The 70129-nt window shown below is 40.0% G+C and overlaps 3 protein-coding genes and 4 pseudogenes across 3 annotated transcripts; all 7 read right to left on the reverse strand.

Moving 5' to 3' along the window:
- Positions 1-6572: 6572 nt before the first annotated feature.
- LOC146618538 (uncharacterized) lies at positions 6573-8345 on the reverse strand. Its single transcript, XM_085370084.1, has 4 exons — positions 8297-8345; positions 6890-7544; positions 6718-6778; positions 6573-6616 (listed from the first exon to the last, which is right to left on the reverse strand). The coding sequence occupies exons 1-2, from the start codon at positions 8343-8345 to the stop codon at positions 6934-6936; spliced, it is 660 nt and encodes a 219-aa protein (XP_085226210.1). The 3' UTR covers positions 6573-6616; positions 6718-6778; positions 6890-6933.
- A 1925-nt stretch (positions 8346-10270) lies between these two features.
- Positions 10271-12177, reverse strand: LOC146618539 (von Willebrand factor A domain-containing protein 5A-like). The gene is made up of 6 exons (XM_085370085.1): positions 12170-12177; positions 11594-11696; positions 11396-11510; positions 10979-11068; positions 10528-10642; positions 10271-10406 (listed from the first exon to the last, which is right to left on the reverse strand). The coding sequence occupies exons 1-6, from the start codon at positions 12175-12177 to the stop codon at positions 10403-10405; spliced, it is 435 nt and encodes a 144-aa protein (XP_085226211.1). The 3' UTR covers positions 10271-10402.
- A 7272-nt stretch (positions 12178-19449) lies between these two features.
- On the reverse strand, positions 19450-27486 carry LOC146618540 (uncharacterized). Its single transcript, XM_085370086.1, has 4 exons — positions 23310-27486; positions 20305-20435; positions 19636-19759; positions 19450-19529 (listed from the first exon to the last, which is right to left on the reverse strand). Exons 1-4 carry the CDS (start codon positions 27484-27486, stop codon positions 19450-19452), a joined length of 4512 nt encoding a protein of 1503 aa, XP_085226212.1.
- A 15731-nt stretch (positions 27487-43217) lies between these two features.
- LOC146618541 (spastin pseudogene) lies at positions 43218-44285 on the reverse strand (annotated as a pseudogene).
- Positions 44286-50548: 6263 nt separating this feature from the next.
- LOC146618542 (spastin pseudogene) lies at positions 50549-51790 on the reverse strand (annotated as a pseudogene).
- A 5372-nt stretch (positions 51791-57162) lies between these two features.
- LOC146618543 (spastin pseudogene) lies at positions 57163-60579 on the reverse strand (annotated as a pseudogene).
- A 5370-nt stretch (positions 60580-65949) lies between these two features.
- Positions 65950-69366, reverse strand: LOC146618544 (spastin pseudogene; annotated as a pseudogene).
- Between the last annotated feature and the right edge of the window lie 763 nt (positions 69367-70129).

Raw genomic sequence — 70129 nt, forward strand, 5'->3', positions numbered from 1 at the left:
GCTCGTTCAGGAGTTAGGCCTTTTTCATACAATCCCCCCATTTTCAAAGGCTCAAATTGGATTGAACAAGCAAGTTTTTTTGTTAATAATTGACCGTTTGGAGTGTAGAACTCATAGATATCAAATGTTGTTTCCTCCCTTGCGAGGCCTTTACTGTATCTGCCTTCAGTTCTGGTTGCTTTGCACTGTGAAGCTATTTGAAAGTATTTGTCAAAGAACAATGAGCACTAGATATCCACTAGATGGTGTTATAGTAAAACACAAGCATAACCCTCACTTAGACAATTTTACCTGATACACAGTTTGTGACCATGTATTTACTCTTCTGGCACTTTGCCTTCACAATTTTGTATTAATTTCACTACCTTTTGGCATGATCACCTTTTAATTTGTTTCTCACATTTGTGACAAAGACACTGCACTGGAGGCAAACAAGACTGTGTAAATACATTCAGCAAGTTGGATTAGTTTCCAGTTTCTGCTGAATACAAGCAAAAACCAGTCACTTCAGAAAGATGTTCAGAATAAAATCTGTAAAACTGCCAAAGAGCAGCACGTGAAGGTAACCGACATGAAGATAACAACAGGGTAACAAATGCAAGTGAATATGAGCATCTTTTTATTTCGCAGCCTTCCGTAAAGACGCTGAAACACACACTGTAAAAAAAATCCGTAAAAATACAGTACTATCTACTGTATAAACGTGAAGGAATTTTCCGTATTAGTCATTTACAGGTATTTTTCTGTATTTCTCAACTACTGCAATGCATTCTTTCAGGCTTCATCTGGATTTTGGACTCTGAAGTTGGAGAAACTGTCTTCAAATTTCTGTGGTAAGTATTAAAACTCATGTTTCCTTTTATCAAAATAATATTTTTCAAAAGACTCTGCGTTTTTATTTAGAAAGAATTGTTAATTTATTTGTTAACTGGTTTCGGCTGTCTCCAGACAAGTCAGGAATATTTTGCTGACTCATTTTTAAAAAAATAATTGTTATTTAGGTTTAACATGACTTAAGCTTTATTTTAGTTAATGTTAAAATAATTTTTACTGTGATACCACCAGTTTTGCCCTTCAGTGGCTGAACCAGTTTTCATAAATATTATAGTTAGCTGTCTGTGTCTCTCTGGGTATTACACAGCTGTGACTGCTAACTAGCTAATTAGCGAAAGTCAGCGATGTGGATAACTGGGGAAAGTGAGAACTTATGGTCCTAGAAATTATTCTAGGACTCTCATAAGTACTGTATCAATACCCATGTTTTACAGTTGGCTCTACTGTACACTTTAAAGGGTTTCGGGCAAAGTTACACTAACCCTAGTTTAACCCTCAGACCTTCCTGGCTGACGCTAGCAAATGCTAATGTAGCATTAGCTTTTGCTGATGATACTTTAGCAGCACTCTGATTTGGGCTGCTAAAGTAAATACTTTTAGCTAGCTGACCAGCATAGATTATTTCGGTGGTTAACAGACTGTAGTGGTAATATTATTGAAAGTATAGTTTCACCTCACCACATGTCTATTTTGTAGCACATAGAAATGTTTAGTTAATATTTATAGACAGACACATTTTCCCTGTAACTGTGTTTTTACTCCAGCATTTGTTGAAAATGTAATTTATGAAATGTTGAGCAGCATTTCTAGTATGTGGAATACTTTTGTCACCCCACTGTGCAAATATGATTAAATACTAATAATTATTACTAAAAAAAATTCAATAATAAATCAATAATAACTATTTCTTGATTGAACTATAATGTAAGCGCAGTGCTGGTGTGCAGGGGCTTTATATGCCTTGTCTATATCAAGCTTTTAGCCAAATATAAGCAGAGATATTTGTATCTTTCTTAAAAATCCAGATCCTTACAGATTATTTGAGAAATGGTTCAACAGCTATCACTACTTGACTCTAAGTCCTGCAGTGGAAAAATATCCCTTATTTCACCTTTGATCACACACTTTGGTTTTCCAGTGCAGAGCAATGAAAGACTTCACCAAGTGAAAAAAAAGATGAAGATACAAGCTGGTAATGATCCAGAGCAGCTGGTCTCAGGAAATGAAGAAAAACCCTGACCACCTTCTCTACAAACACAAGGTGAGTTTAATGTTGTGGTTGATTTCGTTTTTCAAGGTACCGGTATGTATGTTACTTTAATTATAAACTGCTTTTGTTGCAACAGAATGGTGTTATGTGTATGCAACTACGTGAATTATAATCCTTTGTAGGGCTGTGTGATATGACCAAAATCTCACATCCCAATATAAGACATTTCTCTCCTGATAACGATATATATCACAAAATAGTGCATTTTCTGTAAATTCTGTGATTCTCGGGCAACTCGACTTATGTGAAGTGTTTTCAGTTGGGCGTCGTGTACCTGGAGTCGAGTGTTTTGACCGATGCATGAAACGATACATTTTTAGACATGAGTTTAAACGGCTGCCATTTTCTTTCTGAGTATTTATTTCACGGCGTGCTGCGAGGAAAAGCCTGTTCTAACGTTTGAGTCTAAGGATTATTTTGAGCATTTTCATTAATGAAGTGAATGTAATTCAGTAATCAAAGGTGTTTGGCTATAACTGACTACATGTGTATACTGTATCATAAGTGGACAGACATGGATGTAAACCACACCTTAACCATTTGGCTGAGGCAAAACTACCACAAGGCAGTGATTCTAACTAAAAGGTACTATGGATATTATTACATGTGAACATATAGTTAAATATGACATTTTTTGTTTGTCGGGTGTCCTGTTTGAAGAAAACACTTGGTAGCCACTTGAATGAATGTAAATAAACACATTTACATGAGGGCAACCTGATTTTAAGGAAATAAAAATGCTCAAATTTGAAAGCTTGTGAGTTATTTTGTTCATGTATCAGCTGTTTAGTAGTTTTATGACAAGATGGATGCTGTCATTATATTTTAGTATAGTTTTAGAGTTGAGGAGAATAAAAGAATATTTAACATTAATTGTACCAATGTTGTTGTGTACGAAGCACAAATTAATTTAAGTTTTAATTTATGAATTTTTGAGTACATGGTGTACTAGGTTGTAATTGCATAGAAATGTACGTTCAAGGATATAAAGAACTATATTTAATGAGTTACAGTGAAAAGAAGTGCTTGGAAATAGTAATATAAACAGAAATTTCAAATTTTCTATTTACGGAAAATATCAGTTAATGATACAGAAAATATACTGTGAATAAACGGAATCTTCCGTTTTATAGCTGAAGGAAATGTCCGTAAATAGTACAGAGAGTATACTGTAAATCTACAGAATTTTCCGTTTTATCGTTTACAGAAAAGTCCGTCAAACTTCCGTAAAAAAACAGAAAATGTACTGGCAGAAAATTACCAGGACATTTTCCGTTTTTCTACGGAATATTTTTTTACAGTGTGGTTCTGCCAGAGGTTTCTTCCTGTTAAAAGGGAGTTTTTCCTCTCCACGGTCGCTCATAGGGATCAATTGGGTACAATAACTTTGTTGCTTTTTGGTCCGTCACATTGACCAAAAAGCAACATGTTCTTAATAGAGTGGCAAGTGAGTGTTTTACATTTTCCATCTGTGAACGGTAGCTTCTACTGCTCATTTATTGATTTGGCACCAATTTGGCACAAAATAAAGAAAACTTTAAACGACAACAAATGTTCTCGTCTTTCTTCAAGTCATTTTCAATAAACAAATTCAATAAATCAAATTGCATTCAGTTATTCTTGTATTTCCTCGCGTAATTAGTGGCTATCTAGTCAGTAGCCCAAAGTGCAATATGTTAGCTACTAATAATATCTTTGTATTGTTTTTCTTTGGACCGATGCTCACATCGATGCTTCTGTTTGTTGTTGTGGAAAAATAATTTAAACATCGAAACCAAACCGATTTTCTGAGATTTATTTTAAGAAATTTCAAACCTCTGCAAAGGGATCAATAAAGCCGTCGTGTGGATACAATCTTGTCTATTCAGTGGTTGGGAGTGAAGTTCTCACCTTCATGTAGGCACCAGCGTGATAATTAAGTGTGTCAGCAAGACCAGGTATTTAAGGAGCGGCTGTGGCAGCAGCCAAAGTAACTGCTGTTTCCCTTTCAAGCTTCCTAGTTTTTCCTGGAGTTCAGCCTTCAAGTTGATTCTTCCCTCCCTTAATTCAATTTACTTATTTGTAAGCTACATGTATGCTCACTAACAAAGCTAAATGAGCTAAAGCTAACGGTGCTCTTTAAATTTGAAGAAAATCCAGTTCACTTTCTTTTCTCATCAGTCCTCTCGATTGTGTCTTGTAGCAGGTTTTTGGCTTTAACACATCAAAGATCTGATGGGTTGAGTTGGCCATAAGGCTCGTCAAAGTTTAATAGTGGTGGCTTATTGGGAAAAACAGTCCTGACAAAGTCAATCAGCCCCTCCTCCCAAACATTAATGGATGATGCATGCATGAATACTCAGCAAACATCATCTATAAAAAAGGATCTGTATGTTCTGTATGTTCTGTATGTTCTGAATCACCATAAAGTTGCTAATAGCAAGAACACAACACAGCCGGGGGTCTGCCACTCTTTGTTTATTCAGATCTCTTTTCACACAATACTCTTGTTGCTTCTGAGCCTCTCGTTTTACTAAAGGTTATGATGGAGCAGCAAGACTGAACCAGTGGCTGGATAACATGAGGAGGAAGGAGTGGAGACCTGCACAAACATCATGTCTTTAAAGTGCTCGCTTTAAAACAGAATGCTTTCTAAGAGTGAAAGTTTAAGAAAATCTAACTGTAATATTTAACATGCCTACTCTCCTTTCCCCCTATTTGTACTAATTTAGGGAGCACAGCAGTTGCAGCCATTTTAAGGTTTGTTTTTTGTTTTTTCTCAGGCGAGGTCATCTGTCAGAGGGGCAAGAGGCAATATTTTGGTAAGTACTGACACAGAGGTAAGTGACTCTCCAGGTTTATTAAAGAAGGAATCAGAGTTTGGCAGTGCTGTTAAAAATTCAAAATGATTAAATTTAAAAAATAGAATTTCTTTCATTTCAATATTAGAAAACCAGACTGTTTATATTCAGTGTTATTTATGTCATTTAAATTTAAATGCTCATTTTTGTTTTGTGTGTGTTGTTGACGAGTATTAAGACTAAGACACAGATTATTTTCTGTCCCAAGGAAGGTCGATACGTTGGCCTTTAGCCAAAAGCAGACAGACAACTCTGATCAGCAATTCTTTCAGGTTTGTCTGTTTTGATGATGCTATTAATTGTTATTATCCTTTATCCAGGTAACTTTCAGAGAGGAGCGAAGCCAGCGTGCTCTGTAAACTCTCATTAAAAAAAAGATAAGTACATATTGATTTTATATTATTATGACAGCTCCTCCTCAGTGAACACTTCCTCTAGTTGCTGAAATCATTTACTAATTTTTTTCTTCCCATTTGTCTTTTGTTTTTCAGAGAAAACAGAGAGGAGACAAGGTGACATTAAGACCTAAGACAGGACGGATTGAACCCTTTCTCGTAAAAAGATAAGTATTCACTCTGCTTTTAATCAGAATATTGATAAATATCTAAAATTCTGCTCACCTGGTTGATAAAGTTACTAAAACGATTCCCTCTTTACTGTCATTTGTCCTTTAGAGAGAAGATGAGGAGAGTGAACGTCAGCAAGAATGAACAAAGTGGTAAGTAGTAAATAGTGTTTACGGTTGTTTCTAAAATATCCCAAACATTAAAAAATCGTTGAGGTTTTAACTTTTATTCTTTCTTTTCTGCCTCTTGTTTCTAAATGTCAGGAAAAAGAGCCAAGATGAGAAGAAACTCCACACAGAAGATGTTCCCTCAGTAAAATGGTAAATATATTCATCTTGTTATGACGTTTGCTCACAATAACCAGGAGTGTTCCTGTTGTTCTGAAGTGATTCACTCTCATTTGGTGTTATTTGGTGAAAACAATAAAAAGACCTCTTCAGGTCTTTTTATTGTTTTCTCTCTGCAGAGGAAAGTGATGAGACTGATGAAGAAATACTAAATACAAAGACTGACAAAGGGAACTGAAAAAGTCAAACCAAAACCTATACTGGGGGAAAACTATAGGAAACAGAACTACTGAGGCAAGGAAACACGAGGGGACGGAGATTAACACTCTGACAAGGGACAAAGGGAGACTGACACAATATTTACACACAGGAGGCTGATTATGGGAACTAAGGACACATAGAAACACAGCTGAACCGAATAAGAAATGAACAACAAGTCGAAACAACAGTTCAACAAGTTTCTAAACAGAACAAATAACTTTCAGGATGTTTCAACAATGTGTAAAATGAGTTCTTATCTTTTTTTTGTGAGAGGGCCTTTGATGTTTCTCTTTGGATCCTCCTTCCATCCATTTCTTCAGCTTATCCAATTCAAGATTGGAGCCATCCCAGCTGTTATGGGGCCAGAGGCAGGAGTACAACCTGGACAGGTCAGTCTAACACAGAGAAACAGACAACTATTCACACTCACATTCAACCTAACTGCATCTCTCTGGACTGTGGGATGAAGCTGGAGTACCTGGAGGGAACCACAAAGGTGCCAGGACTGTCTTCTCTCAGGTGACGGCCGTTCACGCTGCTCTGAAGACCCTCAGTTGTCTTTGGATCAAATAACACCAAATGAGAGTGAATCACTTCAGAAACACAGGAACACTCCTGGTTATTGTGAGCAAACGTCATAACAAGATGAATATATTTACCATTTTACTGAGGGAAAATCTTCTGTGTGGAGTTTCTTCGCAGCGTGACTCTTTTTCCTGACTTTTAGAAACAAGAGGCAGAAAAGAAAGAATAGAAGTTAAAACCTCGACGATTTTCAAATATTTTAGGACATTATTTTAGAAACAACCTTAAGCACTATTTACTACTTACCACTTTGTTCAGGCTTGCTGACGTTCGACATGCTTCACTGTATATTATAATCTCAAGCGCTTCCTTGCTGGAGTCGGGCTCCGGATGCTGCTCTCTTCCTCCGGAGCCTTCCTCTTAGCACGCTTTGCCGACATATTTAGAAAACGGCAGAGCACCGAAGTGAGAACTCTGCCGTCCGCGCTGTAGTCTGTTATTCTCCAGCGGTTCGTCATCTCAGTGTCCTCTGTTCGGTAAACAGTGGAGATGACTCTGGTGACGAGGAGGCCGTCGACAGTCAAGGTGCCGACACAGTTCCTCCGATCTGCCTTCAGCACAGCAAGATCCGCTTTCTCTGGAAGAACTGGAGTCAGGAAGCGTGGATGAGAGCTGGAGCCCGCAGGCGGCAGCATCATGCCAGCTGGTGAGTCCGTAGGAGGAGAAGGAGTGGTGTTCTCTCTCTGGCTCTGCCTCACATGGACAAATGGTGTCGTCACCTGGTCCCGGTGGAACAATCCTTTAAAAGGTATGTAAGGAAAGTCCTTGGACCCCGTCACCAGGTTATGGTAAAGAGTGAGGACCAGGTGGGACATGGAGTCCAGTTGGCTGCTGCTCAGTTCACGGTTCCTCAAGTTAATGACGACCATCTGAGGAGCAGTGATTGGACTCACCAGCTCAGCTACGAGAAAGCAAAGCATGCGTGTACGTTAATCATGTGATCACACAAATTAAAGCCTGAATTTAAATTGTCCAGACATGGCTTTACATCATCATAAGCTCTTCCACACACAAACAGTAAGAAGCTCCCAGCAGAACTCATTGTTTATGAAAGCCTTCACCTTTTTTGGTAAAAGTTTTCATGCGGTGTAAGGCTGCATGGACTTTCACTGAGGTTTTAATACGCATTCACATTAAGGAGCAATATCTTCATATTAGTTGAGCACCGATATTTTGAGAATAAAGCAGCTACATTTAGGTGAGAAACCTTCCACCACCTCATTGCAGGCACACACTGTTTCAATCTCAAACTCATCCAGCGACTCTGTGAACTTTTAAAACTCCATTCTCCAGCTTTATAAAATTCACAATCTATGAAACTTTCAGGTATAACTCAGCGCCAGCAGCCCAAACATGTCAACTCAAACCCTCTACATGCAAAAACGGCCGCGCGCTGACGTCAACGTCCTCCAACGCTTTACGTCGTTTCCAGGGCGCGTGCATTCAATTGGTTTTTTTTTCCAGCAATTTAAAAAAAAACATGGCGCCATCTTTATAGTGTACTGGCACATGTTAAAATTGATGTTACTCAAGTATGAAACATCTCATCCTAAACGTTAACACTCATGAAGTCCTACTTCCAAACAATAAAAGACAAAAATCTAAGTTGTATTTGTTTGCTAGCACTCTGACATATTAGCCTGCTGCACTCACCATAGCATTGATCTATCACCTCGTCAATGAAAAGGGAGAGCAGGTGCATCTCGCGACTGAAGTTTGTAGAAGTCATTTTGCAAATCCTTCTTGAAGATTTTCAAACGTTGGCTGTAGTTTGAAAAATCCGAGTTTTCACAGCACTAGTGGGAAAAAGCTCCTGTTTGCGCTCAAACGTGAAACCCGAATTCCAATTTTGCCTCCTGCTTTTATACCTGCACTCAAACACGTCATCATCACCATGACTCCCAGTGGCACCGAAAATCAATTTTATTTATTTAAAATAAAGTTCGTCTAATTATCATAGCTTTTTCAAAAATATGTATATTTCTCATTTTGTTTTACTGTTTTATTCATCCTTTATAAAAAATATGTTGCCAAACTTTGTCGTTTTAATTCTTTAAAAAAATCATTAATTCACCAGTTTACAAAAATGAAGATCGATATCTGAAATTTAAATAAATAAATAAATAATTACAATTGATAATGGATTTTTAGCATTAAAGAATAGTTTTTCAATGCGCTTTAAATGTTATCAGAGCCGATGTTGTGCCAAAAAGTGATCGCAGTCCAAAAAGTGATTTACGGTATTGAAACGTTTGTTTGTGTCATGACATTTGTAAACAGTTGATGTTTAAGGTGCAGTTCACGTGGAAGCCAGAGGAGGGTGGTGTTGTGCGCATAATACAAAGTGATGACGAAACCTAAAAGACGGTGTCATGTCTGCTCCCTGAAGCAATCTCATAACAGTTTCAATCTATTTCAAGCCAGTTAGCACATTTCTGTTATGAAGTTTAATAATTTTTTGGCAGTAAACTTTTAAATCCTTTTATTATGAATATCACATTTTCAGATTTTCAAGAGAGACCAGACCAATAGGGCAGCAGAAATCACAAAAATAAATAAATAAATAAGAGTTTTATAAAGATTAAAACAGTAAAAAAAAAAAGAGAGAGACTGGAATGATTATGATGTATAACACAGAATATGTACAATAACAGAGTCATAAACACACCTAGAAAACACGTGATACTTTTTATTTCATCTATAACCTCTGTGCAAATTTTGTTGACTGCAAAGTGTTTATGAATATGTTTTTAAAAGCTGGTTATCTGACTGTCAGTTAATAGCAATTAAAAAGAAATTTTTATTATTCCTAAATGGAAAAAGTCCATTATGAATTTTTGTTATGAATTTCATTTATCAATCCACCTCCTCACTGCTCTTTCCCGGTGCAGCAGCCAGAGCTGGATCAAGCAGCCAGATGGCTTCTGGAGGAAGACTAACTGCAACAAAGGGTCTCTGGGAGGCTGCTCAGGCACAGCAGCTGAAAAATCAAAGATGAAATAAAAACTGGACCTGATCATGGTGCTGCATGAGACAAAAAGTCTAGATGATAAACCAGTGTATGAATTGGTAACACTGCTTATGATGATCATGTTTAGGTGGAAACTAGCGAGCTAACTTACTGCAAAACTCTAACTCAGTTAAATTGAATAAACTCTGTTTTCATGGATGCCTGGATGTTAAACTTAATTGTTAAACCCGGTAAAACAGCAACGCTGATCATTTTATTAAAGATGAAAGAAGTTAGACCGTTTTTAGCTCTCAGTGATCCCTCAGTGTTCGTTTGACTTTGGGACCTGAAATATGGCAGCTTTTCACTTACACATTTTAAACCACTCATTCATAGAAATAGTTTCCAGTCAAAGATCTGGACAGATCCACCAAGTTCACAGTAGTTTTACAATTTTCTGCAGCGCAGAAAAAAAAACCCCTGAAAACATCACACCTCTGAAGTAACACATTGTGATTCATGTACCGTGGGCCAGGGCTGTGGCATCTAATGTCTGGTTGTCAGTGTCCTTTGGAAAAGCAAGTGATTGTCCTAAAATCAGATGTCCCAGCAGATTGATCTAGTTTGCCAACAACATGAGAGGCTGCTCCTACCTGTCCTAGTGAGCTCGGCATAAATCAGTGACCTCTGACCCTGGAAAAGTGTTGTGATTAGTGGAGAGAGGACAGTGACAGACACTTCCTTTGGTAAATCCAATATGACTGAGATGTCGACCACAGTCAGCTGCAGAGCAAACTGCAGCGACTGCATCACCTGAAAAATAATGAAAAACCCTGAAAAAATATACATTTATGTTTTTGGAATTTATGTCTTCTGTTCAAATAATAATATCATCTTGCCTTTTCATGATAATTGTTATGACTCATTGTCTTACTTTTGGTTGCATCCTGTCAGTCCCTGTGATGAACTGAGCGTGACCTCCTCCTTCCTTGGCCATCCCATTGATGAGAGCAGAGCTGGCCCCTTCCCCAATCCCAAAAGAGAAACACCTGCAATACAACAGCTGTTTTTAAGACACACAGGTTTGGTACGCAGCACATGTCATCATCTTTTTGTTGTTTTACCTGTGAGAACCTGAATTCTCAATCACTTCTTTGGTGTTCCCCACCTCTCCATCAGTAAAGACAAACAGCAAAAGAGGAGAGTTTTTTCATCTACACAAGCAAAAGCTCAACTCTTTGGCAGGTATACAAGTATGCTTTCAGTAATCTGTTTTAGCAAGTAAATCAAACATAACCTGGAGTTTTGCAGAAGCATCCAAAGGCAACATGGTGTTTTACAGTGATATCACTTTAAGTCACTGAGATCACATGAATACAACTCACGGGAAGATGTGTTCACAACGAGACCCCAAACTGTAAAATGTTTGAATAGCAGCCCATTGGTAAACTCTTCAACAGGAGCAGAGGACTGTCCTGAAGGGAAGAGGGAAAAGATGGTGAGGCCACTGTGTGAGAGGAACGATTTGAGGAAAGATTTGAGGAAATATTTTGTAACTCTAACACCACTTTATGAATACTCTGGCACTGCTGGTGCGAGTATTACTCATATTTTCAGATTGATTCACTACCAACACAAACTCTCCACATGAAGCCATTGAACACATCAGAGACATGAAAAGGACAGAAAAATGTCAAGTTTACAGTTTCCAATATATTCCAATACAATTAAATTCCAGGTTGAAGAACTGGGATCTTGAATTTTTATTTGCAAACTAATGACTTCACTTATTTTTCACTCACCCGGCTCAGCAGAGGCCTGTCCTGCCTCCACCACAGCAGTGGGCTGGTGGGCGTCTTTGTAATAAATCAGCAGTTCAACATCTCTGTCAAACTTGTGTCCTGCAGCCAGCTTGACCTGCACACCACAAACACATTCATATTTATTCCTCAGCAACAAGTAACAACCACACACAGCAGACACATCAGCACTCTACCTACCGTGGCCTGGGTTTGATCAGTGTTGAGGTACTGCAGAGGGTCCAGGGAGCAGTTGGACTCTACTTTATGGATTGGACGAGGAGAGGAGACAGAAGAAACATCACTGGACAACCAAAACTATTTTACAGCTATTTTAGTTTAAAACCATAAAAAGTGACAGAAAAGGAATATGTTTGTTTTTGTAAATATGCTCTTGACTTTTATGATCTATGGATGGTATAATGACAAATATCAGTATAATGAGGAAAACATCATTTTTGCCTCTCTCTTTTTTAAACAAACCTTTAAAGTGATATAAGATTTTATGTCAGCGCGAGTTAGTGAGTGTTAAGTAATTATAAACCTCTTTATGATCTAACTTTTTGGAAAAAATAAGGGAAACTCCACATAACATTTTCTTAATTAGTTAAAACCATTTACTGATATAAAGTCATGACGTTTGGCCAGCTTGAAGATGGAGAGAAAGACACTCTTTTTTTATTAATCCTTTATTTATCCAGGTAAAAAAAATCTCATTGAGATTAAAAATCTCATTTCCAAGAGAGACCTGGCATCATGGCAACAAAAGTCACATACCACATCATCTTCTCGTCCTCACAGGAGAAGTCAGATTCCAGTGAGGTTAAAAAGCTACAGAGAAACAGGTCAGTTCTTAAATCGACGTAATGATGAGTCAGAATGTCAGACATTTAAACTCTTCAGACTTTTAATCAGCTGTTGTGTGAGAGATAAACCCTCCAACCAGAGTTTACACATTGCTAAAACACATTGAATGTTAAGGTGTTGCCATGGTAAAATATCTATAGAGGTCAAAAGTTTGACATTTCAGCTTCACTTTTTATCCAGCCTGTGATTTGGTTTTATTTGAATACAAATTTTGGTAAATGGTTAATTAAGACTGATTATGATGAATTGAAAACTTGAAAAATGTAATTAAATAAAAACACTTATAGACATACATGGTTTGCTCTCCCCTTTAAAGTGCACTTTAGTCTTGTTCATTTTCAGCTGCAAACAAACAGAAATGTGAGTAATAAATATTTCATGATCTAATCTGTGCAGACAAAGAAGTTGCTGGTGTTGTGAGGCTGGTGACAGCCCAACATATGTTTGAGGCATTGGAGCAAACAATTTTAAAAAATGTGGATGCCTCTCTGCCCCAAACTATTGCAGCTCGTTGGAGGCTAATTCCTTCCCGAGCTCCAGCTCCTCCTGGAGCTCCAGCCCCTGCTCGAACTCCAGCTCCTCCTCCAGCTCCAGCTCCTCCTCAAACTCCAGCTCCAGAACAAAGGAAACCTCGAAGGGTTGTTAGACACCCTCCAGAGGTGGACTTTAAAGGGCTTATCATGGGGTACCTCCTGTCAATTGACGAAAAGTTAGGGGAGGAGCTTCAGCCAGTCTCTGATCCTTCAGAGACTCTCCAGCTGAGCCTCAGCTTGCTGAGTCAGGACGACTGGTAAAATGATTTTCTACTGTTATCATTAATTATTTTCAATTTAATGTGAGGATGTGAGTTTTAAAACTATTTGATGTTCCTACAGGAAGAAAAAGAAAGAGGGGTTGCGATACATCCGCACCCTGGTGCGGCATCACCAAGAGGAGTTGGAGTTAAACCTCCGTAGAGTTTGCTTGGGGGTGACACAAGAGGTATACCAGCTGTTTTTCTCTACATCTGTCTTTATGCCACCCTCTTCTGTCCATGTTTGCAAGCGTGCCCTGTCTCATGCATCTTTGTAACAAGTTTGATTTCTAACTGCTGAAATTTCCTCTGATTCTTTAGATTAAAAACAATCGCTCTTGTGTCCTGTGCGGCACTGGACACCGTAATATATTTGTGTGTACACCTCAGAGAGAGGATGGACAAAGAAGCTGAATGGACCTGTGAGAGTTTACTCCAGGTGTTTGTAAGGGCAAATGCCAATATGCTCATTCAGCAGCATGCCAAGGAAGCTCTGACCGCTCTGGTTCACGGTTGCAGCCCGAGTCGCTTTCTAAACAGCCTGGTGACTATGGGTTTGAAGTAAGTTCACACCTGTGAAGAGTATCTGTGACCCCAGCATCACAATCAGATCAGGTGAAAATCAAACACACTGAGTGGATTTGTCTGTGTTTCCTTCCTCAGACATAAGAGCGTTCTCGTGAGAGCTGGTGCCGCACTGGGGCTCCTTATAATCAATAAATTCATGGAAGCAGAGAAAGTTCTGTCTGCAGGACGGATTTTCACCAAATGCTTCCTGTTGGCTGTCAGTGAACTGTGTCAGGATGCTTCCTCTGAAGTCAGGTCAGTGTGAACTTTTAACAATTATAGGCTGATATTTCTATTTTGACTTTCTTTTGATAAATTCTCTGCATTTACTTAGAAACTAATGTGCTGATTAAAAATGCTTCTCTCTGCAGAGCTCATGGAAAGGCCATCCTAAAAGACCTGGTCAAACAGAGGAAATTCAGAAAGATGTGGGAAGAAAGCGTCTCGGATAAATCCCGCTGGGAGGTGGAAAGAAGACTCAGAGACGTATTTCAGAAATAACAGACACAGGTAAGCCACACAGCATACATGAGCAGCCTTCAAATTAATAAACCACTTTGAAGGCTGCTCATTTCTGTGTGGTATTTTCAGAAATTTCCCACATCACGTCTGCTTCAGGTAAGTATATATGTCATTTAAATATTTAATATAACATTCACAGTAATTAAATATTTAAAATGCACAAAAAACACTCACTTATCCACCAACCGGTCGAAGCAGATGGCCGCCCTCCCTGAGCCTGGTTCTGCCAGAGGTTTCTTCCTGTTAAAAGGGAGTTTTTCCTCTCCACGGTCGCTCATAGGGATCAATTGGGTACAATAACTTTGTTGCTTTTTGGTCCGTCACATTGACCAAAAAGCAACATGTTCTTAATAGAGTGGCAAGTGAGTGTTTTACATTTTCCATCTGTGAACGGTAGCTTCTACTGCTCATTTATTGATTTGGCACCAATTTGGCACAAAATAAAGAAAACTTTAAACGACAACAAATGTTCTCGTCTTTCTTCAAGTCATTTTCAATAAACAAATTCAATAAATCAAATTGCATTCAGTTATTCTTGTATTTCCTCGCGTAATTAGTGGCTATCTAGTCAGTAGCCCAAAGTGCAATATGTTAGCTACTAATAATATCTTTGTATTGTTTTTCTTTGGACCGATGCTCACATCGATGCTTCTGTTTGTTGTTGTGGAAAAATAATTTAAACATCGAAACCAAACCGATTTTCTGAGATTTATTTTAAGAAATTTCAAACCTCTGCAAAGGGATCAATAAAGCCGTCGTGTGGATACAATCTTGTCTATTCAGTGGTTGGGAGTGAAGTTCTCACCTTCATGTAGGCACCAGCTTGATAATTAAGTGTGTCAGCAAGACCAGGTATTTAAGGAGCGGCTGTGGCAGCAGCCAAAGTAACTGCTGTTTCCCTTTCAAGCTTCCTAGTTTTTCCTGGAGTTCAGCCTTCAAGTTGATTCTTCCCTCCCTTAATTCAATTTACTTATTTGTAAGCTACATGTATGCTCACTAACAAAGCTAAATGAGCTAAAGCTAACGGTGCTCTTTAAATTTGAAGAAAATCCAGTTCACTTTCTTTTCTCATCAGTCCTCTCGATTGTGTCTTGTAGCAGGTTTTTGGCTTTAACACATCAAAGATCTGATGGGTTGAGTTGGCCATAAGGCTCGTCAAAGTTTAATAGTGGTGGCTTATTGGGAAAAACAGTCCTGACAAAGTCAATCAGCCCCTCCTCCCAAACATTAATGGATGATGCATGCATGAATACTCAGCAAACATCATCTATAAAAAAGGATCTGTATGTTCTGTATGTTCTGTATGTTCTGAATCACCATAAAGTTGCTAATAGCAAGAACACAACACAGCCGGGGGTCTGCCACTCTTTGTTTATTCAGATCTCTTTTCACACAATACTCTTGTTGCTTCTGAGCCTCTCGTTTTACTAAAGGTTATGATGGAGCAGCAAGACTGAACCAGTGGCTGGATAACATGAGGAGGAAGGAGTGGAGACCTGCACAAACATCATGTCTTTAAAGTGCTCGCTTTAAAACAGAATGCTTTCTAAGAGTGAAAGTTTAAGAAAATCTAACTGTAATATTTAACATGCCTACTCTCCTTTCCCCCTATTTGTACTAATTTAGGGAGCACAGCAGTTGCAGCCATTTTAAGGTTTGTTTTTTGTTTTTTCTCAGGCGAGGTCATCTGTCAGAGGGGCAAGAGGCAATATTTTGGTAAGTACTGACACAGAGGTAAGTGACTCTCCAGGTTTATTAAAGAAGGAATCAGAGTTTGGCAGTGCTGTTAAAAATTCAAAATGATTAAATTTAAAAAATAGAATTTCTTTCATTTCAATATTAGAAAACCAGACTGTTTATATTCAGTGTTATTTATGTCATTTAAATTTAAATGCTCATTTTTGTTTTGTGTGTGTTGTTGACGAGTATTAAGACTAAGACACAGATTATTTTCTGTCCCAAGGAAGGTCGATACGTTGGCCTTTAGCCAAAAGCAGACTCAATAAAAAAAGATATTTTCACGGGAATACAAAGTTTCGTTTGTTACAGGAATCTTAATCACATGAACGTGGGTGAGAAACACTGGCAAGGACTCCAGTGTAACAGAGGGAGAGCTTGGTTAATAATGGGCAGGACACACTGGGAGCAAAGGTGAAGCACAACAACAGATTTTGTTACTTGTCTATGAGCTCCTGGAGTAAACCAATGTGCCAGGTTGGGGAAGTTTCACTCTTGGTGTTTCTAATTTATATGCAATTGACTGAAGCATATACATATTGAATTATTCATAGGACTTTGTACAAAATATAAATGTCTTCCATGTGTTATATTGTGGTTTGATGTTTGCATATGTGGATGTTTTGTTCCTCGTTTGGTTTGCTTCCCCCAGACTTGGGCTATTCCAGATGCTCACCTGAATGATAGAGAATAAAAAGAAGCCAGTTGCTGTTACAGGGGTTGGGTTCTTTGGTGTGTTTTGGTGGGTACACTCATGCTTTCATTAATAAAGATTACTAGATGATAAATATTTTTGCAGCCTCGTGCCATTTTGTTTGAACCTATACGTGACTGCTGGCCAAACTGATATAAATAGTAAGTGAAGTAAATAAACTGCCTGTGGCTTCTCAGGAAGTCCTGCATTTGGGTCCTGTTATTCACTCAAACCTGACAATAACACATCACCCTGTTTTATCCACAACTGTAAATTTTCGGAGACATCCTGTTACATTTACTGAGATCAGCAACAGACTTGCTGAATTCAAACCTCAATAAAAATGTGAAAATGACTCAGCTTTTCCTTCTTTTGTTTTTACAGCATTATGGACTATAAGTTAAAGCAATTAATGATGCAGTGAATGATGGTCAAAGGGTTGATCTTTACACAGAGCACGTCTGTCCCTTTTTATTAGCCCATTACAATTATTCCCCCATCACTTTAAAAAGGCAACAAAACATGCATGAAACATTTCTTCAGAGATGTAATTCAGTTTTAATTATATAGCGCCAAATCAACACAACAGTCACTTCAAGGTGCTTTATATTGTAAGGTAAATACACTAAGTAATACAGACAAAAAAAACCCCAACAATTGAATGATCCTCTTTGAGCAAGTACCTGGCAACAGTGGGAAATAAAAACTCCCTTTTAACAGGAAGAAAGCTCTGGGAGATCAAGGCTCAGGAAGGGGCAGCCATTTGCCACAACTGGTTAAGGGAGAGCGGAGCAGGACAAAGGAAACACACTGTGGAAGAGAGACAAGTTAGTGTCACAATCTAAATGTTGAAGTTGGTCGACATTTTCAGATCAGACTTATGGTCTTTAAGCCAAGTTTAAAATTTGTTTTGAATGTCCTTGGTGTAGTTATTGATGCCATTTCTTTTTATGACAATCTGTTCTTAAATTGTGTTTTATTTCTCACAAAAGTGAAAAGATTATGGAAGAAAGTCGAGCCAAAGAACAGAGCTGGCTCTTAGACTTTGAGTATAGGAGGCCCTCAGCAGAACTTTTAAAGAGAATAAGAAACACAGAAAACCGTAGATAAGGAGGTGTGCTCTGACAGTGCAGCGCAGCACCCAGAAAGCTATTTGGCATTGGCAGAGAAGACTTAGGAAGTTATTCAGGAGCAAAACCCTGGTACTCAACTTTGCTGCTCAAACCTCAAATATATTGATACTTTTACGCCAATATACAATTTATTTCCAAAATTGTTACAACAAAGAAATAAAAAACCAAACATAGATTTCATAACTTTTTATGCTAATTATTATTTCAATCACTACAAAACAGGCAGTTTTTGAAAATTCAGATGTAACTCTAACTACAGTCATGAATAAGCGAACATGAATGGAGACTATGTGCTGTGTTAAGACGTTCAAGCAGGGCTCTAGAGTGCGACCAATTTGGTCGCAAATACGACCAAATTTTTCAGTGGTGCGACTAAAAAGAAATATTTGGTTGCACCTGTGCGACCAACTGTTTGGGTAGCAAAAAATAAAAAATAAATCTGCAACCTTCCCTGTGGTCAACAACATACACACATTTTGCCCCTATCGTGGACTAAACCAATCAGAGATAGTAAGGGGCGGGACCTCTCTGATTCGCCGTGGTCCAGATGAAGGTGCAGGTGGAAGTGGGAGGAGTAGCTTGAATAAAGCGATATCAATTCATTAAATCCTGAATGACTTTTAAATATAACTGTGTTTTGCCAGAAACGCCAGATTCTCAGATTAAAGCTCACAAAACCATTTCAACAACAACCAAACAGCAAATGAGAGCAGGTACACGGATTCACACAAAGACGTAAACACAGACCCGACGCATCAGAATCAGCTTTGTCTTTCTCGGCTTTCTCACCTGACGGCCTTAGACGGACACGCTGTCGGAGCTCAGCGATTCTGATGCGTCCGGTCTGTGTTTACGTCTTTTTGCGCTGATTCTGAGCTGCAGGTTTTGTCTCTTTCAACCAAAATTCATCGAGCCAGCAGCAAAAGAAGCAGCAAACTGCGCTTCACATTTGATCAATGTCGTCATGAATTTTGCTGTTTTGCTTCCACGACTATTAAAATCACACTCCATGCACAGCTAGCTCTCTCTCTATCTCTCTATATTATATAAATTATTATAAAATTTGTGTGCGCCTAACTTTTGTGCCGGTATGCCTAACTTTTTAAAGTTAGGCGTACTGGTACGCCCATGGCAAAAAGTTAGTCTAGAGCCCTGTCAAGGATCAATCGGTGTCAATTAGCAGAATGAAAGTGTTTCATGGATAAAATTGTAACTCCTGCGAGAGAAACAGAATGACGTTCTGTATAGTTTCATTTCAATTTGGCCATAAAAATATTACTTTTGTTTAGAAGATGGTGTAAACACTGTAAATAGTTATTTTAAAAGTTTTGCTCTATTCACTCCAATTCACTGAGGACCATCTTGAAAATGTCCTGAACTGAAGCCATTTTCCGAACTATAACAGGAAGGGAAAAGACTCTTCTTAGATTGGTTTTGGTGTTTCTGTGTGAAATCAGTAAAAGTATGAACATAATCGCCATCTAGTGGCAGAGAAAAGGAATTAAAACACTTTGTGAATGAGCTGCCACAGCAGTGGTCCAATCTTCTACTGTGTCAGGAGTATTCAGACAATTTTGACATACTTTTTTTCCACAATGGTAAAACCAATATTAGGTACATAATTCATGACAAATAAACATGTAAAAGGGGTTGATGATATAAAACAGCTCTGTATCAAAGGCAGTGTGGAGTAAGCAGACCTGCTTCTGTTCACTCTGAAGATGAAGTTACTTTAAGAAAACCCTCAGAGTCCCAGAGCTTCTTTCTTCACGCTGCAACCCAGCAGGACATTTCCAGCATCCACACACTCTGACACACACGGTGCTAAAAACACAAAACAGATATTAAAATAATGATTGTGGGAGGAAAGCTGTAGAATGAAACAGTTTTTTAAAGCTGTTATTTTATCTGTTACAATCATTGCTAGTACCATTGTGAGCACAGAGCCACGAGGCAGCCTTCATAGCCAGAAGCTCCCACTCGTCCTTTGCATCCATCTTGAAACCATGAAGCCAGATCAGAGCCAGAATGGTGGCCCACACTTCACTGCTGGTCTAATTCCCCAAATCAAAATCAATCAAATAAAACAGACAGAACACACATTTTACTTTCTACAACCAGTAATATTACATATGTTTGTGTACTTCTTTGTCACACGGGGTCACCAAGGTGGGCAGCTCTGCATATTTGATTTGGCAGATTATTACACTGGATGCTCTTCTGATGAAATCCCAAACTGTGATATCATAAATGCTCTAAAATAATGTGCTGACATGTTTTTACAACAACTGATGAGGAAAATAATTTCTGCTGCCGTGTGGTTTCTGGATAATATCAGACGCTGGTGCAGCTCAGTGGGAGGTTAGGAGTGTGATTACCACCAGTGTTTTAGCTTCTGATATGCAGATGTTTATTCTCAGGCTGTGAGGCAGGCCTACGTTTAGTTTGACTTCATTTTATTTGTTTTATGGTGTGTTTTTAATTTTATCATGTGTTTTTGTTCAAATTATAGAATCAAATCTGTTTTATCTCACATCATCATTTTGTGTTAATATTTAAATTGACAGCAGTGCATCTTTTCAGGCTTTGACTTTTCCACCTCCTCGTTGGTCTGTCCCAGTGCAGCAGCCAGAGCTGGATCAAGCAGCCAGCAGCCAGACGCCTCCTGCAGGGAGACTAACTGCAGCAAAGGGTCTCTGGGTGGCTGCTCAGGCACAGCAGCTGGAAAATCTAAGATGCAATAAAAACAAAACCCGATTATGGTGCTAGATGACAAACAGAACTCTACATGATAACTCAGTGCATAAAACACCGCACTGTAAACTATGCAACAGATAAATATTATGTTTTTCACTTGAAAATTACATCTTAAAAATGTAATCATTACATAAGAGCTCCACATCAAACACATTAATCACATCATCTTTGTAGTGAAATAGCTGATGACTCATTAAACGTTTCCATGCAATTTATCCACAGTGAAAAATATCCACTTTGCTGGATCTGAAAATCACGTTTTCCGAGATCAGACGAGAGCGGGCGTGTTCAGTTCACGTGCTGCTCTTTGGCAGTTTTACAGATTTTATTCTGAACATCTTTCTGAAGTGACTGGTTTTTGCTTGTATTCAGCAGAAACTGGAAACTAATCCAACTTGCTGAATGTATTTACACAGTCTTGTTTGCCTCCAGTGCAGTGTCTTTGTCACAAATGTGAGAAACAAATTAAAAGGTGATCATGCCAAAAGGTAGTGAAATTAATACAAAATTGTGAAGGCAAAGTGCCAGAAGAGTAAATACATGGTCACAAACTGTGTATCAGGTAAAATTGTCTAAGTGAGGGTTATGCTTGTGTTTTACTATAACACCATCTAGTGGATATCTAGTGCTCATTGTTCTTTGACAAATACTTTCAAATAGCTTCACAGTGCAAAGCAACCAGAACTGAAGGCAGATACAGTAAAGGCCTCGCAAGGGAGGAAACAACATTTGATATCTATGAGTTCTACACTCCAAACGGTCAATTATTAACAAAAAAACTTGCTTGTTCAATCCAATTTGAGCCTTTGAAAATGGGGGGATTGTATGAAAAAGGCCTAACTCCTGAACGAGCATTTTCAAGGATTTCAAGCACCTGTACCTGTTCAATGTTCACTTGAAAGACCCCCTTATAAAGTACTTCTAGCTGAAATGATGAGGACAAAATCCGTGCTGCTTGTTTGTGAAAAATCTGAAAGTTGTGGCTGTATAGACAAACACAGTGAAAAATTTCTGAAGTCTCAGTGTCTCCCTGTGTGTTGATGCAGAATGTGTGCACACAGAAGACTCAGTGCCAGTTATCAATTTAGTTATTTATTTTTTGCACTGCATTAGATAACATCAAAATAGTGTTTTCAAAAATGACAATAATATTCCCAATTGTGTTATTTTTATGTTGTAATCTTTATGAAAAAACTTAAAAAACAAACAAACAAAAACAAAACACCTACCTCATAATCTTTTGAGTCTGGTATATGGCGGGGCGCTGTGGACACCCAAGTTTGTGAATGCAATAACTCAAGAACGAGACAATGTAGAATTTTTAAATTAATACCATGGTAGCATTTACTAAAAATCTCTGTAAGGTTTAAATCTCAGGGACCTTGACTTCAAGGTCAGAGCTTAACTTTTCTAAAGAAAAGAGGATTTTCCCATTTATAAAACATGTATGTCTACTAGGAGGCTAAAGGTTAGCACTATATTTAAAAAGAGTTACAAACAACAATTAGATGATGCTTAAAGCTGGTTTATTTAATAAACATCCAGTTTATTTCCAATTTGGATCAAATTATGTCTGATTGAAGGACTGATGTAATGGTAAGTTGTCCGCTGCTCCGCTTTGAATATTGGTAAGAACTTGACACAGAGATTACTTAATGGATTTTAAGCAAAATTGTGCCTTAGTTCAAGAACATATTCATCAGTTGTTTTTATGTTTTTAGGCTTTTTTTCCCTTTTCAATTTTCACAAGAATTGCTAGTTCCCCTAGAGTTTTGGCCACCTCAACAATCAAGTGATTCCCTATGAGCAAGCAATGAGCGACAGTGGGAAGGAAAAACTCCCTTCTAAAAGGAAGAAACCTTCGACAGAACCAGGCTCTTAAAGGGACAGCCATCTGTCGCGACTGGTTGGGGTGGGGGGAGTGAAAATTAAAAAAGACAAAAAAGCCAAAGTGATCATTATTGGAGCAGCTTAATTAATTCTTGCAATGTAATCTGCTGTTAATGGCTTTTTACAATCCCTGTTTGTGTTTTTGTCATTTTTGTCCGTGGTTGAAGCAATGCTGGAGATTGATTCTCTATGATCTTTCTGTTTTGAAGGCTGCTGAGAGACCACAAGGTTTGGTCCCCGTTTGCTACTCATGTCAGGGAGAACTCTTAGAGAGGCCAGGACTGAAAAAGGGGTGGTGGAGAACCTCCGAGGGTGTTATGCGCTGGTTTGGATCCAATGCTAACATCTCTTTGATTAGGCTGACAAATACAGTTTGGATTTTTTCCCAGCCCCACATTATACTCAGCATTGGTCCAAGGTCATCGAGGCACTTAAGTGTTATGGATCGAGTGTCGTTGGACTGATAATCTGTTTCATCTTGAAATTGTTTTTCGGTCTTAAATGTCCAGCGTTGTCCGTTGTAGTTGTCTTTTATGAAATAGTTATCAGTGTAAAAGCCAGAGTCTAAAACATGATCTGGTGGCTGTCCCTGGGTCTGTATGATGAATTTCAAAACATCATAATCATTTCTCCCAGGGTAGAAAGGATACCCAGTAGCAAGCTCCACAGCTACCAGCCCCAGGGACCACATGTCTATTGCTTCATTAAATAGACTACCAATCATAACCTCAGGTGCTTTATAACCAACCGTCCCCACACAGTCACCAGGAATCACTGTAGATGCGGGACATGCAATGCCAAAGTCTATAAGTTTGACTTTGATGGGACACTCATAGCGGTCCACAACCATTATGTTTCCAGGTTTGAGGTCAGCATGCACTATTCCCACAGAACCCAGGTGGGACAGGGCATTTGTGAGTTGATGTAAAATTGGCCTGATTTCGCTTATGGGGAGACCCTGGTTTTCCGGGTCCTCTATGTAGTCCCACAGGCTTTGGTCAAGGAGTTCAAAATTTAAGCAGATGCGGTCACCGTCGATGAAAAAGTCGTTCCATTGAACAATGTTGCATCTATCTGCATCCAAGCCTCGCAGCTGCTCCAGGATGAGAATTTCCATTTTTGCCTGTTGGAGAATTTTAGGGTTATTTTTGTTGACTTTAATAGCAACAACTTTGTTGGTTTTTGTATTGCAACATTTGGTTACAATACCAAAGCCCCCTTCTCCAAGGAAACCCTCGACCTCGTAGTGACCTCCCAAAAGGGTCCCTTTAGATATTTCAAGATCATCTATAGAGGAGGATGTGTTGGCTGATGCGTTGACGTATTCTTGTTGAGAAAATTCTTCTGAGTATTGGGAACTGCAGCTGATTTTCTGTGATTCTTCTCTTTTGCAACTAGAAGGCTGCTGAGAGACCACAAGGTTTTGTCCCCCTGTGCTACTCATGTCAGTGCAGGGAGAACTCTTAGAGAGGCCAGGACTGAAAAAGGGGTGGTGGAGAACCTCCGAGGGTGTTATGCGCTGGTTTGGATCCAATGCTAACATCTCTTTGATTAGGCTGACAAATACAGTTTGGATTTTTTCCCTGCCCCACATTATACTCAGCATTAGTCCAAGGTCATCGAGGCACTTAAGTTTTATGGATCGAGTGTCGTTGGACTGATAATCTGTTTCATCTTGAAATTGTCTTTCGGTCTTAAATGTCCAGTGTTGTCCGTTGTAGTTGTCTTTTATGAAATAGTTATCAGTGTAAAAGCCAGAGTCTAAAACATGATCTGGTGGCTGTCCCTGGGTCTGTATGATGAATTTCAAAACATCATAATCATTTCTCCCAGGGTAGAAAGGATACCCAGTAGCAAGCTCCACAGCTACCAGCCCCAGGGACCACATGTCTATTGCTTCATTAAATAGACTACCAATCATAACCTCAGGTGCTTTATAACCAACCGTCCCCACACAGTCACCAGGAATCACTGTAGATGCGGGACATGCAATGCCAAAGTCTATAAGTTTGACTTTGATGGGACACTCATAGCGGTCCACAACCATTATGTTTCCAGGTTTGAGGTCAGCATGCACTATTCCCAAAGAACCCAGGTGGGACAGGGCATTTGTGAGTTGATGTAAAATTGGCCTGATTTCGCTTATGGGGAGACCCTGGTTTTCCGGGTCCTCTATGTAGTCCCACAGGCTTTGGTCAAGGAGTTCAAAATTTAAGCAGATGCGGTCACCGTCGATGAAAAAGTCGTTCCATTGAACAATGTTGCATCTATCTGCATCCAAGCCTCGCAGCTGCTCCAGGATGAGAATTTCCATTTTTGCCTGTTGGAGAATTTTAGGGTTATTTTTGTTGACTTTAATAGCAACAACTTTGTTGGTTTTTGTATTGCAACATTTGGTTACAATACCAAAGCCCCCTTCTCCAAGGAAACCCTCGACCTCGTAGTGACCTCCCAAAAGGGTCCCTTTAGATATTTCAAGATCATCTATAGAGGAGGATGTGTTGGCTGATGCGTTGACGTATTCTTGTTGAGAAAATTCTTCTGAGTATTGGGAACTGCAGCTGATTTTCTGTGATTCTTCTCTTTTGCAACTAGAAGGCTGCTGAGAGACCACAAGGTTTTGTCCCCCTGTGCTACTCATGTCAGTGCAGGGAGAACTCTTAGAGAGGCCAGGATTGAAAAAGGGGTGGTGGAGAACCTCCGAGGGTGTTATGCGCTGGTTTGGATCCAATGCTAACATCTCTTTGATTAGGCTGACAAATACAGTTTGGATTTTTTCCCAGCCCCACATTATACTCAGCATTAGTCCAAGGTCATCGAGGCACTTAAGTTTTATGGATCGAGTGTCGTTGGACTGATAATCTGTTTCATCTTGAAATTGTCTTTCGGTCTTAAATGTCCAGTGTTGTCCGTTGTAGTTGTCTTTTATGAAATAGTTATCAGTGTAAAAGCCAGAGTCTAAAACATGATCTGGTGGCTGTCCCTGGGTCTGTATGATGAATTTCAAAACATCATAATCATTTCTCCCAGGGTAGAAAGGATACCCAGTAGCAAGCTCCACAGCTACCAGCCCCAGGGACCACATGTCTATTGCTTCATTAAATAGACTACCAATCATAACCTCAGGTGCTTTATAACCAACCGTCCCCACACAGTCACCAGGAATCACTGTAGATGCGGGACATGCAATGCCAAAGTCTATAAGTTTGACTTTGATGGGACACTCATAGCGGTCCACAACCATTATGTTTCCAGGTTTGAGGTCAGCATGCACTATTCCCAAAGAACCCAGGTGGGACAGGGCATTTGTGAGTTGATGTAAAATTGGCCTGATTTCGCTTATGGGGAGACCCTGGTTTTCCGGGTCCTCTATGTAGTCCCACAGGCTTTGGTCAAGGAGTTCAAAATTTAAGCAGATGCGGTCACCGTCGATGAAAAAGTCGTTCCATTGAACAATGTTGCATCTATCTGCATCCAAGCCTCGCAGCTGCTCCAGGATGAGAATTTCCATTTTTGCCTGTTGGAGAATTTTAGGGTTATTTTTGTTGACTTTAATAGCAACAACTTTGTTGGTTTTTGTATTGCAACATTTGGTTACAATACCAAAGCCCCCTTCTCCAAGGAAACCCTCGACCTCGTAGTGACCTCCCAAAAGGGTCCCTTTAGATATTTCAAGATCATCTATAGAGGAGGATGTGTTGGCTGATGCGTTGACGTATTCTTGTTGAGAAAATTCTTCTGAGTATTGGGAACTGCAGCTGATTTTCTGTGATTCTTCTCTTTTGCAACTAGAAGGCTGCTGAGAGACCACAAGGTTTTGTCCCCCTGTGCTACTCATGTCAGTGCAGGGAGAACTCTTAGAGAGGCCAGGATTGAAAAAGGGGTGGTGGAGAACCTCCGAGGGTGTTATGCGCTGGTTTGGATCCAATGCTAACATCTCTTTGATTAGGCTGACAAATACAGTTTGGATTTTTTCCCAGCCCCACATTATACTCAGCATTAGTCCAAGGTCATCGAGGCACTTAAGTTTTATGGATCGAGTGTCGTTGGACTGATAATCTGTTTCATCTTGAAATTGTCTTTCGGTCTTAAATGTCCAGTGTTGTCCGTTGTAGTTGTCTTTTATGAAATAGTTATCAGTGTAAAAGCCAGAGTCTAAAACATGATCTGGTGGCTGTCCCTGGGTCTGTATGATGAATTTCAAAACATCATAATCATTTCTCCCAGGGTAGAAAGGATACCCAGTAGCAAGCTCCACAGCTACCAGCCCCAGGGACCACATGTCTATTGCTTCATTAAATAGACTACCAATCATAACCTCAGGTGCTTTATAACCAACCGTCCCCACACAGTCACCAGGAATCACTGTAGATGCGGGACATGCAATGCCAAAGTCTATAAGTTTGACTTTGATGGGACACTCATAGCGGTCCACAACCATTATGTTTCCAGGTTTGAGGTCAGCATGCACTATTCCCACAGAACCCAGGTGGGACAGGGCATTTGTGAGTTGATGTAAAATTGGCCTGATTTCGCTTATGGGGAGACCCTGGTTTTCCGGGTCCTCTATGTAGTCCCACAGGCTTTGGTCAAGGAGTTCAAAATTTAAGCAGATGCGGTCACCGTCGATGAAAAAGTCGTTCCATTGAACAATGTTGCATCTATCTGCATCCAAGCCTCGCAGCTGCTCCAGGATGAGAATTTCCATTTTTGCCTGTTGCAGAATTTCAGGGTTATTTTTGTTGACTTTGATAGCAACAAATTCGTTGGTTTTTGTATTGCAACATTTGGTTACAATACCAAAGCCCCCTTCTCCAAGGAAACCCTCGACCTCGTAGTGACCTCCCAAAAAGGTCCCTTTAGATATTTCAAGATCATCTATAGAGGAGGATGTGTTGGCTGATGCGTTGACGTATTCTTGTTGAGAAAATTCTTCTGAGGTTTGGGAACTGCAGCTGATTTTCTGTGATTCTTCTCTTTTGCAACTAGAAGGCTGCTGAGAGACCACAAGGTTTTGTCCCCCTGTGCTACTCATGTCAGTGCAGGGAGAACTCTTAGAGAGGCCAGGATTGAAAAAGGGGTGGTGGAGAACCTCCGAGGGTGTTATGCGCTGGTTTGGATCCAATGCTAACATCTCTTTGATTAGGCTGACAAATACATTTTGGATTTTTTCCCAACACCCCCTTATCTTCAGTAGTTGTTCAAGGTCATCGAGGCACTTAAGTTTTATGCATCGAGTGTCCTTGGACTGACAACCTGTCTCATCTTGAAATTGTCTTTCGGTCTTAAATGTCCAGTGTTGTCCGTTGTAGTTGTCTTTTATGAAATAGTTATCAGTGTAAAAGCCAGAGTCTAAAACATGATCTGGTGGCTGTCCCTGGGTCTGTATGATGAATTTCAAAACATCATAATCATTTCTCCCAGGGTAGAAAGGATACCCAGTAGCAAGCTCCACAGCTACCAGCCCCAGGGACCACATGTCTATTGCTTCATTAAATAGACTACCAATCATAACCTCAGGTGCTTTATAACCAACCGTCCCCACACAGTCACCAGGAATCACTGTAGATGCGGGACATGCAAAACCAAAGTCTGTAAGTTTGACTTTGATTGGACACTCATAGCGGTCCACAACCATTATGTTTCCAGGTTTGAGGTCAGCATGCACTATTCCCAAAGAACCCAGGTGGGACAGGGCATTTGCGAGCTGAAATAACACTGGCCTGATTTCTGTTACTGGGAGAACCCGGTTCCTCCGGTACCGCATGTACTGCCACAGGCTTTCATCGAGGAGTTCAAAATTTAAGCAGATGCGGTCACCGTCGATGAAAAAGTCGTTCCATTTAACAATGTTGCATCTATCTGCATCCAAGCCTCGCAGCTTCTCCAGTATGTAAATTTCCATTTTCGCCTGTTGCAGAATTTCAGGGTCGCTCTTGTTGACTTTAATAGCAACGACTTTGTTGGTTTTTGTATTGCAACATTTGGTTACAATACCAAAGCCCCCTTCTTCAAGGAAACCCTCGACCTTGTAGTGACCTCCCAAAAGGGTCCCTTTACATATTTCAAGATGATTTGAGGTGAAAGTCATCTTGACTGAAATGTGTTTGTTTGCTCAGTGAATTGGTGAGAACGTTTAAAAAAAATTTCAGTGACTCTGAAGAGGTTTACAAATACTTTCAAATATAGCTCTGGTCGAACGTTTGAAGGCTGCGAACAAACTGACTAAAACTTGCTGCTCCTGACCCCTATTTATAGAAAAACTTCAAAGGCTCAAAGGCATGTGCTTGTGACATCATCACATGTCCTTGTGACATCATCACATGTCCTTGTGACATCATCACTCTTCATGAATCAGATTGTCACATGACATTTTAGAATGGGGATGTTTTTTTTTAAAACCGTTTTCAAATTTAACCCTCTGTGGTCCAGGGTATAATTGGCCGTTCTTGACTATTTTTGATTTTACCTCTATATTTCACCTTTAAAATATGTTTTTCTTGCCTTATTTGGCACCATTATTTTCAGCACAACCTCAAATATCTCAAAGTCAAAGTCAACTTTATTTGTCAATTCTGCCACATGTACAGGACATACAGAGAATAGAAATTTCGTTACTCTCAAACCCTAGATGAAATAGCAAATGAACATTTAAATATAAGAGAGTGATTAAAAAATGCAAATAAAATAATTAAAAAGTAAAAATTTAAATAAATACAATACAATTTAACAAGAAAGCTATGCAATATACAATATACAATATTCAGGTAAGGGTAAATGACATTGAGTGTAAACCAGGCAGAGTAGTGCAAATAGGCAAATAGTGCAAATGGAGATCTAGTAATATACGGTTAGAGATAGTATAACAACAAAGTCTTATGAGGTAATGGCAGTCCAATGCTCCACAAAGTGACTGGTAACTGGTGCAGGCCAGTGAGTGAGTCAGAGAGTGTGTGTGTGTGTATGTGACAGAGTTCAGTGAGACCATGGAGGAGAGGAGGGGAGAGGGGGCAGAATCGGGAGGGAGTTAAGCTTCCTGACAGCCTGATGGATGAAGCTGTCCTTCAGTCTGCTGGTCCTGGCCTGGAGACTCCGCAGTCTCCTCCCTGACGGCAGCAGCTTGAAGAAGCTTTGCATTGGGTGCGTGGGATCAGCCGCTATGCAAAGGGCTTTTTTAGTGAGACGGGTGCTGTAAATGTCCTGGAGGGAGGGGAGAGAGACACCAATGATCCTCTCTGCAGCTCTCACTATGCGTTGGAGGGTTCTATGACAGGACGCATTGCAGGCTCCAAACCACACAGTGATGCAGCTCGACAGGATGCTCTCGATGGTGCCTCTGTAGAAAGTGTACATGAGAAATTTGAGTTATTGTTTTCATTTTGGTATACTATATTAGCACAGTTGATCTAAATTAATAACACAATAAATTGTGTGTGCATCTCCTGTTTTGTCATGGTTGTATGTCCCGGTTCGTGACAGGCTGCATGAGCTCATCTGGTGGGAGTGTAGTACTGTAGAATTTCAGGCATAAAAACGTGGTTTTCACAGACCTTGTCACAGGGTCTGAGTTGGAAGATTTTGGTAAAGCTTTGTCCCTGAGGTAGTTGAAAAACCCCAGTTGGGTAAAGCGTTTGGGTTTTTTTGTTAACAGACATGCTTATCTATTTAGTTGGTGTTATTTTTTCAGCTAAATTTTTTAGTGCAATTAGCACTTTCAGCATCAATCCATAGCAATGTGTTGTATTTTTCACATTGTCTGTGTGTAAAATACATATGTAAGCATAGATTACACAAAGGATCCTGCACGCCAAGCTGGATACAAATAGAAATCCCTGGAAACAATTCTTTCTGCGCTTAAGAGCAGCTTCCTATTGCAACGCTGGAGGATTTGTCACCATTACTGGATACGCTGCAGAAGCACAGCAAAGCAGTGACTGTGTGGAGTCGAAAACTATTACACCAACTACACTACACAGTCACCCACATTACTCCCTCCAACAGAGGTGGACAACGTCTTTGGGACAACGTCACAGAACACAGAAACGTCACAGGGCTTTGGAGCGTGACGTTACATGAGGCGGGCCACGCCCCCTGCCGCCATCACAGTAGGCCAGACAAAGGATACAGCTTCAGCTATGGTACGTGTTGTGTAGTCGGTTGCAACGTTAAAGCTCACGATCGTGAAGGCAAGAAACTGGATTAATCTTTTCATCGTTTTCCATCCTGGCGGCAACGTGAGGGATCCCATGTATCCACCAAACAAAGACGCCAGGCATGGATTGCAGCGGTGAGACGAGCGGATATCGAGTTCCGTGCAATCCCCAGCTTTTTGTTGGTTTGCTCGCGGCATTTTCTCTCCGGTGAGTTCTAAAGTAATTCATATCACTATCCGATTGTTGAGTCTGACGTCACTAGCCGTGTCTGGGCCTAAACTCTGCTGCAGGTCCATATATCAAATGATCACTGTGGCATTACTGAGAGTTAAAACACTGTCTTAAGTCTTTCATCTTTAATAAAATTATCAGCGTTCTGCTCTACCAGGTGTAACAACTGAGTTAAACATCCAGGCATCCATGACAATGGAATTTATGACATATGAGTTAGAAGTTAGCAGCAAGTTAGCTCGCTAGCTTCTATCTAAATACAATATAGCATGTCCTGACTGCGGGGTTTTGGAAACAAATTAAAACGTACAGCTTTCTTATCACTTCCAACATAAATGAAGACAGAAAACTAAACAGCAGTGACATTTGTAGGGTTACTGAACTTGGGCTAGCTGGTATATAATGATGTGCTACGTGACCGCTAGCGACACAGCTATGTTAGCATAATATAAACACGCTAACTTTTTTTCCACTCGATAAAAGTTAACGTGAGTGTTCTCGGTGGTCAGGAACAAATGTAATCGCATGGCAGGATGCTGTAAAAGGACCAAACTAAAAGGCTTTTAGTGGGGGTTTTTTCAATGCGCTGCGGTCATAGATAATGAGATAAAACATGCTAATGTGTGATGCTGCAGAACCACGTCATGTCGACTGAATAGCTTTTGATTTGGCATTATTGCAGGCAAACCAGCATATGAAATGGATGTAACAAATCCAGTGGTGATGGGAGTGACAGCGTCACGGAAGCTGAAGGGCAGACGAAGGACTGTGTGTGCAGTCAACAGGGCAGAGCAGAAATAAACCGGCTGTTGGAGGAGAACAGACTGCTTCGAGCACAGTTGCAAAAGACAGAGCTGAATGAAACTTTCTTAAAGGACGATACCGAAAAAGTAAGATATTACACTGGACTATATTGTTATGCAGTCTTAATGTCCCTCTTCAACACTGTCAAAGATTTCCTGCCAATATCGAAGAAACTGACAGGTTTCCAAATGCTCTTACTCACACTAATGCGTCTGAGACTTGATCTTCCAGTCCAGCATCTTTGTCATCTATTCCATGTGTCGCACAAAACACTGTCTTCTGTCTTCACCGATACCGTTGATGTTTTGGGCAGACTGACAGAAAGAAGGATGACCTCAAAAAGTGATATAGTCCAGACAGAGCTTACAAATGATGGGCCATTTGCTAAACCTGCAGCACACACTGCTTTCTATGTGAAAGAACCATTCTGTGAGAAAAACTCTACTGCTCATTTGATCTATGACCTCTGAAAAACAGTTCATGATTTCCATTACTATTCAATTATATAAAAAAAGTACATTCCCTGGGTTATACAGCACTGATATGCAAAGCTTAATTGTATATCTGTAACTCTAGAACTGCAGTATTTATAGTTTTCTTAGTTTAATATTTCAATTTCATATTCTTCTTCTAAGTATAAAATCCCTTTTGTTATATTTGTCTCGTTAATTTAACTGAAATACACTGAAAATTGCTCACAAATTAAGGTTTATGTGTCAATACAAATGCAGGTTTTATTGCTGGGAGCTTCCCGTGATGCACTGACTATTTCTTCTTCCATGACACTAATGTTTTGTCTTTGCTTCATCATTTATGTACTGTACTGTATCCCCAGTTTTCCAGCGAGGGCTGCGTACATTTTGATTGCATTAACGTTTTTATCCAGCCTTTATGTGCAAGCTTGAGCTGCAAAATTCAAATGTAGTTACTGACAGGCCAAAGTGCAACAGGGAAGAGATTAAATGGGATCAAAGGGAGTGGCATTATAAATTCCTTCCTTCCTGAGATTCAAATCCTCCAATCAAAACGGTGCCAGCAATGCAAAGACAGATTTCTTTAAAAGATTGGACACAATAACAAAGTCAGTCGTTTATTTATTAAAGCACTGTTAATAATTTTAGTTGCTGCTATTTCAAATAAATGTTTGGTACAACAAATTTCTCCGTGTTCTGTCTCAGGCTTTATTCGGGCCCTGGTACTAGAGCTATGGTCTGTTCTTGAGTGCAGCAGTGACGACATCAGAGTGGTCCGTCCCAAACCAACTCCCATTGACCCCACAGATAGGAGTTGCATTAAGGTATTGTATGTATGTGCGTGCGTGTGTGTGTGAGAGAGAGGGAGAAGGAGAAACTTCCTGGAGCCCACAATGCCCCAATTTTTAGATATCTACATAATAGTACAGACACAGATCTCTTAGAAGTTTTGCTTTTCCATCATGTTTTTAGCTCACTGGTTACAAAGGTGTTTAAATTGATTAAAATTAAATTGATTCCAATTATTATTAACCCAGGACTCAGAATAGTGGTCCATGTGTTGCTGTGATACCAGCAGCCATGTAGAAAATTCACTTGTGAATATTCATATTTAAGAAACTGGCAATAGTGATTTTGTTAACAAGAAAGGCTTTTTGCTGATTGGTTTATGGGTGTCTGGGCAAATAAGCCTTACTTTCATAAGACTGCATTTTTAGTTATGTTTTTGGCAGAATTTCTCTCAGGAAATGTCAATGGTTTATTTAAATTAAACAAGACATTCTACAGGTTGAATAAAAACACTCAGACTGTTGTTCAAGGTTCAACAATGAAGACGTGCACGGGTGGAAGCTCGAAGGAGATCCACACCCGAGGCCTTGCAGTCAGATTTATTTATACAAAGGGACAGTTGCATTTCCTGTTTTTCAAGCATATTTATCAGCATGTGTGTGTGTTCTGTGTGTGTGTGTGTGTGTACGTGACAGGATGTAATGGCATGTGATACACAAATATATGAGCATTGCAATACATTCGAAAGCTTCATAACGGAGGTATCTTTTAATAATAGACATCTGCAGTTTAAACTTTAAGAGTTACTTCTAATGTCCCTGTGAAATATATGAACATTCTGAAGCATGCTAAGTAATAAAACCTTAATGCATAAGTGAATAAATCATAGTACAACTTAAATTCTTCTAACATTCCCTCCTGTTGTTCAAATATTTCATCTGTAACTTTATTGAGTTCAGTAGACAATCACTTGTGAAACATTTTCAATTGCCACGTCATTGACTAAGTACAGACGGAAACTACACATAGTCGTCATCTTCTTCACTGTCCGGGTTCTGATCGCTGTCATAGGCTGCGGGATTATGCACTGCTACATAAGCATTAACGGAATGAGCTATCATATTTGACACCATTTTCTTAAAGCAGGGTATTACACAGGTTGTGAAAACACACATTAATAAGAGTAAGGAGGCAATTCCAACAAGTCCTTTAATCAACAGGGACCTCCACCATCCGTTCAATAACCATGTTAACCAATCTTCAGGATCTAATATTTTGTCTTTTTGTTCTGCATTTCTAATTTGTTTCAGCACGTTTAGAGCGTCGGTCATGTTAGGTGAGTGTATGTTGTCTGGAATGTATGTGTTCTATCGTACACATAGCGGTACCAAGCGTTGTTCATCCAGGGGTGGTCATGGTCCTGTGTCAGGTCACATAGGTGTGAATCGTCGTGTGTCCATCTTTTACTGTGGGTGATCTCTTGGTCTTGTTTCCATAGGTCGCAGGGGTTGGTGCCATTGGGGTCAACACCATATCCTCTTGGACAGTAGGGATTGCAGGGGTTGTCCCTGCAGGCTATGTCCATGCAGATGGCGGCGAGTGCTGTAAACACTGAGATGATGAATAGAAAACACAGGGTTATGCATATGGTCAAGTAGCAGTTTTCAGACCAGTTCTGGGGGTTTAAGCGATCTCTCCATTGTGGGCTTCTGGGGGCTTCTTCTTCTGGGCTGCTCGTCTGCTCCTCCTCCAGCTCCTCTAATTCCTCCATCTCCATCTCCATGTCAGGCATCACGATTGGTCCCCACACCGGGCAGGTAGGCTAGGTTTGAGTCAAGGGAGCGATCTTCCCGACTGCAGCCTCTTTAGGCCTCCCGTGTGGCGACCCCTGGCCAGAGGAGCGAAATCACCTGTGTTGCCACCTGTGACCCTACTCCCCACCAGGCGGTACACAAAGAGGTTTGGAGAGAGCTGGAGTCTATGTGTTGGGCTCAACCTTCTTAGTGTGACTCTGGTGTATCCACGACGGCCTTTCAGCTATTTTGCAGGCTGTAGGGGTCGTCAGAAGAACCTGATAGGGGCCTTCCCACCTTGGTGTGCTCCAGCTTTTCCGCTGGAGGACCTTGATCAGGATCCAATCACCTGGCTTCAATCTGGAAGAAACTGGAGAAGAATCATCCGGCAGTTGGTTGTTCAGTACTATGTCTTTGTTTTTTTAACAGTTCAGTCATCCATTCTGCTAGTGTGGTTTCTCTGATTGACTTGTCTATGGGTTCGCTAGTTAAAGGTCATCCAGTTTAGTGGACGTTACCATTCCTCTGTTTTGCCATATCTTAGCGAAATGATGAACTGCAGCGAAAACGTATTGGCTGTCAGTGTGGATGTTTATTGCTTCGCCTTTGTGTAGCTCACAAGCTCTAATAACAGCAGTTAGCTCAGCACTCTGGGCTGAGTGAGAGGAGGTGAGGGGCTCTGCCTCTATTACAGTATCAGTTGTGGTTACTGCATAACCCACACGGCTTTTCCCCAAGCTATCTTTTGCTGCAGAGCCATCTACAAAAACGTTCTTGTAGCTTTGCTGTGGTGTGCTATAGATATCTGCTCTTGGTTTCGTGTCCTCATCTAATTTTTGCATACAACAGTGTTGTTCACCATCCTCCTCTGTGGGGAGGAGAGTGCTTGGGTTTGGCTGACCACATTTCTCGATTGTGATGTGCGACTGTGACAATAGGATGCCTACATATGAAAGCTGTCTTGCATGTGTCAGATATGATAGATTTGCTTGCAGTAGGATCGAGGTCACAGCGTGTGGCACCTTGATAATCAGGGTGTGTCCGAGGATAAGGTCAGCGGACTTTTTCACTGCTTCCGCTGCAGCCGCACAAGCTTGCACGCACGACGGTAGTCCTGCTGCTACTGAGTCTAATCTGCATGAGTAAAATGCTAGAGGCCTTTGCTTCTCGCCAAATGCTTGAGTTAGCACTGCTCTCATGTAGCCTGAGCCTCCGTCTACATGCAAATAGAAAGGCTTGTCATAGTCTGGCAATGCTAAAACTGTACGTGTTTGTAGCGCAAGTTTTAGATCATGAAATGCTTTTTCTGCTTTTGGTGTCCACTCTATTTTGTCTTTTAGAGCTAAGTGTTTGCCATAGATCAGATCCTGCAGAGGCTGCACTAAAAGTGCGTATTCGGGAATCCAGCATCTGCAGAAATTACATAGGCCTAAATAGCTCATCATTTGCTGCTTTGTGAGAGGTTTTGCTGCGTTCTGCACTGCTAGTTTTCTGCTGTCTAACAGTGTCCTGCCCTCTCCTGTGAGTTTGTGGCCAAGGTATGTAACTTCCTGGCTCCAGAGCTGTAGCTTGTGTTGTGAGACTTTGTGACCCTGTTCTGCCAGATGTCTCAATACCTTCAAAGTATTTGCTTTGCAGTCGACCTGCGTGTGTCCGGTGACCAGGATGTCGTCTACATATAATAGGAATTGTCCTGGAGCAGGCAGAGTGCAAAAAGACATAGATTTCTTTAAAGCTTCTGCATACAGGGTGGGGCTGTTTTGGAAACCCTGTGGTAGCCTTGTGTAGGTGTATTTTTGCCCATCAAATGTGAAACCAAACAACCCGCGTGAGCCAGGGTGCAGTGGTACAGAGAAGAACGCGTTTGATAAGTCTATCACTGAAAACCACTGTTCTTTCCGTGTCACTTGATTTAAGATGGTGTGAGGATTGGCAACTACTGGTGGAATTTGCTCAGTTATCTCGTTGATGGCTCTCAGGTAATGTACAAGCCTATACTTTCCTGTGTTTGCCTTTTTAATTGGGAAGATAGGCGTGTTACAAATTGTTTCATTTGTTTTTACTAATATTCCCGCTTTTTCCATGTCTGCAATCACTGGGCGAATTCCTGCCTTTGCTTCTGCAGATAGTGGATATTGCGGCTTCATTGGTCTGTGTTTTGAAATTACCTTTACTTGTATTGAGTCAGCGTTTTTTATCAGGCCGACATCTGTTGGTCCAGTGGACCATAGGGATTTTGGCAAGTTTGCAATGTCTGTTTCATCTACAGGTGCCAACAGCGATCATTCTGCCCTCTCAGTTACAAGGCATGTTTAAATAATTTCTTGTTTCTCAAAGAATTCACACATTTCACTCATCTTACATATTTCAACTTTGAAGTTAAAGTTTTCTTATTCCATCTCTCTCTCTATATATATATATTTAAACTTTGAATTGCTCACAGTTTACAGCTCTAAAACTGGGCATTGCCACAAATTTGTTTCCAAACCGACAAAATAAAATAATCAAATAAAACAAAAAACAAAAACAAAACATACATGAGTCAGGACACAAAAAGAAAAATGCTGCTACTGAAACAGAGCAGAAGTGTGAGGGAAAACTGAGCTCACATTCTATCACTCATACAAATAGTAAGCTGTTCTTCATTGCGCATGTTTGTGTTCTTAGCCCGGTTTAATCAGTCTCTATGCATTAATCTCCACGAGCTTGTCCTTGTAAGGTTAATGCATTTTCTGCTTGTCCAGGTCTGTTTTGCTCCTGAAGAAACACAACTAAGACATTTTCATTATTATCCTGAGTACTTAAACTACCCGTTTCCCTCTCTCTGGTCAGAAATACCAACTTATGTTATGTGTATAAGTGTAAGCAGGTCTTCAGTACTTTTCCTATGCATGTTAATGTTCAGTGAGTGTAAGCTGCTTTCTTCATTGCCTCTGCATGTTATAATCAGGTGTAATTCATGCATCTTTTCACTGATTTCTTAATTCAAAACCATCCCACTTCTGATTCTTTCCAAAAATAATCTCACATGTAACACTTTGTGTATGTGTGTTTTCTATTCATTGATAGACTGCTCCCTGTGCAGCTTCCGCTCGGAAACAAATAAATAAAAACGTTTAACTCGCTCATTAGCTTAGTAGTGTCCACATATTTAAATCAGCTTCTCAATCTTGTAGCTTTAGCTGTTATCTACAGGGTTTGGCTTATTAGTTGTCATTATAAATGTGCTCTACATCTCAGTAATATTTATCTAGGCTAAATGACAAGTTTTCAAGCAGGTTAAGTGCCTCTATGCACCTAATTGGTTTAGATATTGCCTTTATTTTCTTCATCTCATATGTCATTATACTGAGTTTGAGCAAACCTTAAACTTGATGCAGACTACTTCATAACAATTATCCATCTCACATCATACTGACTAGGATACTTCTTGTCATTAATATTATATTTTTATTAATATTATCATCTTTTTCTTTCTATATAATGACAACAGTATATTACAACATTTATCAGTGTAAATCACTATACTACTACTGAGCCAATTTAATAGTTTAGGATCATCTTACTCAGCAAACAGATAATTTAGTATTCATCCAATCTGTACAAATTTGCTTTTTCTCTGAACAGGTTTGTGCCTACTTTTTAGACTGGTCTTCTGTTTGCCTCATCTCCGATCCAACCTTCAGTCACATTCATTCTCTCTGTTGCCTGTCGAACCAAGTAATTTATTATTTTTTTTGTTTCTATATTTTATTTTGTATCCATCAAGGGCTCTGGGTGGGCTGCAGTCCCACCCGTCATCCAGGCTGGAGACATTTACCTTTTCACACACTTTCCTTGGCTGAACAATGACACAGCCTTAATCTACCTTATGCATCTCTCTTTTTATAGAAAAGGTTTTCATGTGAATGATTTCCTTTTATTTATTTTACACAATCTGGGCATGATCGTCATGCCAACTATATTTCATTGTTTAGTTCTGTTTGTAAGGTTCCTCTTGTAATTTTTTATCTAAATTAGCTATTGCTGTTGGATTGCATTTTCCTTCCCAAGTTGAGTCTTTTAGTGTCTTAGGATTTCTCCAACGATTAGCACTTATCTGTCCGGCGCCTGGACATTTTTTCCTCTAACCATTGTTCATCTGCAGTTAATTCTGGTTTTGTTTGTTTATTCCCCATTTTTCCTTTATTTTGTTTTTTCTTTACACTTTAGATTTTATTAATAGGAAGACAGAACTGTGTAACTTTCTCTGGTATGAGAATCAGGGGTGGTTATTAAGGCAGCCTTCTACCCTTGTCCTATTGTCAGGGGCGGCCTTAATTTTATGCGATGAAGCGCAACCTTCTCCCTTTATCACCAGTATATCAGTTATCACAGGATTACAGTAGGAGTGATGTAGGGTCCTAATGTCCCTTGTCAAAATACATTCACGTCCTTATTACTCACACAGATAACTTCACAAACGCGGCGTATTATTTCTTATCTACTGACACATCCTCTATTTTAGTCCCAGACTAATTTATTTAAACTGCCAGCTTCTCGAAACGAGTCTCCTGGAGACTGCCAGTTCCATTTGAAAGAAGCGAGTTCCACTATGGCTACCAGTCTCTGTAGACGAGCCTTTACACCTCAGGACAGTGTCAGATAATGAAACGATATTATCGCGATGTGTTTTGAGTGTTAATATTCACCTGGCTCCACGTTTTAAGTGCCGGTCAGAGATTCCCCCTCGTTCCCAGGACCGTGGACCACTTTGCTAAGGAACGCTGGCCAACCCCGAATTCACGTAGTTGGTCTTTACTCCTTTGTAGAAAGGAGGCTGTCGACAGACTTCAGCGCGGGCTCTCCACGATATCAGGGAACGACGAGGTCACTCTGTTGGAGCAAAATTAGCCCTAATTATTGGTAATTAACGTCCAATAATGTCCAATAATGTCCACTAATGTCCACTCCGGCTCGAAGGACCATTTTAATGTCAATGGTTTATTTAAATTAAACAAGACATTCTACAGGTTGAATAAAAACACTCAGACTGTTGTTCAAGGTTCAACAATGAAGACGTGCACGGGTGGAAGCTCGAAGGAGATCCACACCCGAGGCCTTGCAGTCAGATTTATTTATACAAAGGGACAGTTGCATTTCCTGTTTTCCAAGCATATTTATCAGCATGTGTGTGTGTTCTGTGTGTGTGTGTGTGTGTACGTGACAGGATGTAATGGCATGTGATACACAAATATATGAGCATTGTAATACATTCGAAAGCTTCATAACGGAGGTATCTTTTAATAATAGACATCTGCAGTTTAAACTTTAAGAGTTACTTCTAATGTCCCTGTGAAATATATGAACATTCTGAAGCATGCTAAGTAATAAAACCTTAATGCATAAGTGAATAAATCATAGTACAACTTAAATTCTTCTAACAGGAAAGCTTCAACAAGCTCCAGCGTGAGCCTGTCTGTGTGTGTCTGATGCTTGGCCTCTGACAGCAGCCAAGTCATCTCTCTCAGAGAGACTAGCCAAGTGAATACGGACAGCCAGTGATGTGTAAACTGTGTCCTGCCACAGGCGACTTTAAAGTCTGCCTTATCAGTGGGTTATACATATATGCTGAGGTCAAAGGAAAACTAAATATACACACACCAGCACTTTGGTGAATTAACTCGAGTCTTTGCTTTAATCTGTGCTAAGTACAGTAGGAGGTTTGGTAGTACATATGAAGATAAGTTCACACATGCACAGAAACATCAGAAGACACATGAAAGTATAGATATTTCTATTTTAGAAAAAAAAATCCATCGTATCTTGTTTTTTTCTTTACGTTTCTTTGAAGCTGTTTAATATAATCTAAGTTGTAGCTCGTTTGTGCAAGTGTCTCTCTTTTTTTCCTTTGATGCTTTTGATGATATATTTTCCCTGTTCTACCAGACCCAGTGAAAAATGCAGGGAGCTTTCCTGTAGTTTAATATTCTTCAGGCTGCAATAGGTTTCTGCTCAACCACTCTGCTCAGAATATATGTCTTATTCAGTTTTGAGAGTGTGGTAAACCATGTTTTATCTTTGCAATCATAAATTCTTTTTACATTTTGTTTTGCTTTGAATACTACAGATATTATTTGTCATATTATCGGTAGTGTTTGTAGTTGAATAGTGTTATATTATTATTATGTGTTAGGATTTGATCAATCCATGACGTGCACAAATGCATTCACAATGGTCTTTAAAAGCAAATACATTTTTTCTCTCTAACAGCTGCTGTATTTACTTTCCTCTTCAGTCCTTCCTGTACTTGGTCAACCTCCTCTCCTCTTCCCAGTCGGTGTGGCAACTGCTGGGCCGACAGTCTTTGGCCAACAAAAGCGAATACACCCTGAGGGAGATGCCAACCTCCATACCTGTAAGTGTTTTTCTTCTTCTTCTTTTCCACACACTGCAGTTTTTTTTTGTCATCCATCTGAGGGCATGTTTGCACTTTTTATTTGGCCTCCAAACACCACCCACCCATTTGTTTTACTTCAAACGCATTCAAATAAACCCTCTCACACTGAGACTGATATACGTTCTCCACCTTACCCATTGTAAATTTCCACACAGTTTTCGTTTTGCACCCTATCCGGTGCATTCTTGTTCAAAGCCTCTCATTTTACTCCACAGGATTTGATTGACAGACTGATTGCCGTGAATTCGGATGGGAAGATTCATTCTCTCTTCCACTACGAAGAGAGTCACACATTCGGCCTAAGGTGGGATTCATTATTTTTTTCATATTACTTAACATCAGTGGGGAAGTAGACGATATCAGATTATCACCTGGTGACTGCACACACACTTCAGCCTCTGGCAATAGGAGACTGGCATGGTGACGTAATCGGCCTTAAAATGCGGCCTTTAAGGCTGCAGACCCTGAATTGGGATACAGCCTCTGAATCGCTGCATCTTGTAGCTGTGTCGTCTTAAATTGGTCATGTGATTTTGACGCGCCGGCGCGTCCGGCAACCCCAGAGGTTTAACTTAATATTTAAGTGTCTCTTGGTTTTAGACTAGTTGTTTAGTCTAATTTGATGTTTTAAACCAGAAAAGGAAGAAGAGGGCTTAGAATTACAGGTAAGAACTGCTCAGTGGTATGTGATAAACTGTAAATGTAAAGCTTACAGGTCAGTCCTCATGTTTTTAAATCAGATTTTGAGTCTATACATGGCACATTATGCTTTTGCATGTTGTGAAATGTGCTGCAAAACAAACTGAGGTAAACTAACTGGTTTACTGTGATGGATTTAAAGTGTGTGTGACTGGTGCGCAGTGGCTGTGGTGCTCACGGTCAGAGTTCAGTCACAAAGAGGGTAACAGAGATGAATTTAAAGTTAAGGTGATGGTGCTTAGATTCATTCACAGACTGAAACCTTCACACCAACTTTATCCTGTGTCTCTTAGTTTTAGACTAGTTGTTTAGTCTATTTTGATGTTTTAAACCATATCACAGGGTTTTTACTTCACCATTTACGGGGTTTTAACAAGCAAACAAAAGACAGATCGTGATGTTTGAAAATGTTTTGGAAATATTCTTTAAAGATTAGATGTAAAATACGCAGAGGACAAATTCAATTGGTTTATTAGTTTATTACATAAGTTGAAAAAAAGTTAAACAAGTAAATAAAGAAACAACGTAAAAGAAAAGTAAACAAAACAAATCGGTAAATAAAGGAAAATGGTAATAAGAAGGGGAAAAAAAAGAAAAGAGAAAACCCCAACAATCCCCTCTGAGCAAGCACTAGGCGACAGTGGGGAAGAAAAACTGCCTTTAAACGGGCAGAAACTTCCGGCAGAACCAGGCTCACGAGGGGCAGTCAACTGCCGGGACTGGTTGGGGTGAAAAAAGATGAAGGAGAGAGGGAAGAAGTGTTAGGAGAGAAGGGGAGAGGAGAGGTGAAAATTAAGATGGAACAGAGGTGGAGGGAGACGAGGTGACGTCAGCAGTAGAAAAAATAGAAAGAGTAGAAAAAGCAGGAGTGTCCCTCCTCCAGAAGAAGCGGAAACGTTTTTTCTTCTTTTCCATGAGCTTTTCCACGACCACTTTTTTCTCTAGGATGAGGGTTCTCAACTGATCGGTTGTTTCTTCAACTTCCTTCTCAAGTTTCTGGCATCTTTGCTCCATTTCTTTTAATAGATTGCACTTGTCTGTATTTTGCTGTTGTTTTTCCTTGTGCATCTTTTCTAACTGCTCATTTCTTCTTGTGATTTCTTGAAGCTTACGCTGCAGGTCTTCATTTATTTTCTCTTGTTGCTGCTTTTGTGCAAGCATTTCAGCGTTTTCACACTTCAAGTTGTCTGAGTTCAACAACATCTCATTAATGACCTCTGAGTGTTTTTTCGCCATTTCATTGATCCTACGCTGCATCTTTGAACATCGTTTTTCCAATACTTCTCCTTCCAGTTCAGGTGTTCTGTCCTTCATTGTATTAATTTGTTCAGTTGTAGATTTCTTCTCTCCAAGTCCTGGAGAATACGTTTTTTTTCTTTTTCCTGTTGCTCTTTCTCTTGAAGAAGCTCTTTATTTTTGCACTCTGTTTCATCCAGCCTGACTGGATTTGGATTTATTGAAGAAGGACCACCAAAATCTTTGTTCTATTTGGTGTACATGTTAAGAGTTGCTGGACTAACAGTTGGTTTGATTTGCTTCAGAGAATCCTCAAAGTCTTTTATCTTAATGTTGCGCACCTCAGCAGCAGCTATAACACGGACTTGTTCTGGTGCCAACTCTCTTATTGGGCCAAGTGCAGCATCTTTGGCTAATGCTGTCAAATCGCTCCCTGAATATCCTTCAGTCACTTTTGCAAGACAGGACAGTTCGTCTTGGCTCAGTGGACTCCCGTGCGTTCCCAAAAGATTTTTCAGCAGCGTAAATCTTGTCTTCTCATCGGGTAAGGTCACATATACTCTTTTTGCAAAGCGCCTTAATATTGCTTCATCGAGCTCCTGGGGCCTGTTCGTTGCTCCCATTACAAGTACTCTGTCATCCTTTCCTGACTGCAACCCGTCAAACTCAATGAGGAACTCAGTTTTTAAACGGCGAGAGGCGTCGTGCTCCCCCTCCCTCCTTTGACAGAGCAAGCCGTCCACTTCATCGATGAAGATTACTGAGGGCTGTCTCTCTCTTGCAACTGCAAAGAGTGCTCGTACGAGCTTCTCGCCTTCTCCCACATATTTGGAGGTCAAACTAGCAGCACTGATGTTGAAGAATGTTGCATTAGACTCTGCAGCAACTGCTTTGGCGAGCATGGTCTTCCCATTTCCTGGTGGGCCAAATAAAAGCAAGCCACGTGCAGGAGCTCTCAGACCAGTAAAGAGATCAGGTCTTAAGGCAGGAAGGATGACAATTTCTTGAAGTGCTTGCTTTGCCAGATCCTGCCCTGCGATGTCATCAAATGACACAGTCGCTCCACTGTATACAATTTCATTTGTAATTAAGCTGACCAGTTTACTGTCCACATTCTTTTTCATATCCCTCTTCGGGGGCTGTTTCACAGCTGCCGGTCTTCCATTCTGAGTTTTTCCCACCCGAGCGGTTTTCTTTGCATCAGTTATTCTTAATGGAGGTCTTACAGAAGTGGAGGGTCTGATGGTGGTGGAAACACCTGCGGGTTGACTTTTAGGAACTGACTTTGGCTTACTTGCAATTGTTTTGGTCGACATTTCTCTTGCGCGACTTCCCCCCTGTTCACAGTCATAACACGGTAAACTAGTCATAAACGAAAACGTTTAGGCTATTTATCGCATTTAAAGGTCTTTCTTTGGGACAACGTCACAGAACACAGAAACGTCACAGGGCTTTGGAGCGTGATGTTACAGAGGTTTACAAATACTTTCAAATATAGCTCTGGTCGAACGTTTGAAGGCTGCGAACAAACTGACTAAAACTTGCTGCTCCTGACCCCTATTTATAGAAAAACTTCAAAGGCTCAAAGGCATGTGCTTGTGACATCATCACATGTCCTTGTGACATCATCACATGTCCTTGTGACATCATCACTCTTCATGAATCAGATTGTCACATGACATTTTAGAATGGGGATGTTTTTTTTTAAACCGTTTTCAAATTTAACCCTCTGTGGTCCAGGGTATAATTGGCCGTTCTTGACTATTTTTGATTTTACCTCTATATTTCACCTTTAAAATATGTTTTTCTTGCCTTATTTGGCACCATTATTTTCAGCACAACCTCAAATATCTGAAATTTGAGTTATTGTTTTCATTTTGGTATACTATATTAGCACAGTTGATCTAAATTAATAACACAATAAATTGTGTGTGCATCTCCTGTTTTGTCATGGTTGTATGTCCCGGTTCGTGACAGGCTGCATGAGCTCATCTGGTGGGAGTGTAGTACTGTAGTATTTCAGGCATAAAAACGTGGTTTTCACAGACCTTGTCACAGGGTCTGAGTCTAAGATTCAAATTGTAAACACACAAACACTCAGGCTTGCTGCAAACCTTAGCTGATCCCCCGTGGGCTTAATTTACTGCCATTGTTTACGCACCATTGTAATTGCTTCTCTAGTTTGGCATTACACTTTAATTATGGAATGTAATTATATTTTGTCTATTTTTAGTTGTGGCATTGTGTTGTAATTAATGAAGGGCCTGCACACTCCAATATCAATTTACAATTTAAATTCTCCACAGCATGTTTAACTACATTATGTTGTGCCTTTCCAGAATCCCAGATTTACTTACACATCTCCCTTTATGATACATTAGTACTACATTTGACCTAAACCTTTTCCATCCTTTTTCCAAACTCTCATTCATTTTTTACCTGATAACCAAAAACTGTGATAGTGAAAGGCTGAAATATTTCTAGGGGTATGAGATTTCTGTGTGTTTTCTGTAGGTGAGCAGCTGCGAGAAGTTTGGCTACGGGGTGATGGTGACACAGGTGGCAGCAACTGCTCCGGGAGTTGTGGCTCTGCACAGTTCAGGTACTATTGCAGTTATTTGGACACAACAAACACTTGTCAGCTGTGATGCTTAAGGCTTATATTATAAGTTGTTGTTGTTGTTTTTGTGTTGTCGGTATAAAGGAGACTTAAGGCAGCTTAGGGAGAAATGTATTTGTCAAACCGTTTTTGTTTGGGTAAGAAAGAGTAAGAAGAGGCGTTCTTTTTTGATAAATGGATTCACATATCAGTTGTATACTGATACTAGGTTTATCCATATGCAAAAGGCTCCAGGAAATACCGTACTCTTGTCAAAAGAGGTCAAAAAATGAAGCTAGTGAACAAATATTTTAATCCTGCATTCTTTCTATTGGCTAGAAGGGGCGACTCAACTGGTTATGGGAAAAGAAGTCTGATTACTTATCAGCCCTTCGCTTATAACAGCACCGCTGCGTTCTGAAACCTATTCTCTCCTATGACTTTACCCACGCAAGAACAGTTCCCTGCTGTGTTGAGCAGCGCTGGCTGTGGAGCACTCATGTGTTCCATGATGTGACATATGTTTGTGCCATCGATAAAAAGGCAGACTGACAGAAAGAAGGATGACCTCAAAAAGTGATATAGTCCAGACAGAGCTTACAAATGATGGGCCATTTGCTAAACCTGCAGCACACACTGCTTTCTATGTGAAAGAACCATTCTGTGAGAAAAACTCTACTGCTCATTTGATCTATGACCTCTGAAAAACAGTTCATGATTTCCATTACTATTCAATTATAAAAAAAAAAAAAAGTACATTCCCTGGGTTATACAGCACTGATATGCAAAGCTTAATTGTATATCTGTAACTCTAGAACTGCAGTATTTATAGTTTTCTTAGTTTAATATTTCAATTTCATATTCTTCTTCTAAGTATAAAATCCCTTTTGTTATATTTGTCTCGTTAATTTAACTGAAATACACTGAAAATTGCTCACAAATTAAGGTTTATGTGTCAATACAAATGCAGGTTTTATTGCTGGGAGCTTCCCGTGATGCACTGACTATTTCTTCTTCCATGACACTAATGTTTTGTCTTTGCTTCATCATTTATGTACTGTACTGTATCCCCAGTTTTCCAGCGAGGGCTGCGTACATTTTGATTGCATTAACGTTTTTATCCAGCCTTTATGTGCAAGCTTGAGCTGCAAAATTCAAATGTAGTTACTGACAGGCCAAAGTGCAACAGGGAAGAGATTAAATGGGATCAAAGGGAGTGGCATTATAAATTCCTTCCTTCCTGAGATTCAAATCCTCCAATCAAAACGGTGCCAGCAATGCAAAGACAGATTTCTTTAAAAGATTGCACACAATAACAAAGTCAGTCGTTTATTTATTAAAGCACTGTTAATAATTTTAGTTGCTGCTATTTCAAATAAATGTTTGGTACAACAAATTTCTCCGTGTTCTGTCTCAGGCTTTATTCGGGCCCTGGTACTAGAGCTATGGTCTGTTCTTGAGTGCAGCAGTGACGACATCAGAGTGGTCCGTCCCAAACCAACTCCCATTGACCCCACAGATAGGAGTTGCATTAAGGTATTGTATGTATGTGCGTGCGTGTGTGTGTGAGAGAGAGAGGGAGAAGGAGAAACTTCCTGGAGCCCACAATGCCCCAATTTTTAGATATCTACATAATAGTACAGACACAGATCTCTTAGAAGTTTTGCTTTTCCATCATGTTTTTAGCTCACTGGTTACAAAGGTGTTTAAATTGATTAAAATTAAATTGATTCCAATTATTATTAACCCAGGACTCAGAATAGTGGTCCATGTGTTGCTGTGATACCAGCAGCCATGTAGAAAATTCACTTGTGAATATTCATATTTAAGAAACTGGCAATAGTGATTTTGTTAACAAGAAAGGCTTTTTGCTGATTGGTTTATGGGTGTCTGGGCAAATAAGCCTTACTTTCATAAGACTGCATTTTTAGTTATGTTTTTGGCAGAATTTCTCTCAGGAAAGCTTCAACAAGCTCCAGCGTGAGCCTGTCTGTGTGTGTCTGATGCTTGGCCTCTGACAGCAGCCAAGTCATCTCTCTCAGAGAGACTAGCCAAGTGAATACGGACAGCCAGTGATGTGTAAACTGTGTCCTGCCACAGGCGACTTTAAAGTCTGCCTTATCAGTGGGTTATACATATATGCTGAGGTCAAAGGAAAACTAAATATACACACACCAGCACTTTGGTGAATTAACTCGAGTCTTTGCTTTAATCTGTGCTAAGTACAGTAGGAGGTTTGGTAGTACATATGAAGATAAGTTCACACATGCACAGAAACATCAGAAGACACATGAAAGTATAGATATTTCTATTTTAGAAAAAAAAATCCATCGTATCTTGTTTTTTTCTTTACGTTTCTTTGAAGCTGTTTAATATAATCTAAGTTGTAGCTCGTTTGTGCAAGTGTCTCTCTTTTTTTCCTTTGATGCTTTTGATGATATGTTTTCCCTGTTCTACCAGACCCAGTGAAAAATGCAGGGAGCTTTCCTGTAGTTTAATATTCTTCAGGCTGCAATAGGTTTCTGCTCAACCACTCTGCTCAGAATATATGTCTTATTCAGTTTTGAGAGTGTGGTAAACCATGTTTTATCTTTGCAATCATAAATTCTTTTTACATTTTGTTTTGCTTTGAATACTACAGATATTATTTGTCATATTATCGGTAGTGTTTGTAGTTGAATAGTGTTATATTATTATTATGTGTTAGGATTTGATCAATCCATGACGTGCACAAATGCATTCACAATGGTCTTTAAAAGCAAATACATTTTTTCTCTCTAACAGCTGCTGTATTTACTTTCCTCTTCAGTCCTTCCTGTACTTGGTCAACCTCCTCTCCTCTTCCCAGTCGGTGTGGCAACTGCTGGGCCGACAGTCTTTGGCCAACAAAAGCGAATACACCCTGAGGGAGATGCCAACCTCCATACCTGTAAGTGTTTTTCTTCTTCTTCTTTTCCACACACTGCAGTTTTTTTTTGTCATCCATCTGAGGGCATGTTTGCACTTTTTATTTGGCCTCCAAACACCACCCACCCATTTGTTTTACTTCAAACGCATTCAAATAAACCCTCTCACACTGAGACTGATATACGTTCTCCACCTTACCCATTGTAAATTTCCACACAGTTTTCGTTTTGCACCCTATCCGGTGCATTCTTGTTCAAAGCCTCTCATTTTACTCCACAGGATTTGATTGACAGACTGATTGCCGTGAATTCGGATGGGAAGATTCATTCTCTCTTCCACTACGAAGAGAGTCACACATTCGGCCTAAGGTGGGATTCATTATTTTTTTCATATTACTTAACATCAGTGGGGAAGTAGACGATATCAGATTATCACCTGGTGACTGCACACACACTTCAGCCTCTGGCAATAGGAGACTGGCATGGTGACGTAATCGGCCTTAAAATGCGGCCTTTAAGGCTGCAGACCCTGAATTGGGATACAGCCTCTGAATCGCTGCATCTTGTAGCTGTGTCGTCTTAAATTGGTCATGTGATTTTGACGCGCCGGCGCGTCCGGCAACCCCAGAGGTTTAACTTAATATTTAAGTGTCTCTTGGTTTTAGACTAGTTGTTTAGTCTAATTTGATGTTTTAAACCAGAAAAGGAAGAAGAGGGCTTAGAATTACAGGTAAGAACTGCTCAGTGGTATGTGATAAACTGTAAATGTAAAGCTTACAGGTCAGTCCTCATGTTTTTAAATCAGATTTTGAGTCTGTACATGGCACATTATGCTTTTGCATGTTGTGAAATGTGCTGCAAAACAAACTGAGGTAAACTAACTGGTTTACTGTGATGGATTTAAAGTGCGTGTGACTGGTGCGCAGTGGCTGTGGTGCTCACGGTCAGAGTTCAGTCACAAAGAGGGTAACAGAGATGAATTTAAAGTTAAGGTGATGGTGCTTAGATTCATTCACAGACTGAAACCTTCACACCAACTTTATCCTGTGTCTCTTAGTTTTAGACTAGTTGTTTAGTCTATTTTGATGTTTTAAACCATATCACAGGGTTTTTACTTCACCATTTACGGGGTTTTAACAAGCAAACAAAAGACAGATCGTGATGTTTGAAAATGTTTTGGAAATATTCTTTAAAGATTAGATGTAAAATACGCAGAGGATAAATTCAATTGGTTTATTAGTTTATTACATAAGTTGAAAAAAAGTTAAACAAGTAAATAAAGAAACAACGTAAAAGAAAAGTAAACAAAACAAATCGGTAAATAAAGGAAAATGGTAATAAGAAGGGGAAAAAAAAGAAAAGAGAAAACCCCAACAATCCCCTCTGAGCAAGCACTAGGCGACAGTGGGGAAGAAAAACTGCCTTTAAACGGGCAGAAACTTCCGGCAGAACCAGGCTCACGAGGGGCAGTCAACTGCCGGGACTGGTTGGGGTGAAAAAAGATGAAGGAGAGAGGGAAGAAGTGTTAGGAGAGAAGGGGAGAGGAGAGGTGAAAATTAAGATGGAACAGAGGTGGAGGGAGACGAGGTGACGTCAGCAGTAGAAAAAATAGAAAGAGTAGAAAAAGCAGGAGTGTCCCTCCTCCAGAAGAAGCGGAAACGTTTTTTCTTCTTTTCCATGAGCTTTTCCACGACCACTTTTTTCTCTAGGATGAGGGTTCTCAACTGATCGGTTGTTTCTTCAACTTCCTTCTCAAGTTTCTGGCATCTTTGCTCCATTTCTTTTAATAGATTGCACTTGTCTGTATTTTGCTGTTGTTTTTCCTTGTGCATCTTTTCTAACTGCTCATTTCTTCTTGTGATTTCTTGAAGCTTACGCTGCAGGTCTTCATTTATTTTCTCTTGTTGCTGCTTTTGTGCAAGCATTTCAGCGTTTTCACACTTCAAGTTGTCTGAGTTCAACAACATCTCATTAATGACCTCTGAGTGTTTTTTCGCCATTTCATTGATCCTACGCTGCATCTTTGAACGTCGTTTTTCCAATACTTCTCCTTCCAGTTCAGGTGTTCTGTCCTTCATTGTATTAATTTGTTCAGTTGTAGATTTCTTCTCTCCAAGTCCTGGAGAATACGTTTTTTTTCTTTTTCCTGTTGCTCTTTCTCTTGAAGAAGCTCTTTATTTTTGCACTCTGTTTCATCCAGCCTGACTGGATTTGGATTTATTGAAGAAGGACCACCAAAATCTTTGTTCTATTTGGTGTACATGTTAAGAGTTGCTGGACTAACAGTTGGTTTGATTTGCTTCAGAGAATCCTCAAAGTCTTTTATCTTAATGTTGCGCACCTCAGCAGCAGCTATAACACGGACTTGTTCTGGTGCCAACTCTCTTATTGGGCCAAGTGCAGCATCTTTGGCTAATGCTGTCAAATCGCTCCCTGAATATCCTTCAGTCACTTTTGCAAGACAGGACAGTTCGTCTTGGCTCAGTGGACTCCCGTGCGTTCCCAAAAGATTTTTCAGCAGCGTAAATCTTGTCTTCTCATCGGGTAAGGTCACATATACTCTTTTTGCAAAGCGCCTTAATATTGCTTCATCGAGCTCCTGGGGCCTGTTCGTTGCTCCCATTACAAGTACTCTGTCATCCTTTCCTGACTGCAACCCGTCAAACTCAATGAGGAACTCAGTTTTTAAACGGCGAGAGGCGTCGTGCTCCCCCTCCCTCCTTTGACAGAGCAAGCCGTCCACTTCATCGATGAAGATTACTGAGGGCTGTCTCTCTCTTGCAACTGCAAAGAGTGCTCGTACGAGCTTCTCGCCTTCTCCCACATATTTGGAGGTCAAACTAGCAGCACTGATGTTGAAGAATGTTGCATTAGACTCTGCAGCAACTGCTTTGGCGAGCATGGTCTTCCCATTTCCTGGTGGGCCAAATAAAAGCAAGCCACGTGCAGGAGCTCTCAGACCAGTAAAGAGATCAGGTCTTAAGGCAGGAAGGATGACAATTTCTTGAAGTGCTTGCTTTGCCAGATCCTGCCCTGCGATGTCATCAAATGACACAGTCGCTCCACTGTATACAATTTCATTTGTAATTAAGCTGACCAGTTTACTGTCCACATTCTTTTTCATATCCCTCTTCGGGGGCTGTTTCACAGCTGCCGGTCTTCCATTCTGAGTTTTTCCCACCCGAGCGGTTTTCTTTGCATCAGTTATTCTTAATGGAGGTCTTACAGAAGTGGAGGGTCTGATGGTGGTGGAAACACCTGCGGGTTGACTTTTAGGAACTGACTTTGGCTTACTTGCAATTGTTTTGGTCGACATTTCTCTTGCGCGACTTCCCCCCTGTTCACAGTCATAACACGGTAAACTAGTCATAAACGAAAACGTTTAGGCTATTTATCGCATTTAAAGGTCTTTCTTTGGGACAACGTCACAGAACACAGAAACGTCACAGGGCTTTGGAGCGTGATGTTACAGAGGTTTACAAATACTTTCAAATATAGCTCTGGTCGAACGTTTGAAGGCTGCGAACAAACTGACTAAAACTTGCTGCTCCTGACCCCTATTTATAGAAAAACTTCAAAGGCTCAAAGGCATGTGCTTGTGACATCATCACATGTCCTTGTGACATCATCACATGTCCTTGTGACATCATCACTCTTCATGAATCAGATTGTCACATGACATTTTAGAATGGGGATGTTTTTTTTTAAACCGTTTTCAAATTTAACCCTCTGTGGTCCAGGGTATAATTGGCCGTTCTTGACTATTTTTGATTTTACCTCTATATTTCACCTTTAAAATATGTTTTTCTTGCCTTATTTGGCACCATTATTTTCAGCACAACCTCAAATATCTGAAATTTGAGTTATTGTTTTCATTTTGGTATACTATATTAGCACAGTTGATCTAAATTAATAACACAATAAATTGTGTGTGCATCTCCTGTTTTGTCATGGTTGTATGTCCCGGTTCGTGACAGGCTGCATGAGCTCATCTGGTGGGAGTGTAGTACTGTAGTATTTCAGGCATAAAAACGTGGTTTTCACAGACCTTGTCACAGGGTCTGAGTCTAAGATTCAAATTGTAAACACACAAACACTCAGGCTTGCTGCAAACCTTAGCTGATCCCCCGTGGGCTTAATTTACTGCCATTGTTTACGCACCATTGTAATTGCTTCTCTAGTTTGGCATTACACTTTAATTATGGAATGTAATTATATTTTGTCTATTTTTAGTTGTGGCATTGTGTTGTAATTAATGAAGGGCCTGCACACTCCAATATCAATTTACAATTTAAATTCTCCACAGCATGTTTAACTACATTATGTTGTGCCTTTCCAGAATCCCAGATTTACTTACACATCTCCCTTTATGATACATTAGTACTACATTTGACCTAAACCTTTTCCATCCTTTTTCCAAACTCTCATTCATTTTTTACCTGATAACCAAAAACTGTGATAGTGAAAGGCTGAAATATTTCTAGGGGTATGAGATTTCTGTGTGTTTTCTGTAGGTGAGCAGCTGCGAGAAGTTTGGCTACGGGGTGATGGTGACACAGGTGGCAGCAACTGCTCCGGGAGTTGTGGCTCTGCACAGTTCAGGTACTATTGCAGTTATTTGGACACAACAAACACTTGTCAGCTGTGATGCTTAAGGCTTATATTATAAGTTGTTGTTGTTGTTTTTGTGTTGTCGGTATAAAGGAGACTTAAGGCAGCTTAGGGAGAAATGTATTTGTCAAACCGTTTTTGTTTGGGTAAGAAAGAGTAAGAAGAGGCGTTCTTTTTTGATAAATGGATTCACATATCAGTTGTATACTGATACTAGGTTTATCCATATGCAAAAGGCTCCAGGAAATACCGTACTCTTGTCAAAAGAGGTCAAAAAATGAAGCTAGTGAACAAATATTTTAATCCTGCATTCTTTCTATTGGCTAGAAGGGGCGACTCAACTGGTTATGGGAAAAGAAGTCTGATTACTTATCAGCCCTTCGCTTATAACAGCACCGCTGCGTTCTGAAACCTATTCTCTCCTATGACTTTACCCACGCAAGAACAGTTCCCTGCTGTGTTGAGCAGCGCTGGCTGTGGAGCACTCATGTGTTCCATGATGTGACATATGTTTGTGCCATCGATAAAAAGGCAGACTGACAGAAAGAAGGATGACCTCAAAAAGTGATATAGTCCAGACAGAGCTTACAAATGATGGGCCATTTGCTAAACCTGCAGCACACACTGCTTTCTATTAAATACTGCACGTGCAAAGTATGTATAATATGTGCTTGTCCAATAGATATGCTGTCTTAGCAGCTATTTACAATGTTACATAAGAAACAAATGTGGGATCCAACCACCATGCTACTAAAGAGACACTGTGCGTTTCCCCTCCAAAGCAAACCCTCCACTTCAGTGATGGAGTCATGCAATTATTCTACTGGGGTGAAGACAGTTTAATTACAGCATCACTGCAATAACAGTATCCATCCAAAAAAAAAAAAAACATCAAATAAAATTTTAATTATTTCTAAATAAGAAATTCGTGATAAAACAGTTTTCCAATTAACCACTACATAACAGTAGTGTCTAGTTCTTATTTGGTAGGAAATGTCCACCAGTGCTGTAACGTTTTCAAAAATAATAGTAAAAGAAAAAAAGCATTTTGATGAAAAACTAAACCAGCGTGACCTACTGTACAAGTTTGTTTAGGCTGCTTTTGCAGCAGTGCTCTTTATAAAGTCTCCAGGGTGTGATAGTAATAAATCATCTGTGAATGAAACCTTTTACACGTTTAAAATCACTTTGTCTGCCATAGGCAAGAAATCTGTTCCTATAAATACACCGTTTAATTATGTGTTCGCATTGCAACTGCTGCTCTGCCAGAAGTGTAGGTAGAGCAAAGTCAACCTATACATTATACATATCCTCATATTTGAACATTCAATATCAATATATTTTCCACATATTGTGAATATAACGCTGAGTCCTGCCTGACAGCACATTCCCATGAGTGTGCAGAGAGGGAGAAACACGCAAACACCGTGACGAGACAAGAGCACGGGCAGTGTGATGTTACTTCACCTCTAGATGGCACTATTGCACAACCTACAACCTTCTGCATCGTTTCACTGGAATGGATGACAAGTACAGTGCAAAAACAATAACAGGAACAAACTGAGTCCGATATGATATACATATTTATGCCAAAAAAAAATGCCCGTTTGATCTTGTGTTTCCATGTAGGAACAGGGAAAAATGTCTATATTGTGTTGTCTGGTTCACCTCGGCAGAGTTCTATGGCTTTGGCAGGAGGGTTGAGAGGAAACAGAAAGGGCCTTTACCGCCTGCACCTGGCATGTTTGTGATGAAGCAGCTGCCTCTACTCCTGCTGAGCCTCCTCCCTGTACCTCTGAACCCGAGTGAGCAGAGAGCACCGACGGTCATGCACACACACAGATACTGTACACTTCAACAGACACTGGAGATACAAATGATGGGCCATTTGCTAAACCTGCAGCACACACTGCTTTCTATGTGAAAGAACCATTCTGTGAGAAAAACTCTACTGCTCATTTGATCTATGACCTCTGAAAAACAGTTCATGATTTCCATTACTATTCAATTATAAAAAAAAAAAAAGTACATTCCCTGGGTTATACAGCACTGATATGCAAAGCTTAATTGTATATCTGTAACTCTAGAACTGCAGTATTTATAGTTTTCTTAGTTTAATATTTCAATTTCATATTCTTCTTCTAAGTATAAAATCCCTTTTGTTATATTTGTCTCATTAATTTAACTGAAATACACTGAAAATTGCTCACAAATTAAGGTTTATGTGTCAATACAAATGCAGGTTTTATTGCTGGGAGCTTCCCGTGATGCACTGACTATTTCTTCTTCCATGACACTAATGTTTTGTCTTTGCTTCATCATTTATGTACTGTACTGTATCCCCAGTTTTCCAGCGAGGGCTGCGTACATTTTGATTGCATTAACGTTTTTATCCAGCCTTTATGTGCAAGCTTGAGCTGCAAAATTCAAATGTAGTTACTGACAGGCCAAAGTGCAACAGGGAAGAGATTAAATGGGATCAAAGGGAGTGGCATTATAAATTCCTTCCTTCCTGAGATTCAAATCCTCCAATCAAAACGGTGCCAGCAATGCAAAGACAGATTTCTTTAAAAGATTGGACACAATAACAAAGTCAGTCGTTTATTTATTAAAGCACTGTTAATAATTTTAGTTGCTGCTATTTCAAATAAATGTTTGGTACAACAAATTTCTCCGTGTTCTGTCTCAGGCTTTATTCGGGCCCTGGTACTAGAGCTATGGTCTGTTCTTGAGTGCAGCAGTGACGACATCAGAGTGGTCCGTCCCAAACCAACTCCCATTGACCCCACAGATAGGAGTTGCATTAAGGTATTGTATGTATGTGCGTGCGTGTGTGTGTGAGAGAGAGAGGGAGAAGGAGAAACTTCCTGGAGCCCACAATGCCCCAATTTTTAGATATCTACATAATAGTACAGACACAGATCTCTTAGAAGTTTTGCTTTTCCATCATGTTTTTAGCTCACTGGTTACAAAGGTGTTTAAATTGATTAAAATTAAATTGATTCCAATTATTATTAACCCAGGACTCAGAATAGTGGTCCATGTGTTGCTGTGATACCAGCAGCCATGTAGAAAATTCACTTGTGAATATTCATATTTAAGAAACTGGCAATAGTGATTTTGTTAACAAGAAAGGCTTTTTGCTGATTGGTTTATGGGTGTCTGGGCAAATAAGCCTTACTTTCATAAGACTGCATTTTTAGTTATGTTTTTGGCAGAATTTCTCTCAGGAAAGCTTCAACAAGCTCCAGCGTGAGCCTGTCTGTGTGTGTCTGATGCTTGGCCTCTGACAGCAGCCAAGTCATCTCTCTCAGAGAGACTAGCCAAGTGAATACGGACAGCCAGTGATGTGTAAACTGTGTCCTGCCACAGGCGACTTTAAAGTCTGCCTTATCAGTGGGTTATACATATATGCTGAGGTCAAAGGAAAACTAAATATACACACACCAGCACTTTGGTGAATTAACTCGAGTCTTTGCTTTAATCTGTGCTAAGTACAGTAGGAGGTTTGGTAGTACATATGAAGATAAGTTCACACATGCACAGAAACATCAGAAGACACATGAAAGTATAGATATTTCTATTTTAGAAAAAAAAATCCATCGTATCTTGTTTTTTTCTTTACGTTTCTTTGAAGCTGTTTAATATAATCTAAGTTGTAGCTCGTTTGTGCAAGTGTCTCTCTTTTTTTCCTTTGATGCTTTTGATGATATGTTTTCCCTGTTCTACCAGACCCAGTGAAAAATGCAGGGAGCTTTCCTGTAGTTTAATATTCTTCAGGCTGCAATAGGTTTCTGCTCAACCACTCTGCTCAGAATATATGTCTTATTCAGTTTTGAGAGTGTGGTAAACCATGTTTTACCTTTGCAATCATAAATTCTTTTTACATTTTGTTTTGCTTTGAATACTACAGATATTATTTGTCATATTATCGGTAGTGTTTGTAGTTGAATAGTGTTATATTATTATTATGTGTTAGGATTTGATCAATCCATGACGTGCACAAATGCATTCACAATGGTCTTTAAAAGCAAATACATTTTTTCTCTCTAACAGCTGCTGTATTTACTTTCCTCTTCAGTCCTTCCTGTACTTGGTCAACCTCCTCTCCTCTTCCCAGTCGGTGTGGCAACTGCTGGGCCGACAGTCTTTGGCCAACAAAAGCGAATACACCCTGAGGGAGATGCCAACCTCCATACCTGTAAGTGTTTTTCTTCTTCTTCTTTTCCACACACTGCAGTTTTTTTTTGTCATCCATCTGAGGGCATGTTTGCACTTTTTATTTGGCCTCCAAACACCACCCACCCATTTGTTTTACTTCAAACGCATTCAAATAAACCCTCTCACACTGAGACTGATATACGTTCTCCACCTTACCCATTGTAAATTTCCACACAGTTTTCGTTTTGCACCCTATCCGGTGCATTCTTGTTCAAAGCCTCTCATTTTACTCCACAGGATTTGATTGACAGACTGATTGCCGTGAATTCGGATGGGAAGATTCATTCTCTCTTCCACTACGAAGAGAGTCACACATTCGGCCTAAGGTGGGATTCATTATTTTTTTCATATTACTTAACATCAGTGGGGAAGTAGACGATATCAGATTATCACCTGGTGACTGCACACACACTTCAGCCTCTGGCAATAGGAGACTGGCATGGTGACGTAATCGGCCTTAAAATGCGGCCTTTAAGGCTGCAGACCCTGAATTGGGATACAGCCTCTGAATCGCTGCATCTTGTAGCTGTGTCGTCTTAAATTGGTCATGTGATTTTGACGCGCCGGCGCGTCCGGCAACCCCAGAGGTTTAACTTAATATTTAAGTGTCTCTTGGTTTTAGACTAGTTGTTTAGTCTAATTTGATGTTTTAAACCAGAAAAGGAAGAAGAGGGCTTAGAATTACAGGTAAGAACTGCTCAGTGGTATGTGATAAACTGTAAATGTAAAGCTTACAGGTCAGTCCTCATGTTTTTAAATCAGATTTTGAGTCTGTACATGGCACATTATGCTTTTGCATGTTGTGAAATGTGCTGCAAAACAAACTGAGGTAAACTAACTGGTTTACTGTGATGGATTTAAAGTGCGTGTGACTGGTGCGCAGTGGCTGTGGTGCTCACGGTCAGAGTTCAGTCACAAAGAGGGTAACAGAGATGAATTTAAAGTTAAGGTGATGGTGCTTAGATTCATTCACAGACTGAAACCTTCACACCAACTTTATCCTGTGTCTCTTAGTTTTAGACTAGTTGTTTAGTCTATTTTGATGTTTTAAACCATATCACAGGGTTTTTACTTCACCATTTACGGGGTTTTAACAAGCAAACAAAAGACAGATCGTGATGTTTGAAAATGTTTTGGAAATATTCTTTAAAGATTAGATGTAAAATACGCAGAGGATAAATTCAATTGGTTTATTAGTTTATTACATAAGTTGAAAAAAAGTTAAACAAGTAAATAAAGAAACAACGTAAAAGAAAAGTAAACAAAACAAATCGGTAAATAAAGGAAAATGGTAATAAGAAGGGGAAAAAAAAGAAAAGAGAAAACCCCAACAATCCCCTCTGAGCAAGCACTAGGCGACAGTGGGGAAGAAAAACTGCCTTTAAACGGGCAGAAACTTCCGGCAGAACCAGGCTCACGAGGGGCAGTCAACTGCCGGGACTGGTTGGGGTGAAAAAAGATGAAGGAGAGAGGGAAGAAGTGTTAGGAGAGAAGGGGAGAGGAGAGGTGAAAATTAAGATGGAACAGAGGTGGAGGGAGACGAGGTGACGTCAGCAGTAGAAAAAATAGAAAGAGTAGAAAAAGCAGGAGTGTCCCTCCTCCAGAAGAAGCGGAAACGTTTTTTCTTCTTTTCCATGAGCTTTTCCACGACCACTTTTTTCTCTAGGATGAGGGTTCTCAACTGATCGGTTGTTTCTTCAACTTCCTTCTCAAGTTTCTGGCATCTTTGCTCCATTTCTTTTAATAGATTGCACTTGTCTGTATTTTGCTGTTGTTTTTCCTTGTGCATCTTTTCTAACTGCTCATTTCTTCTTGTGATTTCTTGAAGCTTACGCTGCAGGTCTTCATTTATTTTCTCTTGTTGCTGCTTTTGTGCAAGCATTTCAGCGTTTTCACACTTCAAGTTGTCTGAGTTCAACAACATCTCATTAATGACCTCTGAGTGTTTTTTCGCCATTTCATTGATCCTACGCTGCATCTTTGAACGTCGTTTTTCCAATACTTCTCCTTCCAGTTCAGGTGTTCTGTCCTTCATTGTATTAATTTGTTCAGTTGTAGATTTCTTCTCTCCAAGTCCTGGAGAATACGTTTTTTTTCTTTTTCCTGTTGCTCTTTCTCTTGAAGAAGCTCTTTATTTTTGCACTCTGTTTCATCCAGCCTGACTGGATTTGGATTTATTGAAGAAGGACCACCAAAATCTTTGTTCTATTTGGTGTACATGTTAAGAGTTGCTGGACTAACAGTTGGTTTGATTTGCTTCAGAGAATCCTCAAAGTCTTTCATCTTAATGTTGCGCACCTCAGCAGCAGCTATAACACGGACTTGTTCTGGTGCCAACTCTCTTATTGGGCCAAGTGCAGCATCTTTGGCTAATGCTGTCAAATCGCTCCCTGAATATCCTTCAGTCACTTTTGCAAGACAGGACAGTTCGTCTTGGCTCAGTGGACTCCCGTGCGTTCCCAAAAGATTTTTCAGCAGCGTAAATCTTGTCTTCTCATCGGGTAAGGTCACATATACTCTTTTTGCAAAGCGCCTTAATATTGCTTCATCGAGCTCCTGGGGCCTGTTCGTTGCTCCCATTACAAGTACTCTGTCATCCTTTCCTGACTGCAACCCGTCAAACTCAATGAGGAACTCAGTTTTTAAACGGCGAGAGGCGTCGTGCTCCCCCTCCCTCCTTTGACAGAGCAAGCCGTCCACTTCATCGATGAAGATTACTGAGGGCTGTCTCTCTCTTGCAACTGCAAAGAGTGCTCGTACGAGCTTCTCGCCTTCTCCCACATATTTGGAGGTCAAACTAGCAGCACTGATGTTGAAGAATGTTGCATTAGACTCTGCAGCAACTGCTTTGGCGAGCATGGTCTTCCCATTTCCTGGTGGGCCAAATAAAAGCAAGCCACGTGCAGGAGCTCTCAGACCAGTAAAGAGATCAGGTCTTAAGGCAGGAAGGATGACAATTTCTTGAAGTGCTTGCTTTGCCAGATCCTGCCCTGCGATGTCATCAAATGACACAGTCGCTCCACTGTATACAATTTCATTTGTAATTAAGCTGACCAGTTTACTGTCCACATTCTTTTTCATATCCCTCTTCGGGGGCTGTTTCACAGCTGCCGGTCTTCCATTCTGAGTTTTTCCCACCCGAGTGGTTTTCTTTGCATCAGTTATTCTTAATGGAGGTCTTACAGAAGTGGAGGGTCTGATGGTGGTGGAAACACCTGCGGGTTGACTTTTAGGAACTGACTTTGGCTTACTTGCAATTGTTTTGGTCGACATTTCTCTTGCGCGACTTCCCCCCTGTTCACAGTCATAACACGGTAAACTAGTCATAAACGAAAACGTTTAGGCTATTTATCGCATTTAAAGGTCTTTCTTTGGGACAACGTCACAGAACACAGAAACGTCACAGGGCTTTGGAGCGTGATGTTACAGAGGTTTACAAATACTTTCAAATATAGCTCTGGTCGAACGTTTGAAGGCTGCGAACAAACTGACTAAAACTTGCTGCTCCTGACCCCTATTTATAGAAAAACTTCAAAGGCTCAAAGGCATGTGCTTGTGACATCATCACATGTCCTTGTGACATCATCACATGTCCTTGTGACATCATCACTCTTCATGAATCAGATTGTCACATGACATTTTAGAATGGGGATGTTTTTTTTTAAACCGTTTTCAAATTTAACCCTCTGTGGTCCAGGGTATAATTGGCCGTTCTTGACTATTTTTGATTTTACCTCTATATTTCACCTTTAAAATATGTTTTTCTTGCCTTATTTGGCACCATTATTTTCAGCACAACCTCAAATATCTGAAATTTGAGTTATTGTTTTCATTTTGGTATACTATATTAGCACAGTTGATCTAAATTAATAACACAATAAATTGTGTGTGCATCTCCTGTTTTGTCATGGTTGTATGTCCCGGTTCGTGACAGGCTGCATGAGCTCATCTGGTGGGAGTGTAGTACTGTAGTATTTCAGGCATAAAAACGTGGTTTTCACAGACCTTGTCACAGGGTCTGAGTCTAAGATTCAAATTGTAAACACACAAACACTCAGGCTTGCTGCAAACCTTAGCTGATCCCCCGTGGGCTTAATTTACTGCCATTGTTTACGCACCATTGTAATTGCTTCTCTAGTTTGGCATTACACTTTAATTATGGAATGTAATTATATTTTGTCTATTTTTAGTTGTGGCATTGTGTTGTAATTAATGAAGGGCCTGCACACTCCAATATCAATTTACAATTTAAATTCTCCACAGCATGTTTAACTACATTATGTTGTGCCTTTCCAGAATCCCAGATTTACTTACACATCTCCCTTTATGATACATTAGTACTACATTTGACCTAAACCTTTTCCATCCTTTTTCCAAACTCTCATTCATTTTTTACCTGATAACCAAAAACTGTGATAGTGAAAGGCTGAAATATTTCTAGGGGTATGAGATTTCTGTGTGTTTTCTGTAGGTGAGCAGCTGCGAGAAGTTTGGCTACGGGGTGATGGTGACACAGGTGGCAGCAACTGCTCCGGGAGTTGTGGCTCTGCACAGTTCAGGTACTATTGCAGTTATTTGGACACAACAAACACTTGTCAGCTGTGATGCTTAAGGCTTATATTATAAGTTGTTGTTGTTGTTTTTGTGTTGTCGGTATAAAGGAGACTTAAGGCAGCTTAGGGAGAAATGTATTTGTCAAACCGTTTTTGTTTGGGTAAGAAAGAGTAAGAAGAGGCGTTCTTTTTTGATAAATGGATTCACATATCAGTTGTATACTGATACTAGGTTTATCCATATGCAAAAGGCTCCAGGAAATACCGTACTCTTGTCAAAAGAGGTCAAAAAATGAAGCTAGTGAACAAATATTTTAATCCTGCATTCTTTCTATTGGCTAGAAGGGGCGACTCAACTGGTTATGGGAAAAGAAGTCTGATTACTTATCAGCCCTTCGCTTATAACAGCACCGCTGCGTTCTGAAACCTATTCTCTCCTATGACTTTACCCACGCAAGAACAGTTCCCTGCTGTGTTGAGCAGCGCTGGCTGTGGAGCACTCATGTGTTCCATGATGTGACATATGTTTGTGCCATCGATAAAAAGGCAGACTGACAGAAAGAAGGATGACCTCAAAAAGTGATATAGTCCAGACAGAGCTTACAAATGATGGGCCATTTGCTAAACCTGCAGCACACACTGCTTTCTATTAAATACTGCACGTGCAAAGTATGTATAATATGTGCTTGTCCAATAGATATGCTGTCTTAGCAGCTATTTACAATGTTACATAAGAAACAAATGTGGGATCCAACCACCATGCTACTAAAGAGACACTGTGCGTTTCCCCTCCAAAGCAAACCCTCCACTTCAGTGATGGAGTCATGCAATTATTCTACTGGGGTGAAGACAGTTTAATTACAGCATCACTGCAATAACAGTATCCATCCAAAAAAAAAAAAAACATCAAATAAAATTTTAATTATTTCTAAATAAGAAATTCGTGATAAAACAGTTTTCCAATTAACCACTACATAACAGTAGTGTCTAGTTCTTATTTGGTAGGAAATGTCCACCAGTGCTGTAACGTTTTCAAAAATAATAGTAAAAGAAAAAAAGCATTTTGATGAAAAACTAAACCAGCGTGACCTACTGTACAAGTTTGTTTAGGCTGCTTTTGCAGCAGTGCTCTTTATAAAGTCTCCAGGGTGTGATAGTAATAAATCATCTGTGAATGAAACCTTTTACACGTTTAAAATCACTTTGTCTGCCATAGGCAAGAAATCTGTTCCTATAAATACACCGTTTAATTATGTGTTCGCATTGCAACTGCTGCTCTGCCAGAAGTGTAGGTAGAGCAAAGTCAACCTATACATTATACATATCCTCATATTTGAACATTCAATATCAATATATTTTCCACATATTGTGAATATAACGCTGAGTCCTGCCTGACAGCACATTCCCATGAGTGTGCAGAGAGGGAGAAACACGCAAACACCGTGACGAGACAAGAGCACGGGCAGTGTGATGTTACTTCACCTCTAGATGGCACTATTGCACAACCTACAACCTTCTGCATCGTTTCACTGGAATGGATGACAAGTACAGTGCAAAAACAATAACAGGAACAAACTGAGTCCGATATGATATACATATTTATGCCAAAAAAAAATGCCCGTTTGATCTTGTGTTTCCATGTAGGAACAGGGAAAAATGTCTATATTGTGTTGTCTGGTTCACCTCGGCAGAGTTCTATGGCTTTGGCAGGAGGGTTGAGAGGAAACAGAAAGGGCCTTTACCGCCTGCACCTGGCATGTTTGTGATGAAGCAGCTGCCTCTACTCCTGCTGAGCCTCCTCCCTGTACCTCTGAACCCGAGTGAGCAGAGAGCACCGACGGTCATGCACACACACAGATACTGTACACTTCAACAGACACTGGAGATACAAATGATGGGCCATTTGCTAAACCTGCAGCACACACTGCTTTCTATGTGAAAGAACCATTCTGTGAGAAAAACTCTACTGCTCATTTGATCTATGACCTCTGAAAAACAGTTCATGATTTCCATTACTATTCAATTATAAAAAAAAAAAAAGTACATTCCCTGGGTTATACAGCACTGATATGCAAAGCTTAATTGTATATCTGTAACTCTAGAACTGCAGTATTTATAGTTTTCTTAGTTTAATATTTCAATTTCATATTCTTCTTCTAAGTATAAAATCCCTTTTGTTATATTTGTCTCATTAATTTAACTGAAATACACTGAAAATTGCTCACAAATTAAGGTTTATGTGTCAATACAAATGCAGGTTTTATTGCTGGGAGCTTCCCGTGATGCACTGACTATTTCTTCTTCCATGACACTAATGTTTTGTCTTTGCTTCATCATTTATGTACTGTACTGTATCCCCAGTTTTCCAGCGAGGGCTGCGTACATTTTGATTGCATTAACGTTTTTATCCAGCCTTTATGTGCAAGCTTGAGCTGCAAAATTCAAATGTAGTTACTGACAGGCCAAAGTGCAACAGGGAAGAGATTAAATGGGATCAAAGGGAGTGGCATTATAAATTCCTTCCTTCCTGAGATTCAAATCCTCCAATCAAAACGGTGCCAGCAATGCAAAGACAGATTTCTTTAAAAGATTGGACACAATAACAAAGTCAGTCGTTTATTTATTAAAGCACTGTTAATAATTTTAGTTGCTGCTATTTCAAATAAATGTTTGGTACAACAAATTTCTCCGTGTTCTGTCTCAGGCTTTATTCGGGCCCTGGTACTAGAGCTATGGTCTGTTCTTGAGTGCAGCAGTGACGACATCAGAGTGGTCCGTCCCAAACCAACTCCCATTGACCCCACAGATAGGAGTTGCATTAAGGTATTGTATGTATGTGCGTGCGTGTGTGTGTGAGAGAGAGGGAGAAGGAGAAACTTCCTGGAGCCCACAATGCCCCAATTTTTAGATATCTACATAATAGTACAGACACAGATCTCTTAGAAGTTTTGCTTTTCCATCATGTTTTTAGCTCACTGGTTACAAAGGTGTTTAAATTGATTAAAATTAAATTGATTCCAATTATTATTAACCCAGGACTCAGAATAGTGGTCCATGTGTTGCTGTGATACCAGCAGCCATGTAGAAAATTCACTTGTGAATATTCATATTTAAGAAACTGGCAATAGTGATTTTGTTAACAAGAAAGGCTTTTTGCTGATTGGTTTATGGGTGTCTGGGCAAATAAGCCTTACTTTCATAAGACTGCATTTTTAGTTATGTTTTTGGCAGAATTTCTCTCAGGAAAGCTTCAACAAGCTCCAGCGTGAGCCTGTCTGTGTGTGTCTGATGCTTGGCCTCTGACAGCAGCCAAGTCATCTCTCTCAGAGAGACTAGCCAAGTGAATACGGACAGCCAGTGATGTGTAAACTGTGTCCTGCCACAGGCGACTTTAAAGTCTGCCTTATCAGTGGGTTATACATATATGCTGAGGTCAAAGGAAAACTAAATATACACACACCAGCACTTTGGTGAATTAACTCGAGTCTTTGCTTTAATCTGTGCTAAGTACAGTAGGAGGTTTGGTAGTACATATGAAGATAAGTTCACACATGCACAGAAACATCAGAAGACACATGAAAGTATAGATATTTCTATTTTAGAAAAAAAAATCCATCGTATCTTGTTTTTTTCTTTACGTTTCTTTGAAGCTGTTTAATATAATCTAAGTTGTAGCTCGTTTGTGCAAGTGTCTCTCTTTTTTTCCTTTGATGCTTTTGATGATATGTTTTCCCTGTTCTACCAGACCCAGTGAAAAATGCAGGGAGCTTTCCTGTAGTTTAATATTCTTCAGGCTGCAATAGGTTTCTGCTCAACCACTCTGCTCAGAATATATGTCTTATTCAGTTTTGAGAGTGTGGTAAACCATGTTTTACCTTTGCAATCATAAATTCTTTTTACATTTTGTTTTGCTTTGAATACTACAGATATTATTTGTCATATTATCGGTAGTGTTTGTAGTTGAATAGTGTTATATTATTATTATGTGTTAGGATTTGATCAATCCATGACGTGCACAAATGCATTCACAATGGTCTTTAAAAGCAAATACATTTTTTCTCTCTAACAGCTGCTGTATTTACTTTCCTCTTCAGTCCTTCCTGTACTTGGTCAACCTCCTCTCCTCTTCCCAGTCGGTGTGGCAACTGCTGGGCCGACAGTCTTTGGCCAACAAAAGCGAATACACCCTGAGGGAGATGCCAACCTCCATACCTGTAAGTGTTTTTCTTCTTCTTCTTTTCCACACACTGCAGTTTTTTTTTGTCATCCATCTGAGGGCATGTTTGCACTTTTTATTTGGCCTCCAAACACCACCCACCCATTTGTTTTACTTCAAACGCATTCAAATAAACCCTCTCACACTGAGACTGATATACGTTCTCCACCTTACCCATTGTAAATTTCCACACAGTTTTCGTTTTGCACCCTATCCGGTGCATTCTTGTTCAAAGCCTCTCATTTTACTCCACAGGATTTGATTGACAGACTGATTGCCGTGAATTCGGATGGGAAGATTCATTCTCTCTTCCACTACGAAGAGAGTCACACATTCGGCCTAAGGTGGGATTCATTATTTTTTTCATATTACTTAACATCAGTGGGGAAGTAGACGATATCAGATTATCACCTGGTGACTGCACACACACTTCAGCCTCTGGCAATAGGAGACTGGCATGGTGACGTAATCGGCCTTAAAATGCGGCCTTTAAGGCTGCAGACCCTGAATTGGGATACAGCCTCTGAATCGCTGCATCTTGTAGCTGTGTCGTCTTAAATTGGTCATGTGATTTTGACGCGCCGGCGCGTCCGGCAACCCCAGAGGTTTAACTTAATATTTAAGTGTCTCTTGGTTTTAGACTAGTTGTTTAGTCTAATTTGATGTTTTAAACCAGAAAAGGAAGAAGAGGGCTTAGAATTACAGGTAAGAACTGCTCAGTGGTATGTGATAAACTGTAAATGTAAAGCTTACAGGTCAGTCCTCATGTTTTTAAATCAGATTTTGAGTCTGTACATGGCACATTATGCTTTTGCATGTTGTGAAATGTGCTGCAAAACAAACTGAGGTAAACTAACTGGTTTACTGTGATGGATTTAAAGTGCGTGTGACTGGTGCGCAGTGGCTGTGGTGCTCACGGTCAGAGTTCAGTCACAAAGAGGGTAACAGAGATGAATTTAAAGTTAAGGTGATGGTGCTTAGATTCATTCACAGACTGAAACCTTCACACCAACTTTATCCTGTGTCTCTTAGTTTTAGACTAGTTGTTTAGTCTATTTTGATGTTTTAAACCATATCACAGGGTTTTTACTCCACCATTTACGGGGTTTTAACAAGCAAACAAAAGACAGATCGTGATGTTTGAAAATGTTTTGGAAATATTCTTTAAAGATTAGATGTAAAATACGCAGAGGATAAATTCAATTGGTTTATTAGTTTATTACATAAGTTGAAAAAAAGTTAAACAAGTAAATAAAGAAACAACATAAAAGAAAAGTAAACAAAACAAATCGGTAAATAAAGGAAAATGGTAATAAGAAGGGAAAAAAAAAGAAAAGAGAAAACCCCAACAATCCCCTCTGAGCAAGCACTAGGCGACAGTGGGGAAGAAAAACTGCCTTTAAACGGGCAGAAACTTCCGGCAGAACCAGGCTCACGAGGGGCAGTCAACTGCCGGGACTGGTTGGGGTGAAAAAAGATGAAGGAGAGAGGGAAGAAGTGTTAGGAGAGAAGGGGAGAGGAGAGGTGAAAATTAAGATGGAACAGAGGTGGAGGGAGACGAGGTGACGTCAGCAGTAGAAAAAATAGAAAGAGTAGAAAAAGCAGGAGTGTCCCTCCTCCAGAAGAAGCGGAAACGTTTTTTCTTCTTTTCCATGAGCTTTTCCACGACCACTTTTTTCTCTAGGATGAGGGTTCTCAACTGATCGGTTGTTTCTTCAACTTCCTTCTCAAGTTTCTGGCATCTTTGCTCCATTTCTTTTAATAGATTGCACTTGTCTGTATTTTGCTGTTGTTTTTCCTTGTGCATCTTTTCTAACTGCTCATTTCTTCTTGTGATTTCTTGAAGCTTACGCTGCAGGTCTTCATTTATTTTCTCTTGTTGCTGCTTTTGTGCAAGCATTTCAGCGTTTTCACACTTCAAGTTGTCTGAGTTCAACAACATCTCATTAATGACCTCTGAGTGTTTTTTCGCCATTTCATTGATCCTACGCTGCATCTTTGAACGTCGTTTTTCCAATACTTCTCCTTCCAGTTCAGGTGTTCTGTCCTTCATTGTATTAATTTGTTCAGTTGTAGATTTCTTCTCTCCAAGTCCTGGAGAATACGTTTTTTTTCTTTTTCCTGTTGCTCTTTCTCTTGAAGAAGCTCTTTATTTTTGCACTCTGTTTCATCCAGCCTGACTGGATTTGGATTTATTGAAGAAGGACCACCAAAATCTTTGTTCTATTTGGTGTACATGTTAAGAGTTGCTGGACTAACAGTTGGTTTGATTTGCTTCAGAGAATCCTCAAAGTCTTTCATCTTAATGTTGCGCACCTCAGCAGCAGCTATAACACGGACTTGTTCTGGTGCCAACTCTCTTATTGGGCCAAGTGCAGCATCTTTGGCTAATGCTGTCAAATCGCTCCCTGAATATCCTTCAGTCACTTTTGCAAGACAGGACAGTTCGTCTTGGCTCAGTGGACTCCCGTGCGTTCCCAAAAGATTTTTCAGCAGCGTAAATCTTGTCTTCTCATCGGGTAAGGTCACATATACTCTTTTTGCAAAGCGCCTTAATATTGCTTCATCGAGCTCCTGGGGCCTGTTCGTTGCTCCCATTACAAGTACTCTGTCATCCTTTCCTGACTGCAACCCGTCAAACTCAATGAGGAACTCAGTTTTTAAACGGCGAGAGGCGTCGTGCTCCCCCTCCCTCCTTTGACAGAGCAAGCCGTCCACTTCATCGATGAAGATTACTGAGGGCTGTCTCTCTCTTGCAACTGCAAAGAGTGCTCGTACGAGCTTCTCGCCTTCTCCCACATATTTGGAGGTCAAACTAGCAGCACTGATGTTGAAGAATGTTGCATTAGACTCTGCAGCAACTGCTTTGGCGAGCATGGTCTTCCCATTTCCTGGTGGGCCAAATAAAAGCAAGCCACGTGCAGGAGCTCTCAGACCAGTAAAGAGATCAGGTCTTAAGGCAGGAAGGATGACAATTTCTTGAAGTGCTTGCTTTGCCAGATCCTGCCCTGCGATGTCATCAAATGACACAGTCGCTCCACTGTATACAATTTCATTTGTAATTAAGCTGACCAGTTTACTGTCCACATTCTTTTTCATATCCCTCTTCGGGGGCTGTTTCACAGCTGCCGGTCTTCCATTCTGAGTTTTTCCCACCCGAGTGGTTTTCTTTGCATCAGTTATTCTTAATGGAGGTCTTACAGAAGTGGAGGGTCTGATGGTGGTGGAAACACCTGCGGGTTGACTTTTAGGAACTGACTTTGGCTTACTTGCAATTGTTTTGGTCGACATTTCTCTTGCGCGACTTCCCCCCTGTTCACAGTCATAACACGGTAAACTAGTCATAAACGAAAACGTTTAGGCTATTTATCGCATTTAAAGGTCTTTCTTTGGGACAACGTCACAGAACACAGAAACGTCACAGGGCTTTGGAGCGTGATGTTACAGAGGTTTACAAATACTTTCAAATATAGCTCTGGTCGAACGTTTGAAGGCTGCGAACAAACTGACTAAAACTTGCTGCTCCTGACCCCTATTTATAGAAAAACTTCAAAGGCTCAAAGGCATGTGCTTGTGACATCATCACATGTCCTTGTGACATCATCACATGTCCTTGTGACATCATCACTCTTCATGAATCAGATTGTCACATGACATTTTAGAATGGGGATGTTTTTTTTTAAACCGTTTTCAAATTTAACCCTCTGTGGTCCAGGGTATAATTGGCCGTTCTTGACTATTTTTGATTTTACCTCTATATTTCACCTTTAAAATATGTTTTTCTTGCCTTATTTGGCACCATTATTTTCAGCACAACCTCAAATATCTGAAATTTGAGTTATTGTTTTCATTTTGGTATACTATATTAGCACAGTTGATCTAAATTAATAACACAATAAATTGTGTGTGCATCTCCTGTTTTGTCATGGTTGTATGTCCCGGTTCGTGACAGGCTGCATGAGCTCATCTGGTGGGAGTGTAGTACTGTAGTATTTCAGGCATAAAAACGTGGTTTTCACAGACCTTGTCACAGGGTCTGAGTCTAAGATTCAAA

Source organism: Diplotaxodon limnothrissa, linkage group LG14 (assembly GCF_057381915.1).
Source record: "Diplotaxodon limnothrissa isolate DT_005_m linkage group LG14, D_limnothrissa_male_GT1.1, whole genome shotgun sequence".
NCBI classification, from domain to species: domain Eukaryota; kingdom Metazoa; phylum Chordata; class Actinopteri; order Cichliformes; family Cichlidae; genus Diplotaxodon; species Diplotaxodon limnothrissa.

What these genes read in the sequence shown, in the direction of transcription:
- LOC146618538 (XM_085370084.1), bottom strand. Translation starts at nt 8,345, where the DNA reads ATGCACCTGCTCTCCCTTTTCATTGACGAGGTGATAGATCAATGCTAT. An exon ending in GGTGATAGATCAATGCTATG is followed by an intron (nt 7,545 to 8,296) that starts GTGAGTGCAGCA and finishes GCTTTCTCGTAG; the next exon opens with CTGAGCTGGTGAGTCCAATC.
- LOC146618539 (XM_085370085.1), bottom strand. An exon ending in ACAGGCCTCTGCTGAGCCGG is followed by an intron (nt 11,069 to 11,395) that starts GTGAGTGAAAAA and finishes TCTTCCCTTCAG; the next exon opens with GACAGTCCTCTGCTCCTGTT. An exon ending in CGTTGTGAACACATCTTCCC is followed by an intron (nt 10,643 to 10,978) that starts GTGAGTTGTATT and finishes GTTGTATTGCAG; the next exon opens with GTGTTTCTCTTTTGGGATTG.
- LOC146618540 (XM_085370086.1), bottom strand. Translation starts at nt 27,486, where the DNA reads ATGTTAGCATTGGATCCAAACCAGCGCATAACACCCTCGGAGGTTCTC. An exon ending in TGGGACAGACCAACGAGGAG is followed by an intron (nt 19,760 to 20,304) that starts GTGGAAAAGTCA and finishes TTGGGGAATTAG; the next exon opens with ACCAGCAGTGAAGTGTGGGC. An exon ending in GTGGCTCTGTGCTCACAATG is followed by an intron (nt 19,530 to 19,635) that starts GTACTAGCAATG and finishes TTGTGTTTTTAG; the next exon opens with CACCGTGTGTGTCAGAGTGT.